The following is a 72,089-nucleotide window of genomic DNA, read 5'->3' on the forward strand; positions in this document are numbered from 1 at the left end:
TGTGTGTTCTTTTATGTGAGGGTTTGAGTGTAGGAAAGTGTACAGCTGGGCTGTGTTTCCGCCAAGATATCTAGCAGATATCTTGGGGCAGCGCGGTACAGAGCTAGCGGGGTAAAAGACCACCGTTACTTGTTTTATTTTTATATTTTTACAATAACATCTTGGTAACAAAACAAAGAGAAGAAAAGCACACAAACATAACCTCACATAGAAATATGAATATAACAGGAAGCAATAATCACTATTCTTTAATATCTCTCAACATCAATGGTCTCAACTCCCCAATAAAAAGACATAGATTAAAAAACTGGATACGCAATGACGACCCTGCATTGTGCTGCCTACAGGAAACACACCTCAGAGACAAAGACAGACACTACCTCAGAGTGAAAGGCTGGAAAACAACTTTCCAAGCAAATGGTCAGAAGAAGCAAGCTGGAGTAGCCATTCTAATATCAAATAAAATCAATTTTCAACTAAAAGTCATCAAAAAAGATAAGGAACTTCATATTCGTCAAAGGAAATATCCACCAGCACCCTCAGAGACTATAAGTGTCTGGTCCCCTGGAGCTGGAGTTAGAAGCAGCTGTGAACCTTCCATTGTGGATGCTGGGAACCAGGCCTTGGTCCTCTTCAATGGTAGTCTGTGCCTTTAACCACTGAGCCTTCTCCCCAGCCCCAAAAATGCTTCTCTTGAAGAAAGGAACACATGTTTTAAAATTGTATCACATTACCTACTAAGGAATATCACAAACAACCGATGCTGTTCAAAAGAAAATACAGGTTGTGATTTAGCAATTAAGAGCTAGAAGACATGCACAGTGCAACCGGTGTCCCTCTAACTGACCTCAGCCTCTGTCAGATTTGCATCAGATGTAGTAATGGAGCCTCAGGTGGGAGGTTCTCAAAGATTGGACACAATATTTCCCACCAAGTTTGCAGAGTAAATACATGTTATCCCAAACTATTGTACAGTTTTCAAACTTCCAACTTTCCATAAATGATTTTTACTATTTGTTCTAAAAAACAAAAAAGCTCAACAACAACAAGAGAAAACCCCAGCATGCTCTTTCCTGACATTTTCTGTATTTCAGTTCCCCTAGAAAGACTGGGAACCAAAGCTTCTGAACCATGTTGTGCTGTACTTAAGGACAGTAATGCATTAACACACTTTTATCCCATGTAATTTATTTTAATCATTTTATTCCAGCAAATCTTCAGAGGGCAGAGGGGAAATTCCATTCACCGCTATCATATTCTGCCCTGCCCTGCTGCAAATCAGCTCAGTGGCTTACCAATGGCAAAGTTTTAATGCAGGTTTATTTTTGTTTTTGTTTTTTTTCTTTAAGATCAGGGGTACAGTGTTTCTAAACAGAAAGAACTGCACTAAGTCCATTAGTAGACACCAAATAGCTTTGAGACTAGGTCTTTCTGGAAACACCTTCAGTAATGTTAGTTTAGGCTGCTAACAGAAGCAGGCCACTTGAGAAATCATTTTAAACCAAAACAAGGAAATCCACTTAAGAAAGGGTTAATAAGTCAGTATAAGGACAATAGGTTGGAACTGGTGAAAGTCAGTGCACACCAACTTTAAACATCAATTAAGATAGTGGTAATTGTTCAAATTCTGAAGGTTATGATAGGATAAATGAAACAACATCTTTCTTATTCAATCATAAGGGAGAAGCTTATGATTTGAATCATTTCCCAGTCAATGGAAGCTTGTGGTTTGAACTTGTTTTCTTTTTTTTTTTTTTTTTTTTTTTTTTTATTAACTTGAGTATTTCTTTTTTTTTTTTTTTGTATTAACTTGAGTATTTCTTATATACATTTCAAGTGTTATTCCCTTTCCCGGTTTCCGGGCAAACATCCCCCTCCCCCCTCCCCTTCCTTATGGGTGTTCCCCTCCCAAACCTCCCCCCATTGCCGCCCTCCCCCCATAGTCTAGTTCACTGGGGGTTCAGTCTTAGCAGGACCCAGGGCTTCCCCTTCCACTGGTGCTCTTACTAGGATATTCATTGCTACCTATGGGGTCAGAGTCCAGGGTCACTCCATGTATAGTCTTTAGGTAGTGGCTTAGTCCCTGGAAGCTCTGGTTGCTTGGCATTGCTGTACATATGGGGTCTCAAACCCCTTCAAGCTCTTCCAGTTCTTTCTCTGATTCCTTCAACGGGGGACCTATTCTCATGAACTTGTTTTCTAGTTGATATAGTCACAGCCTTCAATAGGTCAAAACCAATAGCCATGTACTTTAGAATGCTTGTAAGAGGCTCATCATTGACAGTAGGAATTATAGAACTATGTATAGCCAATAGTCACATGAAAAGTTAATACAAAACTGGAAAGTGAAGTAGAAAATTTAATATTAGTGAATGAATACAGTATTACATGTGCTTTTGATACAGTGTAACTCAATCAATAAATATATTTATTAATACTTTTGAATGAAATATTGCAAAATAAAATAACTTTTAAAATATTTAGTGACTTGTGTGGGTGTATGTACCTACTTGCACACATGGGGTGCCACAGTCCACATGTAGAGACAAGAGGACAACGTTCAGAAATTAGTTCTCCGCTTCCTCCATATCTATTCTGGGGCTAAAACTCAGATTGTCAACCCACGGAGACATCTCACTGGCTCTAAATAAATTCTTTAAATCTCTATTTACATCCCTTAAAGTTTCCATACTCAAGTTGACAAAAAAAACAAAACAAAAGATACTAATATTTCAGTTTGTTTTCTGGCCACAGCCTGGTCAATTTTTTTTTTTAAAGAACATAAATTTTTTGGGCTCTTGACTGTGGAGACTGGGAGTTTAAAGAACACAGCAACAGTGTCTGATTAGGGCCTTCATCCTACATCATAACATGATGAGGGCATCACTAGTGAGACAGGGCAGATGTGATAATGAGGTTTCTCTACTTGTCCTTATACAGCCACTGTGCCATCATGGGGATTCTATTCGTGGTCGTATGTAAACTCAAGTTAATGAAGACAGTGAGCAAAAGTTCTGCTTCTTAGCACACAGCAAAAAAAAGTTTTATTGGTTTGAAAAGAAGATATATTGCTTCATCAAACCACAAATAGGCTGGCCAATGACAAACAGAAGAAGTGGATCCCACCTTGTCCCCTGTATCTTCCTTTGAAAGGTACTATTGTGCCTGTGAGTAATGGGCACTTGCTGTGCACAGAAGGGGGCAGATATCAATCAGGGTGTGGTAGATGGTGTTTAATGTACTTCCTGTAGTGGCCTCCCAACAGATATGGTCAGAGTGAAGTTAAAAAGCAGAGAGCAATGAAGTTTATTATTTGTAGACGGCCTCAATAACATTCGCCACCACAAGATGGCGATGGCTTCCACTGCGCCCCACATGGAAAGCTGGGAAAGCTTTTGCCATTAGAAGATGGCACTGGCCTCCGCCCAGCCAGCCAACATCCTTTCAGGAAGTTAACTGTGTGCGCATGTGCAAGAGTGCCTTCGTGCCAGGTCTTTGCCCACTCTGGGGCATGCCTAATGAGATCATGGGTAAGCAACCAATCAGGTGTGGATGTGCCATGCTAGGGTGTATATAAGCCATGCCTTGCCGGCGCGCGGGCCTCTCCTTAAGATTCAATAAAAGTTTAGCTGCAACAAGGATTCATATGTCCCCGCGTGTTTTCTTGCTGGCGAGGGCACGCGGGACAATTATTCTCTTTTCTGCCTTCTTTTTCTCTCTGGACAACTCTTGTCATAGAGCAATCTACTGAAGAGACAAGACGGGAAGGGTCTTGGTGATCACTGTTTGACTCCATGCCATCTCCCTCACACTGACCCTGTCTAAACATACATGGCACAGACTCGTCTGTATTAATGACTCTCCCCTTAGATTCTGATTATCACCTCGACAATTTCCATAAGGTGTAGTTACAGTCACCATACAGTCAGTTCTCTGTATGCTTGGGATTTATATTCCAGGTCACCTCATCAATATTACATCTAGGAATGGCCAGGTCTCCTATGTAAAATTGTGTAGTAATAGCATAAGACCCAGACACACCCTCCTTACACCATAAATCAATTTAGATATTTTACAATATTCAATACAGTGTTGCTTCTAAGAAAACATCTTGAATTATTAGGAAATTGTAACAAGCAGATAGATCTCTGCGTGTTTCGTACAGAAATAACATCTTTTAAATAGTCCCTTCTTCCTTCTCCTCTCTCCTTTTATTTGTCCTCATTTATATCCTTCTAGATCTACTTTTCCTTTCCATTTCTTTATTCCCCAGGAGGACAGTGATGTATTAAGAGAGAAACTCACATGTAACTCGGGGTAGTCTTGAATTGAAAATCCTCTTACCTCTACCTCTTGAAGGCTGAGTTATAGGTGTGTATGTTGTGCCTAAGTTTTCGAGCAGAAATCCATGGATGTGGAACCCCGAGCTACAAATTAACTGTCTAATTTTTGGGAAATTGCTAAGGTGAAGACAATATTGAGGAGTATACTCAGAGAGTACAGCCAAGCTCCACTTCTGTTAACTCCTGGAAGCACTTTACTGTAGCGATATAGAATAAGCCTAGGCATTGGTTCTAAAGCAGTCTATTTCACTTGAGACAATTAGAAGCACCAAAATGACAAAGAGGGACTAGAGCTTAAAGCACCATAAAGGCCCTCTCAAGCCAGACAAGGACACCAGGAGGTGCTCGAACAGATTCAATGATTCTTGGCCAGAGAGGAAAAGGTGTAAGAGAGGGTTCCAAGGTGCTTCCTTCTGGCTTCTCACAGTGTTTATTTTATTTAAACACTAGTATTTATTTAAATGAAGACACATATTCGACACGGTAGAGATGAGTATCTTTAAGATTCACATGGCAGTCTTTCCAGACCAACCTCCATGTCCACCTCCTTGCCATTCAACAGAGCATCAGAACATGGGATCTGCTGCTGACACTTCGAAGCAGTTCCAGAGAGATCCCTGTTATGTGACTTAGTTTTCAAAATGTTTAATTCCAAGGTATTCAGAATTTGAAAGGTTCATAAGAAGAATACACAAGTAAGTGCCTTTGGCTCTGTTAGTGATGGGCAGGGAAAGAAAAGTCCTCCAGGTTTCCCTTAAAGCTTTCCCTCCTGTGTTCTTTTACATCATGCGAAGCATGAACTGTGATTGGTCTCTGAAGACTTGTACTGCTTCTCTTTGATAATGTTGTCTGATGAACAGGTAATAAATTCTGGTCTTTGATGTGCATGCAGAGATCATTCCCTAGAAATTGAATATATTTTCTTAGAATCAACATTTTATTGAGTATTGTAAACATCTAAGCTGATTTACAGTGTAAGGAAGATATGTCTGGGTTCTATGCTGTTTCTACACAATTTTACATGCATCGAGCATAGTTTAACTCAATTATGTTTTTGTGGCTGCTCAGTATTGCTTCTTGACAATCTAACTCACAGGAAGCATATTATTCTGTTATTTCATGAAATTTGCACTAGCAAACATTAAATCAAAACGTGTGATTTCTCAGGGCTGGAAAGACGGCTTGCTGGTTAAGAGCACTGACTGCTGAGTTCAAATCCCAGCAACCACATGGTGGCACACAACCATCTGTAGTGAGATCTGATGCCCTGTTCTGGTGTGGCTGAAGATAGCTATTGTGTACTTGGATACATGAAATAAGTCTTTTTTTATAAAAAGTGTCATTTCTCTGGAGTATGCTCAGCAATTAATTTTGTATAACCAAAGTAGGAGAGCAGCTTTCAGATGCACACATTTACAGTTCATAGAGTCTGCTTTTGAAAACTGTTGTGAAGTGTGATGCATATTTCTTCCATCTAGTCATCTTGACCTACCATAAATTTGTTCATTATCGGAAAATTAAATTTAAGTATACTAACTAAATTATGGATATAGTGATACAGGGAAATTGTATTAAGAATAAAAATACAGGGTTGGGGATTTAGCTCAGTGGTAGAACGCTTGCCTAGCAAGCATAAGGCCCTGGGTTCGGTCCTCAGCTCTTAAAAAAGAGAAAAAAAAGAATAAAAATACAAACCCCTTGCCAAAAAAGGGAGAAGAATTTTTGTCTCCCCTCCTTAAGAAGGTAGGTGAAATTTATTTGAGATGAGAAAGGGCTCTATGGCCTATTTGAAGAAGACGGTATGTTAACTAGATGCTTTAATAAGTACCTAAACTACAGATCAGAATATTCCCTTTTGTGTAGGAGAACAGTCATGTAAAATACATGTAGTTGAGCAATTTTGCACATCCTGTCCTCCAGCTAGAGTCCTGATCACACTGGGAATAGGCTAATGAAGTGTGCTTCAAAGATTCACCCACCCAGAAACAATTTTTCTTTTAAAACTAAAAATCATGAAAACTTTTTTAAATTTAATTTTTACTTTAAATCTTTTATTTTTAAATGTATTCATATAGATAGTGTAACTAATTATTCATGAAAACTATTATAAATTTTCCTAATAAAATAAGCATCACACATGAACATTTATTTAAAGGAAATTCACTGTACACAGTATAGCACCTTTCTCAGACTTTTATCAACTCGTTATATGAGATTGGTTCAGTAGAAATCACCAGGGGGCACCCTTAGTGCTGTCTTCCAGTTGTGTCCTACTTAAGGTGTCCTGGACACAAGGTGACACTAGAAAACTGAAGTCTCTAAGAATGCTGCACCCTATTATACTAGTTCAACAGGGAAAAACATAAACTTCAACAAAGGAAGTGACAGTGCGGATGAGTCGTTCAGTGCTGTGGAAGAAAAATAGAAATAGAGATCCTGGTGGAAACAAGAGGCTGCAATTCTCATGACCACTACCTACCAACAAACACTTCTCCACATCCACAATCTGTAACTCCCCTATACCTATGTGCAGAGTGACGCCATGATATGTCACTGATACACCAGTTGCTTGTGTATGTCTTATGTATGAAAATCTCCTTCAGTCATGAGGAAGAGTTTTCTTTAAAATATCATCCTCAGATGCAACAGAAATAACCAAGTCCCACAACTCCTGTAGTCAATAACATGCCTGTTCTCCACTGGCAGCCACCATGGCCCTTCCACCTTCGTGCGTGCTCCTGTGTGATATCAGAAGAATCAAACGCCTCAGTCTTTTCTCTGAAGATGCGATTAAAGGTTGTGGTTGAAAGAATAAGAGAAAAAGAATAGGCTAGAAAAGCATCTACCACAAGTCCAGCACGGCAGTATGGGGGCTTTAATTTCCCTAGAATCTTTATTAAATGTCAACTCTGCATTATAAAGGGTAGGGAAAAAGGAAGAGACGGGGGGGGGGGGGGCATTTGAGAAAACTATTTACGTAAGAAAGTATTTCTAGTCTTGAAGTCATGCTTCCCAGAAACATTCATTCTGTATATTCTCCTCACCGTGCCTCCCTCCACCTCCCCTACCTAGACAGTGGCTAATGATCACATACACATTTTAAAGCTGTGCAGTTTCTTTCTACCTGTGACAGTCCGAATGAAAATGGCTCTCATAAGCTCTTAAGGAATGGCACTATAAGGAGGTGTGGCCTTTATGGAGGAAGTTTGTCACTGTTGGGTGGGCTTTGAGATTTCAGATGCTCAAGCCAGGCCTAGTTGCTCCCTTTCTCTTCTTGATGTCTGCTAATCCAGATGTAGAAATCTCAGCTACCTCTCCAACACCATGACTGCCTGCATGCCATGTGCTTCCCACCATGATGAAAATGGACTAAACCTGTGAACTGTAAGCCAGCCCTAACAAATTGTTTTCTTTTATAAGAGTTCCTATGGCCATGGTGTCTCTTCACAACAGAAGAAACCCCTAATAAGACACTACCCATTTGATTTGGGGGACCTTCTTAGTTAGGTTTTCCTGGGATCCCAACTGAGGGCTGAGGAAAATTCTTAGGGCAGGTGGGCCTCTTACCTGTTTCTTATTTTATTTTTTGAGACAAAGTATCACTATGCACCTCAGACTAGCCTCAAGCTTCCAAACCTCCTGCCTCATCCTCTTGATTGCTGTTATTGTAGGTATGCAGCATCGAACCAGAATAGACTCACAGACTCCACTCTGGAAACATCAGTGTTCTGAACAATCAGGAATGGGTTCAGGTAGGTTAGGTAGAACAGTCCTTGTTTGTATGAGTTTCCAATATTTAATATCTCAGCTCAATGTCTCAGCTCAAAGATGTTTAGTGGTAGGAAACTTTGAGAAATAGCCAGTGCGGGCACTCTGACAGTCATGAGAACTGACAGCTTGATAGAGTTAGTGGTAGCTGGCTGACTGCCAGTCCCACCATCAGCCAGACCTCACATTGGAGCTGAACAGGAGCCAACAACTTCAGAATTCCTGGTAACTTCCAAGATGTCTTTGTGCTCGTAGCCTTATTAAGTATTTAATATTTATTATGATGCCCTTGGGCCATCAAGAAGAGTAATTATACTCTGTTCTTTCTGAATCCTAGGGCAAGCACTTGCATAATACACTTAATTAACATTAAAAATTAATAACACTTACTGAACTCTTTGTGCCAGGACTCATGTTCCATGCTTTATAGGGATTATCTCATTGTAGAAATGTTCCCATATAAAACAACTTTAACCAAAAATATTTTGGTACTTAAGCTTTAGTTGGCTGAAAATTGTACGTATTTGGAAAACCCATGTATTAAGAGGCTTCGGTTAATTGGAAAGGAAGAAGTCAAAATATCACTATTTGCAGATGATATGATAGTATATTTAAGTGAACATAAAAGTTCCACCAGAGAACTACTAAAGCTGATAAACACCTTCAGCAAAGTGGATGGGTATAAAATTAACTCCAATAAATCAGTAGCCATCCTCTACACAAAAGAGAAACAAGCCGAGAAAGAAATTAGGGAAACGACACCATAATAGACCCAAATAATATAAAGTACCTTGGTGTGACTTTAACCAAGCAAGTAAAAGATTTGTACAATAAGAACTTCAAGCCTCTGAAGAAAGAAATTGAAGAAGACCTCAGAAGATAGAAAGAACTCCCATGCTCATGGATTGGCAGGATTAATATAGTAAAAATGGCCATTTTACCAAAAGCGATCTACAGATTCAATGCAATTCCCATCAAAATACCAATCCAATTCTTCAAAGAGTTAGACAGAACAATTTGCAAATTCATCTGGAATAACAAAAAAACCCAGGATAGCTAAAACTATGCTCAACAATAAAAGGAATTCAGGGGGAATCACTATCCCTGAACTCAAGCAGTATTACAGAGCAATAGTGATAAAAAACTGCATGGTATTGGTACAGAGACAGGCAGATAGACCAATGGAACAGAATTGAAGACCCAGAAATGATCCAACACACCTATGGGCACCTGATTTTTGACAAAGGAGCAAAAACCATCCAATGGAAAAAAGATAGCATTTTCAGCAAATGGTGCTGGTTCAACTGGAGGTCAACATGTAGAAGAATGCAGATCAATCCATGCTTATCACCCTTTACAAAGCTTAAGTCCAAGTGGATCAAGGACCTCCACACCAAGCCAGATACACTCAAACTAATTGAAGAAAAACTAGGGCAGCATCTCGAACACATGGGCACTGGAAAAAATTTCCTGAACAAAACACCAATGGCTTATGCTCTAAATCAAGAATCAACAAATGGGATCTCATAAAACTGCAAAGCTTCTGTAAGGCAAAGGACACTGTGGTTAGGACAAAACGGCAACCAACAAATTGGGAAAAGATCTTTACCAATCCTACAACAGATAGAGGCCTTATATCCAAAATATACGAAGAACTCAAGAAGTTAGACCACAGGGAGACAAATAAACCTATTAAAAAATGGGGTTCAGAGCTAAACAAAGAATTCACAGCTGAGGAATGCCGAATGGCTGTGAAACACCTAAAGAAATGTTCAACATCTTTAGTCATAAGGGAAATGCAAATCAAAACAACCCTGAGATTTGACCTCACACCAGTGAGAATGGCTAAGATTAAAAACTCAGGTGACAGCAGATGCTGGCGAGGATGTGGTGAAAGAGGAACACTCCTCCATTGTTGGTGGGATTACAGACTGGTGCAACCATTCTGGAAATCAGTCTGGAGGATCCTCAGAAAATTGGACATTGAACTGCCTGAGGATCCAGCTATACCTCTCTTGGGCATATACCCAAAAGATGCCCCAACATATAAAAAAGACATGTGCTCCACTATGTTCATCGCAGCCTTATTTATAATACCCAGAAGCTGGAAAGAACCCAGATGCCCTTCAACAGAGGAATGGATACAGAAAATGTGGTACATCTACACAATGGAATATTACTAAGCTATCAAAAACAATGACTTTATGAAATTCATAGGCAAATGGTTGGAACTGGAAAATATCATCCTGGGTGAGGTAACCCAATCACAGAAAAACACACATGGTATGCACTCATTGATAAGTGGCTATTAGCCCAATTGCTTGAATTACCCTAGATGCCTAGAACACATGAAACTCAAGACGGATGATCAAAATGTGAATGCTTCACACCTTCTTTTAAAGGGGAACAAGAATACCCTTGGCAGGGAATAGAGAGACAAAGATTAAAACAGACACAGAAGTAACACCCATTCAGAGCCTGCCCCACATGTGGCCCATACATATACAGCCATCCAGTTAGACAAGATGGATGAAGCAAAGAAGTGCAGGCCAACAGGAGCCGGATATAGATCGCTCCTGAGAGACACAGCCAGAATACAGCAAACAAAGAGGTGAATGCCAGCAGCAAACCACTGAACTGAGAATAAGACCCCCGTTGAAGGAATCAGAGAAAGAACTGGAAGAGCTTGAAGGGGCTCGAAACCCCATATGTACAACAATGCCAAGCAACCAGAGCTTCCAGGGACTAAGCCACTACCTAAAGACTACACATGGACTGACCCTGGACTCTGACCTCATAGGTAGCAATGAATATCCTAGTAAGAGCACCAGTGGAAGGGGAAGCCCTGGGTCCTGCTAAGACTGAACCCCCAATGAACTAGATTGTTGGGGGGAGGGTGGCAATGGGGGGAGGATGGGGAGGGGAATACCCATAAAGTAGGAGAGGGGGGAGGGGGATGTTTGCTCGGAGACCGGGAAAGGGAATAACACTCGAAATGTATATAAGAAATACTCAAGTTAATAAAAAAACAAACAAACAAAAAAACCACACAAACAAATAAACAAAAACTGACTAGTAATTAAAAAAAATAAATAAAGACTTTTGAAATCAATGAAAATGAAGGCACACCATACTGAAACTTATGGCACACAATGGAAGCATTGCTAGAAAGAAAATTCATAACTCTTTTGAGGGTCTCCATAAAGAAATTGGAAAGATCATGCACTAGCAGCTCAATAGCTCATCTGAAAACTCTAGAACAAATGCACCCAAGAGAAGTAGATGGCAGGAAATCATCAAAATTAGACAGAAATCAACAAGGTAGAAACAAAAAGAACTGCACAAAGAATCAAAAACTAGGAGCTAGTTCTGTGAGAAAATCAACAAGATAGACAAAACTTAAGCCAGATTCATGATAAGCACAGAAACAGTATCCTAATTATCAAAATCAGTGATGAAAAGGGAGATATAGCAACAGAAACTGAGGAAATTAATACAAAATGATCAAATCCTACTACAAAAGTCTATAGTCAAGAAAGTTGGAAAACCTGAATGAAGTGGATGATTTCCTAGAGAGATACCAGGTACTAAAGTTAAATCAGGATCAAGCAAACCATCTAAACATTCTCATAACCGCTAATGAATTAGAAGTCATCATTAAAAGTCTCCCGGGTGTTGGGGATTTAGCTCAGTGGTAGAGCGCTTGCCTAGCAAGTGCAAGGCCCTGGGTTCGGTCCCCAGCTCCAAAAAAAAGAAAAAAAGAAAAGAAAAAGTCTCTCAACCAAAAAAGCCCTAGGAATAGATTGTTTCAGTGCAGAATTCTATCATACCTTCAAAGAAGTTCTAATACCAATAATCCTCAAACTATTCCATAAAAGAGAAACAGAAGGAATACTACTCAATTCTTTCTATGAAGCCACAGTTACACAGCAAACCAAACCACAAAAATAACCATCAATAAAAGAGAACTACTGACCAATTTCCCTGATAAATATTGATGCAAACATATTCGACAAAATTCTTGCAAACTGAATCCAAGAACATATCAAAAGGATCACCTCCCAATGTCCTGGTTTGTTATGTGAGTCACCTTGACACAAGCTGGAGTTATCATAGAGAAAGGAGCTTCCCTTGAGGAAATGCCTCCCAGGAGTTTCAGCAATAAGGCATTTTCTCAATTAGTGATCAAAGCAGGAGTGCCTCCTGTGGGTGGTGCAATTCCTGGGCTGATAGTCTGGGGTTGTATATTAAATCAAGCTGAGCAAGCCAGGGGAAGTAAGCAAGCCAGTAAATAACATCACTTCATGGCCTCTGCATCAGCTCCTGCTTCCTAACCTGCTTGGTTACATTCCTAATTCACTTTGGTGATGAAGAGCAGTGTGGAAATGTCAGCTGAGTAAACCCTTTCCTCCTCAACTGGCTTGATTTCATGATGTGAGTGCAGGAATAGAAACCTTGAATAAGACAATTGTGATCAAGTATGATTCATCCCAGGAATGCAGGAATGGTTCTACATGTGGAAACCCATCAACGTAATCCACTATATAAACAAACTGAAAGGAAAAAAAAAAACACATGATATTTCACTGATGCTAAAAAGAACCTTTGACAAAATACAACACCCATTCTTGTCAAAATTATTGAAGAGATCAGGAAATCAAGGTGCATACCTAAATATAATGAAAACAATATATAACAAACCTATAGCCAAAATCAAACCATATGGAGAAAAACTCAAAGCAATCCCATTAAAATCTGGAACAAGACAAGGCTGCCCATTATCTACCAACATATTCAATATAGTCCTCAAAATTCTAGCCAAAGCAATTAGGCAACAAAAAGAGATTGATCAAAGGGACACAAATTGGGAGGGAGGGAGTGAAGATATTACTATTTGCAGAGGATATTATAGTACACATAAGGAACCCCAAAAGTTCTACCAAAGAGTTCCTACAGCTCATAAACGACTTCGACAATGTGACTTGATATAAAATAAACTCAAACGAATGAGTAGCCCTCCTCTACTCAAAGGATAAAAGGTATGAGAAAGAATTAGGAAACAACAGTCTTCAAAATCGTCACAAATAATATAAAATATCTTGCTGTGACTCTAACCAAGCAAATCAAAGTTCTTCAGGAAGGGAACTTTAAATCCCAGAAAAAAGAATTCAAAAAAGATTTCAGAAGATGAAAAGATATCTCCTGCTCATGGATTAGCAAGATTCATATAGTAAAAATGGTCATCTTACCTAAGCAATCTACAGATTCAATGCAATCTCTATTAAAATCACAACTCAATTCTTCACAAAGTTAGAATAAACAGTTCTCAAATTTATTTGAAATAAGAAAAATCTAATTATAGCAAAAACTATTCCCATCAATGAAAGAATTTCTGGGATCCTCCAGACCCTGTCCTCAAGCTATAGTGTAGAGCAATAGTGATAAAAACAACATGAAATTGGCACAGATACAGGGAAGAAGATTAATGGAATAGAATTGAAGACCTAGAAGTGAATCCACACAGTTATGGTCACTTGTTCTATCCAGTGGGGGGAAAAGTATGCTCAACAAATGGTGATGGTTCAACTGGTGGTCCGCAAGTAGAAGAATGCAAATTGATCCATTTTTAAATCCTAATACAAAGCTCAAGTACAGGCAGATCCAGGACCTCCACATAAAACCAGATATGCTGAATCTAATAGAAGACAAAATGATGAGCAGCCTTGAGTACTTGGGCACAGGGTAAAACTTCCTGAATGGAACACTAATGGCTTATGCTTTAAGAGCAACCATCAACAAATGTACCTCATAAAACCGAAACATTTCTGTAAAGCAAAGAACCCTGTCAATAGGACAAAATGTCAGCCCACAGGGTGGGAAATGCTATTTATCAACCCTATATCTGATAGAGGGCTAATATCCAATAAACAAAGAACTCCAGAATGTAACTCTAGAGAACCAAATAATCCTATTATAGAGTAGAGTACATACTTAGAGAATTCTCAACCAAGAAATCTCAAATGGCTGAGAAGAACCTACAGAAATGTTCAACATCTTAATTATTAGGGACATGCAAACAAAATGATCCTGAATTTCCACCTCACACCAGTCTGAATTGCTAAGTTAAAAAATCCATTTAAAGCAGATGTTAGAGAGGATGCACAGAAACAAGAACACTCCTCCATTGCTGGTGGGATGGGAAGCTGGTTAAATCACTTTGGAAATCAGTCTGGTGGTTCCTAAGAAAATTGGAAATAGTTATAACTGAGGACCTAACTATACCATTCCTTGGACTATACTCAACAGATGCTCCAACATATAACTAGGACATATGTTCTACTATGCTTATATCAGCCTTATTTATAATAACCAGAAGTTGGTCACATCCCAAATGTCCCTTAACAAAATAATGTATACAGAAAAATGTGATAAATATACACATTGGAGTACTATGCAGCAATAAAAACAATGACTTCATGAAATTCACAGGCTAATAAATGGAATAAGAAAATATCGTCCTGAGTGAGGTAACCCAGTTGCAAAAGAATATTCATGGTATGTACTCACTAATAAGTAAATGTTAATCCAGAAGCCCACAATGCCCAACATACAACCCACAGAACATTTCGTGCATAAAATGTGAGAAGACCAGGGTTTAAATGCTTCAGTCCTGCACTGAGTGTGTAACAGGATGACTGTGGGAGGTGGAGTGATAGTGGAACCAGGAGGAAGAATAGAGGGGGAAATAAGCTACACAGCATCAGGATCTCGAAGAGATATGCGAGAGTTACAGATGGTCAAGTAATCGAATGAAAAATGTGTAGCAGGGGAGGAATGAGGAACTGGGGATTGCCACCAGAGGCTCCCAGACACCAGGGTAAATAAGGCTCCCAGGACTCAACAGGCATGATTACTACGAAGAAGAAGAAGAAGAAGAAGAAGAAGAAGAAGAAGAAGAAGAAGAAGAAGAAGAAGAAGAAGAAGAAGAAGAAGAAGAAGAAGAAGAAGAAGAAGAAGAAGAAGAAGAAGAAGAAAGAAGAAGAAAAGTTGCCTACCAGACTGGCCTGAATGCATGCCTATAGGGAACTTTCCTAATTATTAATTGGGGTAGGAATGCCTTGCCTCTTTACTATGGGTAATGTGATCCCTGGGCAGGTGGTTCCTAGTATCTTAGTATAAAGAAGGTAGAATGCCAGAGGGAGCAAGCCAAAAACCAACCTTCACCTGTGGTCTTGGCTACAGTTCTTGACCTTTGGTTTCTGCTGTGGCTCCCCATTTTACAGTCACTTTACATGGAAAGTGTTGGAGGAAATGAACCCTTTCTTCTTTCTTCTTGACTTAGTTCTATGTATGGTGTTTATCACAGCTTCAGAAAATCTAACTTAAGAAAGACCCTAAGTTAGAAAAGACCACTCACCTCCTTCAGTCCCTTAAGTGACCCTTCCCTTGGCTATCACAATAAAGAGTATTGTTTTCAAGAAGGTCTAACTCTATACAATGGTGGTACCACCCTAGATAGATTGGGGCCAGTCTTGTTAAGTTTAACCCCTTCTGGTCACACATAAAGTTGACCAGGTTTTGGGGTGAATCCAGCCTTCTGTGAGATCAAAGGTGTCTTGTTCTAAGACGAGTACAGTCATTCATTCACTAATGCTCTCTATCTGACAGATCACCACTAAGAGATAGTCAGGGTCAAATCACTGACCAGAATCAAACATCATCCTCTAGAACTTCCTCAGAGCTGCAAATAGACAAGGGATCTTGTTGATTGGTCATAAGATGACAGTGCCTAACAAGCATAAGAAATATTATAAGGTAAAGAGTGTCAGTGAGAGGCTGGAGACTAGAAATTACAACGAGAAGAGCCCTAAGAGTGGGAGATGGCATTGATGCTGAAGGCAATGACTAATAATTCTGAAGTAGTAACATGATGATTTTAAGGGATTAGGATGAGAAAAGAAAAACTATTTTAGTATTTATATTCCAGGATTACTGAAGAGACAAATTGAGATAAAAATCATAAAAGGGGCTGTGAGAACTAAAGTTATCCAAACATGACCAGAGAAGCTATTTTGGAGTTGTGTAGCCAATAAGTACACAGTAAATCTTCATTTACATTCTCAATTATTTTGGTTGCTGTTTGGTTTGAGGTGTTTTGGGTTTTTTGTTTGTTTGTTTGTTTGTTTTGTTTTGTTTGGTTGTTTTTTTTGCTTTGCCCTACTTTCTCAAAATGTGCCTGGGAAGAGTAGGTTTCATTGAGGAAATCATATGTGACTTTCCCTTCCAGGTTGAAGATTCCAGAATGAACATTGTTCAATGTATTTTTTTCTCTATCTTTTCAAACATATAAATCCACTGCCTTCTTGGATGCTAGCTTTCTGTGCGCTGAATAAATGGATGAAGAATTTATGATGAAAATGTGACAAAGTCTCTCTGTCTCAGCCCACAGAGGATAGTCGCTTACCCTGGAGTGTCCCAAGCAACAGAACGTTTTGTCACAGCATCGCAGTGTCAGTCAGAAGCTACCGTTTTACTCTTTTTACTCTGGATCTAATAAAAAAATAAACCAATTTTTATGAGGATGGATGAAGTAGGTTCTATAAACCAATAGGTATAACTCAATCTTAGGGTTCAAGTGAAAGTGAACCATCCACTAATATATGTATGTTATCTTGTGTCATTTAGGCTTTGGCAACTTGACACAAACTACAGAAATCTGACCAAGCAGAAGGATCTTAATTGGCTTATAGTCTCTAGGGGAGCATCATGATTGATTGATACCCCTAGGTACAAGGTCATGGCTGTATATATGTATATATACATAAACAGGCAACATCAAGGACAGCAAGCATGTAAGCAGCTTTATTCCATGGTGGCTGCCTTGTTTCTTGCCTCAAGAGTCCTGCCATGACTCTTCCATGAATTCTACTTATGGTAGAATATGTTGGGATATTTAAGCTAAATAAACCCTTTCTTCAGCAAGTTCTGTTTGGTCATGGTGTTTTACATTCCAGCAAGAGAAAGCACACAATACTGTGTGACTATACAATGAAGGATAATAGTCTGCAGCTTGTTGCAATTCAAATGATTCCACGTAGTATTATTAAAGTTGAAATCTTTATTGGAGTTTGGTTATCAACTATCCAAGAAAGGGTAATGTATTTGAAGATTGAACCCTAGCATGTGGCCCTGTTTGGTCAAGTTGTAGGAAATCAGGGAAATATAGATTAGCAGAAAGAAATTGGTCATAGGGGAATCTAGGGATTGCTAGCAAGGTATAAACAACTTGCTCAGGTCTATACCTTTTCATTGAACATATTTTCAGATCTTTAGGACTCAATGCAAAGAAAACCTGTGGGCTGTACCCAGCCATCATTGTTCCATTTCAGCTCTAACCACAAAGAGTACCATTGTGAGGTCATTGACCTTCCAACTTACAATTCCTGTCCTTACAGGGAATGCTTTTGCTGTTGGTTGGAGAGTATTTGGATTTCTAGGCTCGTGAGCCACTGCATATGGTTCTTCATGAATTGTTGAGTCTGAACATAGTGAGTTTCCTTGACATTTCTATGTTTCAGTTTGGAGGTTTTTGTTTTATGGATTTAAACAATCTTTCTCTTCCTGTCCTTTCTTAGTTTAAAGTATGAACATAGACATTTTTATTTTCTTTGTTAATTAGAATTTGACTCCATTTAAAATGTCTTACTTTGCTTGATTTTATTTCTTTCACTGTAGGAACATTAGTTTATATTAACTACACAACATGAGCAATCTCGCAGTGATTTTTCCATACATGCACATGAAGAAATTTGACCACCTTCCAATCCCTGATCACACTGGCTCTTGACCAGATCTTCTAATTCCCTCAGTGTTTCCATTTTTTGTTCACTTAGTTTCCAAATACAATGCAAATTACTCCAAGTCTTCCTGCTCAGAAGACTGACAGGAGCTATTAAATGGTCTCTTCAGCAAGGTCACCATTGTGTCTCTCTGCTTCAGAAGAATGCCTCCTCCTACCTGGTTATTTTAAGATCAAAAAGGCAAAAGGCATGATTCCATGTAAGGGGCAAAGGCAATGCTCAAATCCCATTATTTTGATGCTAATTATGGAAGTGGGCATCTATAAAGAATCCAAAGACAGAAGAAAGTTAAATCTAAAAAAAGCCTTTTTTTTTTTTTTTTATTTCCAGGAAGAACTTTCCTTGGTGCTCCACTGTAGCCTGGCCCTCTATCAATCCGGGTACATCTGTCTGTAGCTATCATTCCACAGACTATAGTCTGCCTTAAGGAGGGTGAATGCTGCACAGGAGGTAGAGGCAATAATGATTTTGTTAAAGCAAAGTGTCATGCCTGGGCTCTTGATTCCTACTAGATAAGGAGCTCAAAGAACATGTCCAGGATCAAAAATTGCCTAATTTTGGAATGATTTGCCTAGCATTCCACTGAACCCATGTCCAAACATCTGCCTCTTTGGGAAAACACAGGGAAATTATAATGTCAATGATTCTCCCTAACTTTACAACCTAGGCTTGAGTAAAATTCTTCCTTGAATCTTAGGCTTTTCATCTGTTAGAAGGGAGACAGTGGGAAGCAAAAACTTCATGGTACAGCAGCAAATCCCTTTTCAGGTTCCTTCCTGTTCTCCAAGATGTTGATGAGAGGGTGTTTCTATCGTATATGACCTTCTGATTAGACTACTGGAAAGAAAGGCTTTGGTGCTCATTGGTGAACAGTACCTCTGTCTCCCTTTTATTGTATAATGGTTTTGCCTGTTAGAATTGCTACCTAGTGTTTAGTGTGGAATTTGCCAACATATGCTCTGTCTAAATGACAGTGAACATTTTATTAAGAGAGAATGTTCTCCTTGGACTCTGATATACTACAGTTCAGTGACTTGGCATCTATCATGTAGCTGGTTCTGGGTGTGTCCATTGAGGTACCATTAATGTGTAAATTTAAAAACGTGTGATAGGAGTTGATGGCAGCATACCTTCAAGTACATGGTAGAGGTTGACCACAGCTTTTGCACCTCAGTCATTGATGTGACACTCATCTGTGGCTATGCCCATGTGTAACAGCAACCAATAATTTTTGAAGCATTGGGAACATAGATCATGTACAAAACAAAAGCACTCCTTTCTTTTCTTTTGTTTACTTTTCTTCTAGGTTTCATGGAACAGGCTCTTCTGGAGCACATGCTGGCCTCACCATCACTACATAGCCAAAATTGGCTTGAATGTTGCTCATCATGCTGCCACTTTCAAAAATTTTATAATTAGTATGGGCTCATCTTTATGAGATTCTACTGATTTTCCCCTTTAAAAAATGTGTGTAAGCTGACTTTGGAGGGCTCTGATCAGGCAGGGCACAGCTAAGTTGATTGTGTCTAGATGTGTTGTATGCATGTCTGTGTTAGGCCAACTGATTTTTCAAACTTCAACCTCAATACAGCAATAGTAAGATTTTGGAACTCACAAGTAGTAGAGACTTGCTACAGTGCAGAACATGTGGCCTTTAGCAAAGGGATCTATAGAATGATTTCATGCTATTTTTTGACTATCTTAGAATACCTCTACAGTGCCAATTAAAAACAACTCTGTTATGCAATCTGCTACCTTGCTCTTGCCATGCCAACATTAAGATGCACAAGCAATCAATTTCTGTTGTTTGTAAGGAGACAACTAAAGCATATTTTGAGAGTAGAAGGGCCTATGTTGCCAGGATACTGCTTCATCTTTCACATCTCTTGTTTATAGTGTCCTGGCTGACAGGTATTTCCTTGGTCATGTTAAACATGTCAGCCCCCTGTCCATGGATCATGGGCTTTGGTGAGAAGACTCAGGCCTAATAAGGACATGGGATGAATGGTGTCCTCTTCTTTGCAGCCCCACAGATTATGGTTTCACACCCTGGGGCACTACAAAAAAACAATATTTTGTCATAACTCCCAACTTAGTAAGGAGCTAACGTCCTTTACCATCCATTAATCTTATTTTAAAAATAACAAACTGAATACTTTGAGTATAGACATGAGTTACTAAAAACTTATAAAAGCTGGATTCCAAGTGAAAAACAAAACACTCTCCATCTACTAGCTAGTGTGTACCAGAGCACATACATGAGGACAGACAAAGCTCTGGAGTTCATTGACATTCTTAGGATTTCCGGTTTGATGTTTAACATGGAAAGGGTCTGTATTAAAGTTTCAGTGTCAAAGTTCCCACAGAGTGTCCAGTGTTTGAATGTTGTTCCCACCCAGTGTCACTTTTTGAGGAAAGTTAAGGGCCTTGGGCTGTGGGCCTAGCAGAAAAAAACAATGGATCAATGGACAATATTGGAAACAAACATTTGAGTGTAAGCAGCCCTCTACTGCCCCACTGAGGAAGAATCTTGGAAACAGAAAGCCAGAAGAACCAATGGGCTCTGCCCAGCCACCATTGGTCCATTTTTGCTCCGACTTCACAAAGAAGCATCGTAGGACGTCATAGATACCTGTTCACTTACAGATCTGCCTGAGACTGTCTCCTGTACCTACAGTACTGAAGTTGGCATTTGGTTGAAAAGCTACTAGAGTCCGATGCTGAAAGATTCTACTGGAACTTCCAGGAGCTGTTAAACATTGACATAGTGCATTTATCTCCACTTTGGTGACTTTAATTTACCTTTTTCATAGTGATTTCCATATTTGCTGTCTTGATTTATGCATTTAAATTTTCCATGTTCTTTATTATCTTCCACACTACTTTTTCTTAATTTTAAGTTGTGTTTGATAAGTTAGAGAATTTTATTTTCATTTATATGTATAAGTATTTTGCCTTTATGTATGTTTGAGCACCATGTCCCTGGTGTCTTCCGTGGAGGTCAGAAGAGGAAATCAGATTTTCTGAAACTGGAATAGGACATGGTTGTGAGTTCCTATCCCACACCTGGAATTAAAACAATAACATGTTCACTTACCATAATTGGGCTTTTAAACAAACCCAAACTCTTATTAAAACTACCCGTAGTTGCACTTCCAGAAAATCTGATGCCCTGTACTGACCTTCAAAGGTAATAAATAATATTACATAAAAAGTTTTGTATAACTTTTTAAAGTGACGTATTGTGCTTGTGACTGTGCTGTGTATGGATGCCCTATAGGCCAGAAGTATACGATCTTCTAGAACTGGATTTAGGGTACTTGTGGACTACCTGACCTGTATCCCAAGAACCAAATGCAGGTCCTCTGCAGAAATCATAGACATTGTGGACTCCAAAGCCAGCTCCCCAGCCTGAACCTAGTGAGTTTTGAAGTGTCTGTTGTGTTATCAACTCCTCTTGAACCTGATTTTCTTGCTGTGTTGGTTCACAGTGATTGCTGAGATCAGGGGAGAGGGAGGCTATCCTTTTCAATGAACAGTTCTTACTGTCTGTGATCCTTTGTTTGAGTTGAACCCTGTCAACATGGTCTGGCTCTCAGTTTGTATCTACTGCTTTAGAAGGTATTTCATTGTCTTCCCAAGCATTCAATGTGCTTGACTAGGTTGTCTGACTTTTTTTTTTTTACTTTTTATTATATTTATTAATTAGTGACTGTGACAACTACCCCACTTTCCAAGAAAATTTTTTTTGATACTGCTACAGTGTGCTGCAGTATCATGGTAAGGGGCTGTAAGTGGCATGAAATATAAGGACCACAATTTTTAACTGCAAACCATGATGGTGTGTAATGATTAAATGAAAATATTTGTTATGGATGGTCAGATGAATATTCCAAAATATCATATCTAAGGTATTTTCAATTGTTTCTCCTGTCTTCTTGGGTATTTGTAGCTACAAACATTGTCTTGTGCATGATTTTAAATGTCCCATTTTTAATTCCTCATTGCAATTTTGGTTCCAGTCATATCATGAACAGCGTGATCATGGAGCAGGACCAGCTGGCCTGCTCCTGTATTGATGAGAATGTCATAACTAACTATAAGTTGTTGGCCACCCGGGTTGAAGGGAACTTTTTAGAGGTCTAACTGGCTTTCCATGTCCCCACACTGATCTGTGTGGCTGTAAACATTTTCCAAAACGTCAAGATATATGTCTTGCTTTTCTGCAGGAAAGTCAGCAATGTGAAATCACTTGACCATCCTAACTTTATCAAGCTGTTTCACATGGTCAGACAAGAGAAAACACCTACCAGTTGAAGGATAATGCCTCGGATGGAGAGATACTAGAACAAGTCATTGAAGGTGGGGGTCTTTAAAGGAAAGTCTCTATGCAAGGTTCAAAGGATGTTTGCCGTGATAGTACATGCTGTGCAGTACTGCCATGACCATCACATTTTCCACAGAGACATAAAGACCAGCAAGCTGTTAATCGACAGCAGTAGGAACGCCAAGCTGTGTGATTTTGACCTGGGTAGAAGCTAGCAGATTTCTGGGACACACTTCCTTACAGTGCCCCAGAATTTTAGCCAGCACAGGAACATGAGAGCTGCCCTGTGGATTACTGGAGTTTAGGGGTCCTCCTGTTCTTCAAGGTGGCCAGGATCTAAGCTTTTTGGGGCAAATATTTTGCAGGTGTGAAACTGCAGATTATCAAGCACCACAAACTTTAGCATTCCTTTTTATGTTTCCATTTATTTTTTAAGGTCATCACTGAACTATTGATGGTCAATCCCAGAAGAAATCCCACCATCCACAAAATCATGATGTGCCTCATGATTAGTGAAAGTGAGGCATGTTTATTACCTCCTTCCTGTGTATTTCTGCTTTGAAGTTTTGAAGAGGACCAGAAGCCAGAGAGTAGGAATGTGCAGGCTCTTTTAACAATTTTATGGTAAATATAATCCCCGTATCAGCACCTGATTGAAACATTCTAAGACCTCAAGTGTATCCATGTGTCCAATCCTGGTTTCAAACCATGGAGGTAAATTTAATATTTAGGGGGATGCACCATTCCCTTGTTTTAGAATTAGAACCTCTACAACGGAAATCTGGGACATGTATATTTGAGGGACGAGAGCTATTATAAGTCAAACAACACAGTGTATTAGGTGATAAAATTCTTAAGAACAGGAGAAAGGGGCCAGGCAAGAAAGCTAGAGGGTGGCCCGTTGAGAGCTGGTGGAACAACCAGATCAGGTGATAAATAGCACTCAGCTTAATCAGGAAGCTTTCATGGGACAAAAAGGCCAGTGCAAAAAGGAGCACAAGCTTTGTGCCCATGAAACAGAGAGGCAAGCACATACACCTCTTGCACACTCACACCTGTATACCCCTTATTGATTCTGTGAGACTGGTGTCCAGTCAGCTCTAAGATCTGTCTGTCTCCCTCATACTCCACGATACTGAGGTTATAGACACATCGGCACCACGCATAATTTGCAGGTAGGTTCTGGGCATTTGAACTCAGGTCCTCATGCTTGCACAAAAGTCATTTCACCACTGAACCATCTCTTCTGTCCCTCTAATTTGTTGACTTTAGACAAAAACCTGGCAGCTTAAAACAAAGGTTTTGCATAACACATTCTTCCACCAGCAGGCTGTCAAGATTTTTCCAGCCTTTTGATTATTTAATAGGTAGAGAAAATGAAGCTGACCAAGTCTCCTAAATGGTAACATAATAATAATAATAATAATAATAATAATAATAATAATAATAATAATAATAATATAAGGGTGCTGCTTACTGCCTTGTTCACTGTGGCCTGCTTAGCCTGCTTTTCTATAGCACAAGGGACCCCCAGCCCAGCGATGGCCCCACAATGGTCTGGGCCCTCCCAATCAATGGCTGATGAAGAAAATGCCTTACAGGTTTGCCTGCAGCCCAGTCTTACAGAACATTGTTAAATTGTGGTTCTCTCCTCTGAGATGACTCCAGTTTGTGTCAAATTGACATAAAACTAGCCATAACATGAATGTTGACCAAAAAAAATTCTGAAGATAAACTGAAAGTGAAAGTATGATTTCCTAACTTCCAATCTCAGGTACTAAATTTTTCATTTTTAATTCAGTATTTTTTGACCTTAGCCTGGGAGTCTTTCAAGAAGGGATTTATAATATCGTTCAGCAGTTTAGTGTTTCACTGGGCCACATAAAATTAATGTTTTTGAGAGTTAGAGGCAGCTTAATATGCATAATGTAAGTTTTATTCTATCATCAATGTACAGGTGACCTGGTCTACATTGAACAGTTGTTGTACACGCAAGGCTCTGTGTAAGACTTAAGATGGTGTTGGGATATTATAAAGACAGAATCAGGCATGAGGAGTTCATGGTGATGAGAGTGAGTGACAAGCTGCTCGGGTCTCCTGTCTGAGAGTGGAGCTGCTTCCTCACAGATCCGCGTACAGAGGTGAGGCCAGTCTCAGTCTGTCCCTTCTTCATCTTCCCCAAATAGAGAGAGAGATTGGTCAATTAACTTATCAAAAGTGTGTTTTCAGTTTATATTCTTGTAGAATATAGGTTATATAAAAATTTAGAAATAATACATACATACATACATACATACATGCATATATACACACATACATACATACACACATATATACATGCATACATTCATACATACACACATACAGACATGAATGGCAGGAAAAGCCACACTTAAAAAGGTGTTAGGAACTAACCTGGGGTGGCTCATTACCACCCCATAGGTGCTGAAAGCACACAGTAAGGTCTTTGGTTTAGATGACAATGTTTTAAAATAACACAAGTCACAATAGGACCAGAAACAAGGAACAGAACAAAGATTTGAAAAAAACAGAGCTCTTTTTCTCCTCTCCTCTCTCAGTGTCCCTTCCTCTCTCCTACTCACCCTTTCCCCATGGCAACTTCCCTGGCTTTGGTCCTTGGGGCCAGTGAACTTGCCCACCAGAAAGCATCTTCCCGATAAACCCGTCTTTAATATAAAAAAGGAAATATTTGAAGACGCAATTGCTGATAAAATTTAAAAATTGATTGATACCAGCAACATAACTCAAAAATTCATAAAATATTAAAAAGAAAAATAGATCTGGAAATTAAAAATATAAAGCCTTATAAGTCAGTAATCCAACCAGCTATATCTGTAACCGAAACAACAAGCCTGTCAAAAACCTATACACATCATTGTGTCACACTTGAATTTCTGAGAAGAAATGATTTTGAAGGCAACCAGAGAAATAGTAGCAACATTAATGCAGAAAGTGAAGATAAAAATTATAGTCATTTTCATACCAGAACTTGTAGTAGCTTGAAGGTATCTTTAACATGGCCTACGGGAAGAAACTATGAATCCATAATTGTACACACAAAGTAAAGTAAAGAGAATGAAGACTTGTGCAGGCAGACAAATGCTGAGTGCACATCATCTGTGTAATCAATTCAATCAGTGGATCAATTTCATGATAAAATGTTTTCCAGGCAGGAAAGACTATGACACCAGAGAGAAACCAGGATCCATACTGTGCAGAAAACATATTAAGAATCACATAAATGAAAGTTTAAATAACTTCTATTTTAACATTCTCTAAAAGAAAATTAGCAGTGGTAAAAATAGTATCAACAGTCTATTTGTTTATAGAACACTCAGAGGTAAAATATGTGCAAACGCTAATAACAGCACCACAAAGTTAGGAAGGAACATTGAGAATTTATTGTGCTAAGGTCTTCATAGTGCATATAATTTGAATGTAGACTCTGATTCATTAAAGCGTACACTGTAAACACTGGGACAACTAGAAGTATTAAACATAATCGTGATGCTCTTTTATATGAACACAACATGCCCTCCAGGATAAGGAAGACCTGGGGTTTTAGAACCATGAGGTCCTTTACTGCAGGGACAGCACTGGAGCCTCTAGCGAAGTCAGAGTAGAGCTGACCCGGGAGGTAGTTCTGGCCTTGTTGGAGGACATGTCACTGTAGAGCTGAGCTGTGATGTCTTATGCTTAAGCTCTGCCCAGTGCAGGAGACAGTCCCTTCCTAGATGCGTTCAGATCAAGAACTCTCAGCTCCTTCTCCAGCACCGTCTCTGCCTGCAGCTGCCACGCTTCCTGCTAATATGATGATGGACTGAACATTATCTGAAGCTGAAGGCAGCCCCAGTTAAATGGTCACCTTTGTAAGATTGCCTAGGTCATGGATCACTTCACAGCAATGAAACCCTAAGTCACTGGTTCTTGGTAGCTTGAAGTCTAATGTAGAGAAATTCATTAAATGTTAACAAAATGCTTTTCAAAGAGAATAACTAGGAATGAGCAATAATCCAACTGCAATGATGAAGTGAATAATAAAAATGTCCAATTTATAACTAGAAATGCCACAGATTTTAATATCCAACACATAAAAATACATTAATCAGGAATTGTTTAAACACACCAATTAAAAGACAGCAAGTATTGAACTGGTTGAAAAGCAAATTAAACCTTGTACTGTTTACAAGAATGTTTATGGTGCAAACCTTAACCAATAGAATTCTGAAGTCTCTATACTAATGTGGGACCAAGTAGAACTCAGAAGATAAAATTATGAAGAATGATGTTGCTTGGGAGGAAAAGGCTAATTACTAGGAATATATAGCAATCCAAACAGTAAATACATGGAATGTGAGAGTTTCTAAGGAGGTGGAATAAAGCCTCAAAAAGAGTCCAGGTGGTGGTGGCTCACGCCTTTAATCTCAGCACTTGGGAGGCAGAGGCAGGAGGATCTCTGTGAATTGCAGCCTGGTCTACAGAGAGAGTTCCAGGACAGCCAGGACTACACAGAGAAACCTTGTCTCAACAAACAACAAACAAACAAAAAAAGCAGAAGAAAATGTGCAAACCCACAAATGTAAATTCAGGACTCCCATTTTTGAGCTGTGCTTGGTGGTTTTCATGGCTGTAATCCCAGCATTCAGAAGACAGAGGCAAGATGATTGGATGTTTGACCCGGGCTACCCTCATTCCCAACTGTACAGCCCCAGGCTTATGTGCAGCTGAGCCATCGGGTTCCAGCTAAGACTAGAAAATGGACACTTTTGGGTTTAAACCTCGATTGCCAGATGCCGTCAGGTGTCTGCTGAGACATTAATCCAGTTGGGTTTGCCATAGACCTTGGGTGGACAGCTATGCCCAGGCTGGCAGGGCATGATTTAAACGACACAGGGCCGTTTGCCATCTTGACTATGGGATAAAGAAGGGGGAGTCATAGCTTCACTGACTTAAGGGCAGCCACATGGCTGGCAGCCATCTCTGTAATGGGTCAGAAAAAACAAAAGCAGAAACAATGGACCTCGCTTGGTGGCCCTGACAGCCAAATCTTGTCACATAATAGTAACCCACTTGGTATTAATTGTGAAGGCATCACATTGTTTTCAGTTATTAGAACTTAGTTTTTGTCTTCCAAAAATTATGGTTATGCTCTGTCTTTACTCTTTAAAAGGTATTCATTTTATTTTAACACACAGGGACAGTTTAGAGCAGGATTAGGGTTAGGGTTAGGGTTAGGGTTAGGGTTAGGGTTAGGGTTGGTTAGGGTTAGGGTTAGGGTTAGGGTTAGGGTTAGGGTTAGGTTTAGGATTGGTTAGGGTTAGGGTTAGGGTTAGGGTTAGGGTTAGGGTTAGGGTTAGGGTTAGGGTTGGTTAGGGTTAGGGTTAGGGATTCAACCCATGCCAAATTAGAGTGTTTCCAGATTTATTTGGGGCAAATCTCTAGTGGGCTCATTGATCCCAAGGATAGAGTTCACTAGTCCCAAAGAGGTCAGAAAAGTCGATATGGGGAGTAAGGATAAGGAAGGGTGGGAGAAAGAGAGAAAGAGCAAGCAAGGCAAACAGGGAGAGAAAAATGATGTAATGGGGGGGTGACAGGGAAAGTGGAAGGAAGAGAGGGAAGGATGGAAAGGGGAGGGGGAGGGAGGGAGAGGCAGAGAAACAGAAAGACAAAGAGTATAAAATTTCTGGATTATATAGGAAGAGCTTCTAGGGAAGGGAAAACTTGGCCCCTGCGCTGTAAAGTTCAAGGTACAAGGTGGGGTATGCTAGACACGCCCTGTTACAGGTGGGGACTGAGGAGTGCTGGGAGAACCTGGAGGCCCAGACAGCTTTGGTGTGTTAAATATATGAAGGTCAGCTGATTGTCGGGTTTGAATCCCAACAGCCACAAAACAAAACTCTTGTTTCCTCAAATCTCTCTTTAATTGTTAATATCTTGGCCACCCTTCCACTTGTGGGACAGATTAATGACCCCACTGCAAGTTGAGTATGGGGGTTATGCAAGCTGTATACCTTGATTCCAGGAGAAGAAAGGGAAAGAGCTTACTGAGTTTTGTGGGCTGAGTTCAGGTTGAAGTGAGGACCTGGTGAGCACAGGGTCACCGCCCACAAAAGGGAGGAGGAAGCGGCTGAGCGTGGTAGGTGGCCTGGTGGGTACTTCCTAGGGCTGGGCGGGGAGACAGATGAGAACGCTATTGGAGGACAGGCACAAGTGCTACTGAAATGCAAATCCCTGTAGATCTGGAAATGGTCTGGCCCTGGGCTTGAAGCTTAGGCCGAGAGCTGTGTATCCTCACTGTATCTTCAGCTCACTCTAACCATTACGGAGGTGCTCAAGTCACTCAAGACTACTGGCCAATCAGAGTCTTCACTGGAGGAGCCAATCAGAAGAGAAGGCGGGCATTTCCGTGTGCCTTGTTGCAGGATTCGCTTAGTGGCCAAGCCTTCTTAAATGGTCCTGGCTGCTGTGCTCTGTGTCCCTCGGTTGGATTCTGTGAGGCATGCTCAGGCAAGCTCCAAAGTTGCGACATGGTGAGCACATTGTCAGGGCACACAAAGGGGCAGGAGACGTGGAGGGCCGGCCAGGCGGGCGGCGGGGACGGGGGGTGGGGGGTAGGAACTGAGCAGTGGGAGCTGGTGTGGTGGTTCTTTCCTGGGGCTGAGTGGGAATTGGCCACTACCTGTGAGGTCTTAGCCACTCACTGGACCCAGAGGCAGTTTCTGAATAACTTCCCTGTAGGGGTGCAACTGTGCAGAGCATTTGGCTTGTGTATGGAAAGATCCTTGGCGTGATCCCAAACTCAGAAGCCTGGTTTCTACAAGTTCCGTTCATAGCATTTAACATTAAGGTGTAAGATCCATTTGGAGTTATTTTGTGGAGGTTGTGGAAGGCATCTCATGTGCTGGGTAGCAATCCAATATCAAACTGTAATGTAAGAGTTGAATTGATGATGTAAAGGATTTGCTAAAGGTTAGGAAATAGCGAGGCACACCAAGTAGAATTTAGCTGAGAGAGGACTGCCTGCAAAACACCCCACGTGTAAGTAGTAAGCTAACCAGGCCTGTTAGAGATTAGGATGCTAGGATACACAAGTTTGTTCACCAGGATTGTCCAGAAATATGGCAACAGACCCTGATTTGCAACCAGCCACTAGGCCCCTCTCCATATCAAAGAGCAGGCCTCTAACAAGCTGATCAATGGGGCATTACAGGATCACAATCAACAGTAAGGCCTGGTGAGCAATGAAGGTTTAGTTTTCTTCTTGAGAAAAGCATAGTTCTGCCACATGGGCAAGATGACACCCAATGACAACCATTAGAAAAGGTAAAACAAGGGGCTGGGGATTTAGCTCAGTGGTAGAGCGCTTGCCTAGCAAGCGCAAGGCCCTGGGTTCGGTCCCCATCTCCGACAAAAAAGAAAAAAGAAAAGAAGAGGTAAAACAACAACAAAACATTGTTTTATTGAGTGCTGGCCTGATCAAGCTATGCTTTCCCTCCTTTTCCTGAGATCTCCATGTTTGAGCTCCTTCTGAGACTCAGGGACATGCTTGGCAGAGCCAGTGAGCATCTAGGGCCTAGTCCTTGGGATCCTTCGCTGGGTCCCTGGGTATAGAGATCAAACAGCTCCCCTAAAACCAGGAATGTGCTTGGGGCCAGGGCATTTGGGAGAGGCTGCTTAAGATTCTGAAAAAACAAATCTTCCCTGTTGTGCTTTGCCCTGTAGTTTTCTGTATTTTGATGCTAATTCCCCTGCCCCAAGGACAGCTGCCTAGTCACCTACTCAGAACTCAGGTGACTTCACCAGATCCACCTCCCCATTGAATTTGTAAAGTACAGGTGAGGGGCAGGTACAGGATAGAAGGAGGCCTATCAATGGAGGAGAAGGAAGGATGGGCAGGAGAGAAGTTTGAAAGAGGAGGAGGAGACTAGGACAGAGAGGAAGAGAGAGGAGAGAGGAGAAGCCATGGCAGGTGATGTTAAGAGTCTGCTCTGTGTATTTACAGGTTGTTATCAATGTTCCTAAGGGATGGTTGGTACTGGACTGTGTATGTTTAAGATGGCAATTATATCTTACCAATTGGATCTAAGATTATTGTGTTGTGTGTTATTTATGTGGGGGTTTGAGTGTAGGAAAGTGTGCAGGTGGGATGTGTTTCTGCCAAGATACCTAGCAGGCACTGCTGTGCTGGACCTAGTGGGATAAAAGACCAACAATACCCTCTTTATTTTTACATTTTTACAACATCCCTTCCCACCTTATGGGGCTATGGTTCCCAAGGCCACTATAGGCTTGGTAAGGAATATTTTTGAAATACACTTGAGTTCCTTGTGCAGCACCGTTTGATTAGACTTTTCCTGAGTGTGTCCCATTATATGATGTTTCTGCTAAGTTCGTAGTTTTATCTTTCTGCTGACTCATAGATGTCTCCCGGTTCTTTCCATTTACCTTTTCTAAACCATGTGCAAGATGATATTCTTCTTAAGCTTATTTAGCTAAAGACCACTCCACCCCCACCCCAGTTTTTATACTTTCTAGCTTTTCCTTTTCCTATGTTTTTCTTCATCTTGAGACCTTCCACTTAGGACACTGTCACTAACCTACTGTTTTTGGCACTGGTGTACTTAAGAAACATCCTGGAAATGTTTGCTGTGTAAATGGCCTATTTAAGTGGCCGGACTTGTAGCTTCCAGTTTATATTTAAATTGTTCAAAACTTAACCTGGAAAAAAAAATGGGCTGGGGAGATGGCTCAACAGTTAAGAGGACTGACTGCTCTTCCAGAGTTACTATTTCCAGCAACCACATGGTGGCTCACAACCATCTGTAATGGGATGCTCTCTTCTGAAGTGTCTGAAGAAAACCACAGTGTACTAACATATAAATAAAATAAATAAATCTTAAGGAAAAAAAAAAAAACTTAACCTGGAACCTGAAGCTAAAACAAACTTAAGGGTGACAGCATACATGGAATGTAAAATCTACCGAGGCTAGATTCTCTTTTAGCATTTTAGACCCAGTTAACTGGATCTGTGCTGGTCTTTGCTACTTTGTGGTTTCTTTTTCCCCACTTTTAATCCCCCTCCTCAGCCCCCCTCCCCCCACCCTCGTTTCACCCCCTAACACCAGATAAGAGAGAAACAAGCATGGAGGAGAAAAAGATCCTTGAATCTAGTTCCTTGTACTCGACCAACCAGCATGAGTCGAACAGTCTCTGCTGGGGGCAGTGAAGATGCAAAGCCAAGAGTTAGATTTGGGGGGACTGCTGGTTAATACAACTGCCTGGAGTTTGTTTTTCATAATTTTTCTGTCCCACAGTGCCATAGAAAGCAAAGCCACAAGTTAACAAACAATTCTCCAAAATATGCACAGAATATCGGTTCTTATCCAGAGGCACCTCCCTGTTCCTTCCACCAAGGTTGATAGAACTTTCAGCCCCTCCAATCATCCCATGCCTCAGCAGGCTGATAAATTTGCCTACAGTCCCTGACCCACTATGACTGCCTGGGTACATACAAAGAATAGGGTCAGTTGTAAGGCACAAACAAAATAGCCAAGTGTGGGGAGTCGACTTGCCTGAGACTCCAACATTGAGCTAATTAGGACAGACAAAGAACATATGAAAGCTCACCTAAAGGACAAGCTCAGTGGAAAAAACCTAAGGTTCTAGCTAAGGTGCGGATACCAATCTGGGGGTCAGCATTGCTCAGTAACAAGGCTTGCCAGGAGCGCTGACACAAATCTGGTGGTCCAGCAGGTTTGCCAAGTGTAGGCTCCTGACCTTTTGTTGGGAGCTAGCTCCATACAGACCTTTGCAAACGATCCAGCTTCCTGTAGACCCCTACAGACCCAGGGCTGTGACATTTTGCTGAGAGCCAATTTCCTCCAGACCCACAGATTGTGACCTTCTGCTAGGGCCCAACTTTCTACAAGACCTAGGCCAACAACCCGCAGGAGTGAGCCAACTATCCTGTTGCAGGATGGGACAGCCAAGGAAGAAAAAAAGGTGTAAACAAAGTTCCCGAGGACACTGTATTGGGTTTATCAGGATGACCAAGATACAAGGAACACATTACTCTGTCCCATCCAACGGGACAGTCAACGAGGGTCCAGCGGGTACCGAGAAGAGAATGGGGGACAAGAGACTAGAAGAAGGACGCTAATACAAGCGTCTGATCAAGGTGACAATTTTATTCTTGCTCTGGTCATATACTATAGCAAGACTGGGGGAGGAGGAAATCTTCAGGGGGCTGGGAGATCTGGATGTATTAGCCTAAGAAGAAGTTGGCTCACACCTGCGGGATGTTGTCCTAGGTCTGTAGGAAGCTGACTCCCCCCCAAAGGTCAGGAGCCTCCACTTGGCAAGGCAGTTTCTAAGGAAAACTCACCACCAGATTTGTATCAGCCTTTCTGTAAGCTTAGCTAGAACACTGTTTTTTTGTTTTTCCACTGAGCTTGTCCATTGGATGAACTTTCATATGTCTTTTGTCTGTTCTAATTAGCTCAATGTTGGGGTCTCTGGCAAGTTGGCTCCCTCATTCCTCAGTTGTATTTTTTTTTTTGAACATACTTTCTTGTCCTAGCCCAGTGGCAAATATACTTGCCATTTTCCTAGAAGTGGTACCAAGAGCCCTCCACACCTGAGAGAGTAGAAGTTTCTAATAAAATACAAATTTATCATACTAGGGCTCTGTCTGCCCCTAGGGTGGGGTGGAAGGGCAGAGCTGGGAAGGCTTGTGATGAGTCATGCAATCTCTAATCCTCCAATAGAGGGGCTGCTACTGTTCTCTGGGGAGCCTAGCAATCTGGAGGAGCACCAGTGGGAGGTAGCTTGCAGGTTCTTTCCATGTTCTCTGATGTAGTTCATCAGAGAGCTGTGAGGGAGATTTTGTAGCCACCAGGAATAACAGGTTGGCTCAGCTATCGGTGTCCAATCTCACTGGACTGATGTGGACTGTGAACCAGACTGTGGTGCTGTTGGTACATGTGCTGTCCTGGGCAGAGGGCCTAGTTCTCTGAGCCTCTCTGAGTGTGGGTTCCCTGGGGAGGGGGCTCTGCATCTGGTTAGAAGGTGTGTTGATTATAATATCACTGCCCAGTGTGCAGACAAGCATTGCTCTTGGTGTGCAGAAGACAGATTTCAAAACTGAAAATACGGTTTCTAGAAGTTCTGAAGATTGTATTGCAAATTTATTTTGTGTGATAAATTTTACAAATAGTTTAGAAACTGGTAGGGATGAGGTTATGAGAATCATCCTTTGGCAATACTTGGTTAAAATCCTTTCACCTTTCCACTATCAGCAGCCACAGTGAATGGAGTGATTCAGGGAAATTCAGTTCCAGAGTCCAAAAGCAGTTTCTGAGATGCAGAGGTTTCTCAGGTGTGCAGGGTTGGGTATAGGTGGGTAGGGCAAATTCTACATCATTACTAAAATCCACATGGCATCATGTGGAAGCAGACATTAAGTTATTCTTCAACCTTCGTTTGTGTGTGGGTTCAGGGGGGCTGGGTTTGTGTGAGATCACACGGGGGGGGGGCATTGGGAGCCGCAGAGCCATAACCCACCTTTCTTACCATCTCCACACAGAGAGCTCTAGAGTGTGGTGTCACTAGTGGCTGGAGGGTCAGAAATATAGCAGTTTAGGGGTCAGTTTGAGTCATTTTTGTTGGAGTTGGGAAGTCTGTGTTTTTTCTCCATTTGAATACACATGCAATCATAGGTAATATTGGTCAAGTTCACACTTTTCCTGGCTCAGTTTCCTTAGGTCTATTGATTAAAACTTGACTATAATTTGTGGCTTATGTTCTTGCCTTTTTTTTTCTACATCTCATTTTTTTCACAAATGTGCTAAAACTTTTGATCATTGTAGCTCTTTGTTAAGTACAGATGGAATCTCCATTGTGCCAAAATGTGTACTATTTCTTCATAATCCTGTTGATGATTCTGATGTTGTTTCACATGGCAAATAGCTTTGAAATCAGCTGTCCTGTTATATATTATTAGACTTTTTCTTTAGATTGTCTTGAACTTTTGCTGCAAATTGAACATACCCAACATTCCTTTTTTAACATCACTATAATGGTGTTGTTTACAGTTATATAAATTGGTAAAAGATATTCTACATAATAATTCATTTAGCAAGCTATATAGTACGTGTGTGAAACTGAAACTGATGTGAAATAATGTACAAAGCCATAGAAAGAGGACTTTAGTGTAGACTTTAGTGACACAGAATACATCCTTATTGTCAGGTAGACAAGATCTTCATCAGTATGACTTAATTGAGAAAACAAAAAGAGTGAAAATGAAGCATGGTACAGAACTGGACAATGAATCTGGATGTGACACAGGCTTGTGTCTTAGCAGTAAACTCTGATAGCAGTAGGTTGGGATTTTCCATAGATACCTACTAAAACTAGTTAAGACTGTGTTCCTATAGTTGATGTAAAATTGTGCATATTTAATATATGTATTCTGACACCTGTGTACGTAATACCTACACCCAAGCAACCCCATTCAACAGAGTGTTGTATGGGAATCGAGGCTCGTGCCCAGACAGACCACACCTGGCCAGTACGGTTCCACTTGAGAGACTTTCATTGTTGCTGGTGGTGGGGGATGCACAAAGGAGGGGAGGAGACAAAGGAGGAAAAGAGAAAGAAGGTGAGAAGGTCAGGAGGGGTTGGCTTTTTATTTGGGTAGGGACATAACTTCTTGCAAGTGAGGGTAGGAGATGGGCTAGGAGGACACTGGAAATATATGACAACAGATGCACAGGTCCCTGTCACCTGTGGGTGATGTCACTGCCTTTGTTGGGTTTGGAGACAACCTGCAACCATAAAGCCGGTTCCTCATACCAACACTAAGTTCTCATAAAAATGACAGAATTGCCATGGATCCCAGCAGTCTTCTCAGTATAGTTTCCATGCACTTGAAATTAGTTTTAAATCGTACCAGAATTCTCATGTTCCTTGCAGTTGTATTCATGCTAGCCTAAATATGAAATAACATCAATGCTCATTTGTTGAAGACCAGCTAGGTGCCTCTAGGCGACCTAGGGTGCCTTGGGTTAAAGGAGTGGATAAAGGATCATGCACTGGTAAAGACTCTCACAGTCAGTGCTTTATTGGTCATAAAGCAGCATGTAATTATAGCTTAAGCATTATCAACCCATTTCTTTCTCCCATATAATTTTAACCTTTAATGCACACTTATTATCAGATGGACATGAGAGCTTGAACCATGTTGTCAACATTGTAGGTAGCACTCGAAAATGAAGGGTGACCAAGTCAACTCAGTCAGTCAACAGGGTCTCAAGGGAGAGAGTGAGGAGTGAAAAGAAAAAGACAATGAGACAATATATAGCATGATTCTAGCCAGTGCTGAGGCTGAAGCGGGTTTATTTTTCCCAGTCTGGTTTTCTACCATTTTTAGTACAAGCAAATAATAAGGTCAATTCTAGGTCAAGGAACAAACAAGGCACAAAGCCCTGTGATCATTGTTTCTAAGGGCTCATTCGTTTGACAAGAGAAAAGGAATGTTACTAGCCCAAATGTAAATATTCTTACCTGAACCTACTTCCTAAGTCCTAGTCCAAGGTCAAATTCCTGCCAAATTACTATAGAAGGGCAGAAAACAGAGAATCCAGCTGAAGCAATCTTCTTCAAAGCGTTTTTTTCCTAATGTTTATTTAGAACATTATGTGGAGAAGAGAAATGAAATATCAAGCTTTCTGTAGCAAGAGTTGTTGTAGATGAAAAGCAAATGTGTTATTATAGTATGCTGTAAAAATGCAGAAAGTGGCTTTATTTGGATGGCATGAGAGCTTTCTGCCAATGAGTCATAGTGCATGAAGAAGTTAAAACGAGGTTAAGAAACAGATTGAAGGGGTAGGGGATTTAGCTCAATGGTAGAGCACTTGCCTAGCAAGCGCAAGGCCCTGGGTTCGGTCCCCAGCTCTGAAAAAATGAAAAGAAAAAAAAAAGATAAAAGAAACAGATTGACTGTTTTGTTTGAATTTAAATAGTAACGATAAATTACAGTTGAGCAAACATGTAAAAGTCTTAGATAACTGACTCGGCTCTTTGTTTTCTCTGCCTTCAGTATCTTATTTTAGATGTAACACTTTCATTTTTGCTTTGGAGAAAGCGTTTAAACATTTAATATTTTTATACATTGGTTTATTTAGGGTTAATGCATAATATAGTTAATGTAGTGATTTTGTGCAACATCTCATTTATTTCTATTTGAATAGTTATTCAAACATCAGTTTTTCTTAAAAACAGTTATGAGTATTCCTTTGGAATGAAATGAAAAACATTGTAATTCCACATTCCAAACGAGTGAAAGCTAACACAAGAAAGTGACTGCTTTTGTTTCCTGCCTGATATATATTTCACATTGCTGAGAACAAAACTTCTGATTTCACAGATATAGACTGGGCCCAAGATGAGATTGTCACGAACTCCTGTGTTGCAGAGTATTTGATCGCACTGTGAACCCAGAGACTGTCAATTTACTAGCGGGGGCGGGGGGCAGGGGAGCTGTTTCTAACTGGTATGGCTCTGCCATTACTACACACCTTTGCTATCAAACGATGAAGATAAACATAGTTTTAGAAGGAAGCACTCATGTTCGTAAGTAATGTATAATTGAGTGGGTGAAAAAATGATGAATCAGGTTAAGATCTGACAGAATAGGATATGCCCAACTCTCAAGAGAAGAGGGAAAAGAGGCAATATAAGAGGAAGCAGCAGGTTTTTGGATTTAGCTCAGTGGTAGATCACTTGCCTAGCAATCAAAAGGGCCTGGGTTTGGTCCCCAGCCACTGGGGATGGGGGGCAGAGAAAAGAAAGAAGGAAAAGTAAAGAGGAAGCAAAACAGAGGGTAAGAGGAGGAGGCAGTTTTACCTGGAGAATTTTACAGAGACAGGCAGGCTAAAGACAGAAAAAGAGAAAATGAGCAAGAGAATGAGAAGAGAGCAGTTTACTAGAGTTCGTTTGAGGCCAAGCACAGCAATTCAGTCAGAAGTGAAAGACGCAATTTGAATTGGGTAGCATAAAGAGTTTCAGCTAGCAGAGCAGAGTTGACCAGACAGAGTTCAAAAAGAACAAGAAAGGGTGATTTTATTCAACAGTTAAGTCTCAGATGCACAAAACACTCAAGTGCCCAACCCTCCTTAGCCACCTCAATGTTTGCCCCCTGCTGAGCCTTGCTGATGCATGGAAGCTTTTGTTCCTAACTAAGGAATATCTTGATCTTTCTGTTTGGCACCTGGGCAGTAACACCCAGTTCCTGTTTTTTGTTCTAGTTTTTCTCCTGAAGGCATAACCTATTTTTCCACTGTGCTTCCAGGAATTCTCCAACCAGTGAACTTGGGTGTATATTCTGTGAACCTCAGTAAAGCTTTGGCATTTTCTTTGCACAAATGACCCCAGTCTGGGTCTTTTGTTAAATCCACCAGGCCTACGCCCCGACATTCTAGGCCTAGATAAGATTGTACAGAAGCTGTAAACTTCCTTGACTAGGCCTAGATTATCAGAAGGAGGAAGTAAGCCTTCAAGGCATTTTTGACTTTTTTTTTTTTCTTTCGGAGCTGGGGACCGAACCCAGGGCCTTGCGCTTGTTGGCAAGCACTCTACCACTGAGCTAAATCCCCAACCCCCTCTTCAAGGCATTTTTACATTCCTATGTGATAGTCACTGTCTACAAAAATAGAACTAGAACTGTATGTATCACAATCTTGCTGCCCCTATCTTTCCGATTTTGCTTTTCTTTGTTCACTATAGCTTCCCTTCATTGCACTTTCATTTAGGCAATATTGAATTAAGTTTTTAAATGAGGGTAGATTCTCATATAATATATCCTGACCACTGTTTCCCCACCCTACACTCCTAACTACCCCCTCTTCTATTCTTTCCCCAAGATCCACCCCCCACACACACCCATTTCCTCTTCAAAAAGGAACAGACCTAACAGACAAATCAAGATAGAAAAAGACAAGGCGAAAGCCTTCATATTGGACAAGGCAACCTGATAGGAAAAATCTCAAGATCAAGCCAAAGAATCAGAGTTAAACCTGCTTCCACTGTTAGGAGTCACACAAAGACACCAAGCTAACAGCCATAACTTATCAGCAGAGGACCTGGCATAGACACATGCTGTCTCTATGCTTGCCATTTAAGTTTCTGCAAGATTCCTAGAAATCCAGTCAGTGTTAGTCATGGGTTCCCTCTCATGTCAAGGGCCTCAAGTTAAACCAAACATTGGTTGGCCACTCAAACCAATTTGTTACCTTCATGCCCCAGCACATCTTAGGAAGGACCAATTGTAGGTGTGTGTGGGTGTTGGGGGCGGAAGGTGGCGTGTGTCAGGGTCAACCTTCAATCGGCCCCTTGGGGAAGGTGACCCCAATGGCTGTGACAAGCAGTTTTTATACTTTCAGAGGTACAGGTTACATTAGCAGGTTTACATTTCACACTTATATGGCATGCCTTTGAGTGCTTATCTGGGACCAGAGGGTCAGGCTACTATCAGTACATTCTGCAGGATTTTCAAGTATGTCCCTGCTTCTCCCAAGAACTGTGGGTGGAGAATGGAACTTTTCCTAGCCTTGGCCCGAGGCGTGAAGCTGGCTCGTGCCCTAATCTTCACCAGAGGCAGTTGATGTAAAGCTGGCAAAAGCCTTTATGGTCCCCATAACCTATCTACTTTCCACCAGGCCAAGCCTCCTGATAGCTCTTAGGCTTCAGTAAGAACTAGGGTCCTTCAACCCATTCTTTGTTGAGGTACTTTTAGGTTGTTTCTAGGTTCTGGCAAGTGTGAATAAATATGCTATGAACATAGTTGAGCAAATGGCCTTGTGGTAGGGTGGAGCACCTTTTAGATGCCAAGAGCTTTATAGCTTTGACTTGAGATAGATGGATTCTCAGGGTTCTGAGGCACCAGGACTCTGAGGAAATGCTGATTTCCATAGTGGCAGTATTAGTTTGCACCCTATAAGCATGGAGAGTTGTTACCCATTCTCCATATCATTACCAACATGACTTGTCACTTGTATTGATCTTAGCCATTCTGACATGTGCAAGATAGATTCTCAAAGTAGTTTTGATTTGCATTTCCTTGATGGCTGAGATAATGATTTCTTTAAGTATTTCTCAGCTTTTTGAGATTCCTCTGTTGAGAATTCACTGTTTAGATTTATACCACCACCCCCCTTTTTTTAAAAAGATGTATTTATTAAACGTGAGTGAGTACACTGTAGTTGTCTTCAGACAGGCCAAAAGAGGGCATGAGATCCCATTACAGATGGTTGTGAGCGACCATGTGGTTGCTGGGAATTGAACTCAGGATCTCTGGAAGAGCAGTCAGTGCTCTTAACCGCTGAGCCATCTCTCCAGCCCCTACACCCAATTTTTTACTTGAATTTTTTGCTTTAGAAAGTCTATTTTCTTGAGGTCTTTATGTATTTTATATATTAGGCCTCTATAAGATATGGATTTGTTTAAAAAACTATTTTCCCATTCCTTAAGCTGCCACCATGTCCAATTGACTGGGATTTTTGCCACTTCTAATCTCCTTTATATATTAATTTTTTTTATTTATTGGCAAAGATGAGAAACAGAATACACAGGATGAGAATTGGCCTGTACTTTCTTAAAATTGTTATTACAATCTTGTAGTTCATGTTTAAAATACTTTCTGTCTGTCTTTCTATCTCCTTTTATTTTTGGTACCATTTACGTTGTGTGATTCTATTCATTACAATCTAATTATATTGTTTCTCTGGAAAATGAAAGACCTTCACCTACACTTTCCTCTTCTGAAAATTTACTATGTTATGAGTTTCTTAAGGTTTTGATAGTTTGGGAAACAGTTTTAGTGTCCTCTTCTGAAGGCTTGCCTCTCCTCATTTCTTGGCAAATCTGTGTTTTCAAGTTGTTGCAATCATCAATTTTGCGGTTTTGTTTGTGTGTGTGTGGGGGGGGGGTTTGTTTGTCTGTTTGTTTTTGCTATGTGAATGATTGATGTCGTTAAGACATTTGATTTTAGGTTTTTTAAAATTTCTGATATATTATTGCCTTTTTGTCTTACTTAGCTTCAGTTGTGAACATTTTAGAGCCTACAATCATCTGAGGGGCTCTCACTTGAGGGCATGCCCTCATCAAAATGTCTGGATGCTGTATCAGTGAGAGATTGTGTTGTGATGATTGATGTGGGCAGGCTCTACACTGAGGGTGGCAGGATCCCTAAGCAAGTGGACCTGGGCTGGGTAAGAGAGCTGGCTAAGTATGAGACAGTGACCAAGCAGGAAACAATATTTGTTCATGGTTTTTGCCTTTTCTTGAAGCTTGAGTTTCTATCCTAAGCTCCCAACCTTATGGCTGTCATGTGACTGGACCAAACAAGTGAACCTGTTTATTTCCTGAGATGCTTTAGGTTGGAGAATTGAATCAAAGGAGAAGAGTAGCAAGTTAGAACAAAAAAAAAATTGGCTATTTTGTTGCTGGACAGAAACTAGAGAAACTAGAAATGTTCTCCTTTGGAAGAACTTGGTAAATATCAGGGCTTGAGATGGCAAACAGCATAGAAAGCTGTATTCAGGGCTTAATCAGCTGTTGTTGTAGCATCTGGAAGACTGGAGTCATGCAAGTAGTGCAGTCAAAGTTGAGGTCATAGGATTTCAGTGGAAAATAGACTCCATGAAAAATTTAGCTAGAGGTCATTTATGTGGTATTTTGACCCCAAATCTTTCTTATTCTGCCCATGCCCTGAGAAATTGAGTAAGGCCAAATTAAAAAGCAATTAGTTATATTTCTTAGGTCAAATATTGAGTCTGTTAGATGATTATACTAATAACTCATCTGGACTACAAGAAAAAAACAACAAGTTGAGCAGAAATAAATGCAAAGCCTGTGGTTTGTAGAGAAAAGCAGCCCTTGGAAGTTACACAGGGCAGCCAAATGCTGAGACAGAGGCATAAATTTTCAAAGAGTTTATCACCATTAAAGAGAAGGTCTTTGCTCAGGATTGGAATCCTATGAAGGTGAATTAAGGGAAACAGTCCCTCCTGCTAAGCCTTCAGTTAATGGAAGGGGGAGTTGGCAAAGTCATTCCTAGACCCAGGAAGTAACTTCATATAAAACCTGGTACAACTGGTCCAATGTGGCACCCAAGTTCTGGAAATAAGAAATATGGAAAAATAAGGTTATGGCTGCTTCCCCCGTGGTTTCAGTTCAGCACTGTTCCAGTCATCTGTGTTTGGCAGAGTTAGAGCCCCAGTGAGGGAGGACACTGTGAGAGTGCATGGGATGAATCTGAGGATGAAGCCTGAGTTGCATTTGAGACCACAAGATAATAGAGATACCCAAGTTATGAGACACCTGTCATGGAGAGCTGCATATAGGGAGTTCAAGGATCTAAACTGAGAGATGTATGAGAAGTTCCAGGGATAGGGCCATCTAAGCCTTTTGAAACTGAAGCTCCTTGTGTCTGAGACAGAGCTGCAGGATTTGATGTTTGTCCTGCTGGGTTTCTTGCTTTGGTCCAATCTTCCCTCACTATGTACACATTCCTCTCTACTGGAATGGGAAGGGGTATTCTGTGCCTTTGTATGTTGGAAAGATAAACTTGCTTTCTGATTTTACAAGATGTGCCAATCAAGAGTGTCAGAAGTGATTCGGGGCCATAGTGAGTGTATGGGCTGCTGCTTCAAGCTATTAGGGTCAATGGAAGCTCCTGATTAACTGCCTGTGAGGGATGGTTTTCTTAGAATTGACTTGTTTGGACTTTTCCAGTTCTGGGAGACAGAAACTTAGGCCTAGTTTCCCAACCTCTCAGTTTACAACCTGTCATGGAGGAGTCAGCCTTGCTCTGACCACCTCAGTTCTCTAAATAGAAGCTTTTGTAGGAGGAACCTTTCTAGATGATTAGTTATTGGGGATGACATTTGACTATCTATAGACTCAACCCATTTCCTGTTGGGTGTGTGTGTGTGTGTGTGTGTGTGTGTGTGTGTGTGTGTGTGTGTGTGTCTGTGTGTGTGTGTGTGTGTCTGTGTCTGTGTGTGTGTGTGTTTGTGTGTGTGTTGTGTATTAGTTGTACCTGATTAGTCAGCTTCCTTCAAGTGTTGTCTTGTCTTCAGCATTATAGACTGTAACCCTAAATCACATAAGATGCAGTTGAAGCAATTGCTATTCAGTCCTAAGATATTTTGCAAGCTTGGTGTTTTTTTATAATTTTAATTTTGTTTTTGTTTTTTGAGGACAAAGTTTCTCTATGTAGCCCTGGCTGTCCTGAAAGTAGGTATGTAGAACGTGCGGCCTCAAACGTAAATGGTCCCCCTGACTCTGGCTCCAGAGTGCCAGGATTAAATGTGGGCCAACATGCCCAGCTTTTTCTTTATTTGCTCGTTTGTATATTATTGTCTTATGGGTTGGACTGTGGGTTTTGGCACATGTCAAGCATATGCTGCTGTGTTGATCTTCATCCACGTTACGAATTTTGAAATTTGACAGAGAGCATATTCTGTTTCTCAGGATGGCATGTATTAATGACATTCATACATATCATTCATGACATTCATATGCACATCATGTATGCCTAATCCCCATAGGAGTCAGAAAATGGCTTCAGAATTCCTGAACTTGGACTAATCAATACTTGTGAAGCTCATTTCTAACTACTGGCAATTGAGGTCAATTATTTTAAGACCAGCAAGACCTCTTCACTGCTGAGCCAGCTCCTGTCCTATGTTGCTTATTTAGGATCAACATTTACATTGCCAATATTTTCAGTTATCTGTTTGTATCTGTTTAAACATTCATTCCCTTTTAGTAAGATCTCATTACTGTTACAGTTTAAACTGGGCCACCTCAAGATTCTGGAAGAAGAACACAGAAGTGCAGTGAATGTAATTCTTTGTAGGAACTCTAGTAAACACCTCTGAGTCCTTTCTATCTTTCTTGTTTGTTTGATTGATTTTTCATAGGGGAGACAGGGTCTTAATATGTACCTCTGGCTGTCCTGGATAGACCTCAGATATACCTGCCTCTGCCTCCTGAGTGCTTGAATTAAAGACATGAGCCTATATGCTCACTTGATATTTTTTTGCAGTTAGTAATTGTTCATACAATCTCTCTGTGTGCTCAATACTGCGCCCCCCCTCCATTAATTAGCATTTCTCTTGCAAGGCTATATCCTACTCAAAGACCAAAGAAATGACAGAGGTGAACTTTATTACTCAGTTTTCTTCTAAGATGATTTGGTAATTACATTAGAACATCTGGGTCAAGAAATAAGTGGTGGAAGCACCAGAAGCATACATTTACAGTGATATCTGTATCATGGTTTCTGTTGTACTAATGTATGGGATGTTTCAGGACGCATTAACCTATGATGATGTACATGTGAACTTCACTCGAGAAGAATGGGCTTTGCTGGATCCTTCACAGAAGAGTCTCTACAAAGATGTGATGCAGGAGACCTATAGGAACCTCACTGCTATAGGTAAGACAGTGAATTTTCTTTCAGTTTTTAAAACAAGGAAACAAATGTTCCTTTGTTACTGTTTTCTGTAACTTCAATTGAAATAAAGAAGAATGAGGTGAAAAAATCAGGTTCACTGAAGATAGTAACTTAAATGTTGCCTAATTTCCAATAATATATCATACATTTTCTGGTACTGTATTTTAGGTTACAATTGGGAAGACCATAGTATTGAAGAACATTGTCAAAGTTTCAGAAGACATGGAAGGTAATTTTCATGTGCAAGTTGGTATGAATATGTCTCTGAAGGCATGTTAGTATGTCCTGGAACTTTTAAAGAAAAGCAACAGTGTAAAAAGAAAAAAAAAGCCCTTCTTTAAGTGTATTGATTATTAAATTCTCACAAATCCATGTACCTCAATGTCAGGTGTCTGACTTGTTTTTTGCAAGGCATTCCTCTAAGAAAGAAGACAAAGAAACAATGCCTTAACAGATCTTACCATTTGAATCATAGCCACATTACAGCTACTCTGTATACCTGCCAATCTGTTTAGTCTCATAACACACACACACACACACACACACACACACACACAGAGAGTAGGTGATAATTTTATTTTTCTAATAGGCAAATATATCATAGTAAACCTGATTACTCATATATTAACATTGTTAAGTTTAAGTGAGAGGGACAGTTTATGAGAGTCAAGAATGTTGTTGAAGAGAAACCTTAATTCTTATACCATATGTCTATGATGAACAAAAAGTCAAACTGTGTGAATACAATGTGGAAATCTTTCTTTTGTTATTTTTACAGGTGTATCCTGTGTCACAATGGATACAAGCCATGTGAGCACAAGGATAGTGAAAGGAGCAATGCCCCCACCCCCAGAACAATTAAGATATATGTAGTAGTCCACATTTGAGCAGACTTTCTCAGTGTGATACAAGTTTATAATTAGTTGGTTTCCCAACTTCATTGGGAATATATCCATAAAGTCACATACCAGAAAATCCATATGAATACTAGGATTGTGGAAATTTCCTTTCTGTTTGTCCTGGTTCACTTGGCCAATGTGATATGCTAATGTAGTGTATTTCACAATAAATGACAACATATGAATGTACTCAATGTGGTAAAGTTCTGAGCTCTTCCATTTCTCTTCAAATATATGAGAAATCTCATAGAGCGAAAGGATGGTACAAATGTGAGCCTTGTAATAACACTTTTACCAACCCATAGTGAATGGGAAACCATGAGTGTAAACAAAGTGATAAAACCTTAAGATGTGATTCTTCTTTACAATTAGACCAAATTATAGAATTAATTTCCACAGGTAAAAAGATTCATTAGTTTAGTGAATGTGGTAAAGCTTTCCCATGTTCCTATCTTTGCAGGCATGAAAGATGTCATACTGGAGAGAAAACCTCTGAAAATACTCAGTGTGGTAAAGCCTTTGCACAACATAGTCATCTCCAAAGACATAAGAGCACACATACTGGAGAGAAACTCTATGAATGTAAGCCACGTGATAAAGCCTTTACATACGATTCTCAGCTTCAAACTCTTGAAAGGATTCATACTGGAGAAAAACCCTACAAATGTAATCAATGTGGTAAAGCCTTTGAACGTCGTTGTAATCTTGGAAGGCATAAACTAATACATACTGGAAGAAAATCCTACAAATGCAATCAGTGTGGTAAAGCCTTTGCACAACACAGTCATCTCAAAACGCATGGAATAACACATACTGGAGAGAAACCTTACGAATGTGATCAGTGTGGTAAAGCCTTTGCATATCATAGTTCTCTCCAAGTACATAAAAGAATACATACTGGAGAGAAGCCCTATGAATGTGATTGGTATGGTAAAGCCTTTGTAGATCAGAATGATCTTAAAAGGCATGAAAGAATTCATACTGGAGAGAAACCCTACAAATGTAATGAATGTGATAAAGCCTTTGGAAATCACCGTAATTTTCGACTGCATAAAATGATGCATGCTGGAGAAAAACTCTACAAATGCAATGAATGTGGTAAAGCCTTTTCACAAATCAGTCATCTCCAAACACATAAAAGCACACATACTAGAGAGGAACTCTATGAATGTAAACAATGTGGTAAAGCCTTTACATGCCATAATGAACTTCAAAGTCATAAAAGGATTCATACTGGAGAGAAATCCTATGAATGCAATCAATGTGGTAAAGTCTTTAAATCTCATCGTTATCTCCAAGTACATAAAACAATACATACTGGAGAGAAGCCCTATGTGTGTGATCAATGTGGTAAAGCCTTTGCACATGGTCCTCTTAGATGGCATAAAATAATGCATACTAGGAAAAAAACCTACAAATGCAATCAGTGTGGTAAAGCCTTTGCACGACACAGCCATCTCAAAACGCATGGAGTAACACATACTGGAGAGAAACCTTACAAGTGTGATCAATGTGGTAAAGCCTTTGCATCTCATAGTTATCTCCAAGTACATAAAAGAATACATACTGGAGAGAAGCCCTATGAATGTGATCAATGTGGTAAAGCCTTTACATCTCATAGTTATCTCCAAGTACATAAAAGAATACATACTGGAGAGAAGCCCTATGTATGCGACCAATGTGGTAAAGCCTTTGCACAACTCAGTCATCTCCAAGTTCATGGAATAACACATACTGGAGAGAAACCTTACAAGTGTGCTCAATGTGGTAAAGCCTTTGCATCTCATAGTTATCTCCAAGTACATAAAAGAATACATACTGGAGAGAATCTCTATGAATGTAATCAATGTGGTAAAGCCTTTGCATCTCATAGTCCTCTCCAAGTACATAAAAGAATACATACTGGAGAGAAGCCCTATGTATGTGATCAATGTGGTAAAGACTTTGTAGTTCAGAGTGATCTTAAAAGACATAAAAGAACACATACTGGCGAGAAACCTTACAAATGTAATGAATGTGGTAAAGCCTTTGTACGGAATGGTAGTCTCCGAACACATAAAGTAATACATACTGGAGAGAAACCTTACAAATGTAATGAATGTGGTAAAGCCTTTGTATGGAATGGTAGTCTCCGAACACATAAAGTAATACATACTGGAGAGAAACCTTACAAATGTAATGAATGTGGTAAAGCCTTTGCATGTAACACTAGTCTCCGAACACATAAAGCAATACATACTGGAGTGAAACGTTTCAAATGTAAGCAATGTGGTAAAGCCTTTGTAGGTCAGAATTACCTTAAAAAGCATGAAAGAATTCATACTGGAGAGAAACTTTACAAATGTAATGAATGTGGTAAAGCCTTTGTTTTTGATTCTAGTCTCCGAAAACATAAAGCAGTACATACTGGAGTGAAACCTTAAGAATGTAAGCAATGTGGTAAGCCTTTGTAGGTCAGAATGACCTTAAAAAGCATGAAAGAATTCATACTGGAGAGAAACCTTACAAATGTAATGAATGTGGTAAAGCCTTTGTATGTAATGCTAGTCTCCGAAAACATAAAGCAACACATACTAGAGTGAAACCTTATGATTGTAAGCAATTTAGTAAGTTCTTTGCCTCTCATGATCAACTTCGACAACATGAAAGAATTGATACAGGAGAGAAACCTTAAAATGTAGTCAATGTGGTAAAGCCTTTTCACAATCAAGCCACCTCCAACTACATAAAAGAACACATACATACTAAAGAGTAACCTTATGAATGTAACCAATGTAGTAAAGCCTTTACTGTGATCTTCAAAGGTATGGTGGTTTAAATATACTTGGCCCATTGCAAGTGGCAGTGTTAGGAGGTATGGCCTTTTTGGAGTAGATGTGGACTTTGAGGAAGTATGTCACTGTGGGGGAGGGTGGGCTTTGAGTCCCCATGCTTAAACTCTACCCAGGGCAGAAGAGTCTTCTGGCTGCCTTCTGATCAAGATGTAGAACTCTCTCCTCCAGCAGCATGTCTGCTTGGACACTGACATTCCTTCCACCTTGATAATAGACTGAACCTCTGAATCTGTATACCTCCCCTCCCCCCAATTAAATGTCCTTTCTAAGAGTTGCCTTGGTCATGGTATCTTTTCACAGCATTAATATCCAAATTAACACAAACAGCATAAAAGATACCACATTAGAGAGAAACTATGAATGTACTAAATATGGTGAAGCCTTTGCACATTTTTTTTTTTTTGGTTCTTTTTTTTTTGGAGCTGGGGACCGAACCCAGGGCCTTGCGCTTCCTAGGCAAGCGCTCTACCACTGAGCTAAATCCCCAACCCCGCCTTTGCACATTTCAATGGTTCTCACTATAACAAAAGTATTCATACTTCCATTCACTGAAACCCTGTGAATGCAGAAAATAACATTCTTGAGAAAAGCCTTATGAATGGTCTCAGTGTGGCAAAGTCTTTGTGAAATCTGCATAAATACCTAACAATTCAAAAACATGGTCAAAGTAAATGCCAGGAGTCTATTGGAAACAAGCTGAGTTAGAAGGGTAGGGATTATGATTAGTGTGGTTGGGTGTGCAGTTAGTGCTAGAAAGTTAGGGGTTAGGGTTAAACCATTGCGGGGCGGGTTAAGGTTGAGGACAAAACGGGTAGGGTTAGGTTGGCGTTTAGTTTTAGGGGGTTAGGAAAATGTGAAATTGGGGAAGGAAATGGGAGGAGGTGGGCTGTGGTACAGGGAGGGATGAAAATGATATATAGTATTCATAAAATCCTGAAATACAAAAACAATCAAGTTGAAAAGCTTCAATGTAAATAGTTTGAGGGGTAAGGAGAGTTGTTACTAAATACAATAATGAAATTCAGAAAAATCATTAGCTCTTAGAAATCATTTATTCCAATAAAGTGGAAAACTCTAAAATAAAGCACATAGTTTTCTGGATGTATATAACCTACCAAAAGTAAATCGTGAGGATCTAAAAGGAAAAAAAAATGAAAAAAAAATTGAGCAGCTTTGTAGAAAGCAGTACAAGTGAAGTAGTTGTGGTCAAATATTTACCAAATAAAATTACCAGACCTTCAATGAAATACTAACACAAATCCTTCTCAAACTATGCTATTAAATAGCAAAGGAAGGTTACATTACCAAACTCTTTATGAAGTTACTATTAGCCTAATACTGAAACCAGATAAACACAGACCAATCTCCACCATTTATGGTGCAATTTATATGCAAAATTTCTTTAAAAATACCTTCAAACTATTCAAAAATAAATCAAAAAATTACCATGGTCAAACTGGTTTATTCGAGAGGTGTAGTGCTGGCTCAATATGTCAATATATTTTATAAATTTCTCTAATCTTTTGTTTTTTGATAGAATACAAATCATAACATTTCAATCCTGTCAAATATCCCATAGAAACTCAGAATATAAGAAACACATCTCACCATAATAATATGTATGTCAAGCAGTAGCCTTATCAACCAGTAAAAATATACTGAGAAAGGAATCTGGGAAATAATCCCATTCAAAACAACGTAAAAATCTCTTGAATTAAACCTGACCAAGGATGTGAAAGACCTCTAATGAAAACTTTATAGATACTGAATAAAATTAAAGAGGACACTAGAAGATGGAAAGACCTTGCATGCTCATGGGATGGCCATACTTCCAAAATCAGTCTACAGATTCAATGCAATCCCAAGGGAAATTAAGGGGGAATATTGTCAAAATACATTACATAATGCATGAAAACCCTATAATCCCATTATTCTGTATAATAAGTATTAAGACATTTTTGAAAGCTTTAGATCCAAGCTGGTTTTAGGAACAAAAACAGTCACACACATGCATATGACAATACTGCAAAATACCAGTCAGACATATGATGTTCTGCCAGTAAACGCAGCTTTGGTGAGGTGGTGCCTGGGATTCATTGTCAAGACAGCTTAGCCTAAATTATTGACCTCAAGTGAGAGACCCATCTTAAAAAATGAGGTCAACAATTGTCCAAGAAATGCATGCAAACATATATGAAAACACTATATACAAATGGAACATAATTCAGACCAAAAGCTGTGGCACATACCAGAACATAGATGCCCCAAGGGATTTACACAAAAAGAAATAACCCAGTTGCCAAGAGACAAATACTATATGATGTTATTTGTGCAAGGAGCCTAGAGACAACAAATTGGAAGCACTGGAAAGCAGCATGGTGGTTGCCAAGGGCTGTGAGAGGGAGAAGTGAAGAGCTGGTATTTATTGAATATAGAATTTCAGTATGAAATGGTAAAAGAATTGTGATACATGGGATTCATAATCCCACAATACAGTGAATGTCCTTCATGCCAATCAAGTATCAACTTAATCAACCTAGATAAAAATGATAGCTTTCATATTATGTATATTTTACAAGAATAATAAAAGTCCTCCATCGCCATAAAGTAATAAGGAGGTTGGGCCCTGTATAGCTGCAACTCGGTAACAGCAATGTTAATCTACTTTGGTGAGTTTCCTAATGGTTTCACTGCATTTAGATACCTGTACCTTGAAAATAAAGTAATGTTAAAATGTCTACCAATGTCTTTTCTGAGGTATCTTGAAATCTCAAAGGAAACTGCTTTGAGTGACTTGGTGTAATGGAGGCAGCTGTTGGCTGTGAGGTGCTGGGAAGAAAGCAGAATCATAGAGAAGCCTGAGTGCTCTGCACAGCACTAACTCCCAGGCAGTACTTAGTTTGCTTTCCTTTATAAAAGTTTACAGAATGAAATTGTATGCCTATCTGGTTGATTAACCACATGTACTTTCAGAAGAAGTCAGCATTAGATGCGTCCTTTGTCCTCAAATGTCTTTTTTTTTTAAGGTATGTCACTGAGGCTAGGGTACATATTACATGAACATGCCCCACCCCCGGCTCCTGTGGTGGGGGCCTGCAACATGCAAGGATTTTTTTTCTTCACTAAATGTTTGTGTCATCTTTGGCTGTCGAGAGATGTTTAAATTCATGCTGGCATAAGAATATATGCTCAATGCCTCTTTAGATATTTAGAGTAAAGTTTTGTGTAACAAATATCACTTTATTACTCCTAGGATGGCGAGCCTCCTCGAGACAGAATAAGCAGTAAACAACACAACACTTAGCATTCAAGATTGAGGGACACAGATTCCAGCTCTGAGTCCCAGACCAATGGAGTGCTAGACAGCATCTTAGAACCTTCAACTGTAACACTGACTAAATAGCACATACCATTCGGGATTACTGTAAAACTAGGGGTGAAGTGTGTAAGACTGTGCAGGCCCTGTCACCTAATGGACACCAAATAAACATTAGTTACTATTTCTGTCACTGATGTTTGTGTTATTAGAGAGCCTATGCAGGATAGGGGACAACAGTAAGTGCACACTTACTGTTTAAAAAACATGATCCCCCCCTCCAACACACACACAGAATTAGGAATGATGAGAGATTGAGACTAAGACAACTCTAGCAGTTAACATTTTGGGTTATTTCAATAACTCCCTTTTCACTTGGTCTTGCTACCTCTGAACATTGCTAATATCCAACCCACCTTTTTATCTGTTTTTAAAAACAAAAATACATAAAATGGACTATTAAGGCAAGCTGACAACTGCTTTTTCTTTTCTTTTTGTTTTTAAATTATTTTTAAAGATTTATTCATTTTATTATATATAAGCACACTGTAGCTGTCTTCAGATAAACTGGAAGAGAGCATCGGATCTCTTTATAGATGGTTGTGAGCCACCATGTGGTTGCTGGGAATTGAACTCAGGATCTCTGGAAGAGTAGTCAGGTGCTCTTAACCACTGAGCCATCTCTCAAGCCCGATTTTACTTTTTTTTTTAATATTTATTTTTAGTATGTGTGGGAGTGCGAGGCACCCTCAGAGACTAGAAGTGTCTGGTCCCCTAGAGCTGGAGTTAGAAGCAGCTGTGAACCTTCCAATGTGGATGCTGGGAACCAGGCCTTGGTCCTCTTCAATGGTAGTCTGTGCTCTTAACCACTGAGCCTTCTCCCCAGCCCCAAAAATGCTTCTCTTGAAGAAAGGAACACATGTTTTAAAATTGTATCACATTACCTAGTAAGGACTATCACAAACAACAGATGCTGTTCAAAAGAAAATACAGGTTGTGATTTAGCAATTAAGAGCTAGAAGACATGCACAGTGCAACCGGTGTCCCTCTAACTGACCTCAAACTCTGTCAAATTTGCATCAGATGTAGTAATGGAGACTCAGGTGGGAGGTTCTCCAAGATTGGACACAATATTTATTTCCCACCAAGTTTGCAGAGTAAATACATGTTATCCCAAACTATTGTATAGTTTTCAAACTTCCAACTTTCCATAAATGATTTCTACTATTTGTTCTAAAAAACAAAAAAGCTCAACAACAACAAGAGAAAACCCCAGCATGCTGTTTCCTGACATTTTCTGTATTTCATTTCCCCTAGAAAGACTGGGGCCCAAAGCTTCTGAACCATGTTGTGCTGTACTTAAGGACAGTAATGCATTAACACACTTTTCTCCCATGTAATTTATTTTAATCATTTTATTCCAGCAAATCTTAAGAGGGCAGAGGGGAAATTCCATTCACCGCTATCATATTCTGCCCTGCCCTGCTGCAAATCAGCTCAGTGGCTTACCAATGGCAAAGTTTTAATGCAGGTTTGTTTTTGTTTTTGTTTTTTTTCTTTAAGATCAGGGGTACAGTGTTTCTAAACAGAAAGAACTGCACTAAGTCCATTAGTAGACACCAAATAGCTTTGAGACTAGGTCTTTCTGGAAACACCTTCATTAATGTCAGTTTAGGCTGCTAACAGAAGCAGGCCACTTGAGAAATCATTTTAAACCAAAACAAGGAAATCCACTTAAGAAAGGGTTAATAAGTCAGTATAAGGACCATAGGTTGGAACTGGTGAAAGTCAGTGCACACCGACTTTAAACATCAATTAAGATAGTGGTAATTGTTCAAATTCTGAAGGTTATGATAGGATCAATGAAACAACATCTTTCTTAGTCAATCATAAGGGAGAAGCTTATGATTTCACTCATTTCCCAGTCAATGGAAGCGTGTGGTTTGAATTTGTTTTCTAGTTGATATAGTCATAGCCTTCAATAGGTCAGAACAAAAAGCCATGTACTTTAGAATGCTTGTAAGAGGCTCATCATTGAAAGTAGGAATTATAAAATTATGTATAGCCAAAACTGGAAAGTGAAGTAGAAAATTTAATATTACTCAATGAATACAGTATTACATGTGCTTTTCAATAAGCTAAATCAATAAATATATTTATTAATACTTTTGAATTAAATATTGCAAAATAAAATAACTTTTAAAATATTTAGTGACTTGTGTGGGTGTATGTACCTACTTGCACACATGTGAGTGCCACAGTGCCCATGTAGAGACAAGAGGACAACGTTCAGAAATTAGTTCTCTGCTTCCTCCATATCTATTCTGGGGCTAAAACTCAGATCATCAACCCACGGAGACATCTCACTGGCTCTAAATAAATTCTTTAAATCTCTATTTACATCCCTTAAAGTTTCCATACTCAAGTTGACAAGAAAACAAAACGAAAGATACTAATATTTCAGTTTATTTTCTGGCCACAACCTGGTCAATTTTTTTTTAAAGAACATAGATTTGTTGGGCTCTTGACTGTGGAGACTGGGAGTTTAAAGAACACAGCAATAGTGTCTGATTAGGGCCTTCATCCTACATCATAACATGATGAGGGCAGCACTAGTGAGACAGGGCAGATGTGATAATGAGGTTTCTCTACTTGTCCTTATACAGCCACTGTGCCATCATGGGGATTCTATTCGTGGTCATATGTAAACTCAAGTTAATGAAGACAGTGAGCAAAAGTTCTGCTTCTTAGCACACAGCAAAAAAAGTTTTATTGTTTTGAAAAGAAGAAATATTGCTTCATCAAACCACACATAGGCTGCCCCATGACAAACAGAAGAAGTGGATCCCACCTTGCCCCCTGTATCTTCCTTTGAAAGGTATTATTGTGCATGTGAGTAATGGGCACTTGCTGTGCACAGAAGAGGGCCGATATCGATCAGGGTGTGGTAGATGGTGTTTAATGTACTTCCTGTAGGTGGCCTCCCAACAGATATGTTCAGAGTGAAGTTAAAAAGCAGAGAGCAATGAAGTTTATTATTTGTAGACGGCCGCAATAACATTCGCCACCACAAGATGGCGATGGATTCCACTGCGCCCCACATGGAAAGCTGGGAGAGCAAGCAGTATTACAGAGCAATAGTGATAAAAACTGCATGGTATTGGTACAGAGACAGACAGATAGACCAATGGAATAGAATTGAAGACCCAGAAATGAACCCACACACCTATGGTCACTTGATTTTTGACAAAGGAGCCAAAACCATCCAATGGAAAAAAGATAGCATTTTCAGCAAATGGTGCTGGTTCAACTGGAGGTCAACATGTAGAAGAATGCAGATCGATCCATGCTTATCACCCTGTACAAAGCTTAAGTCCAAGTGGATCAAGGACCTCCACATCAAACCAGACACACTCAAACTAATAGAAGAAAAACTAGGGAAGCATCTGGAACACATTAGCACTGGAAAAAATTTCCTAAACAAAACACCAATGGCTTATGCTCTAAGATCAAGAATCGACAAATGGGATCTCATAAACTACAAAGCTTCTGTAAGGCAAAGGACACGGTGGTTAGGACAAAACGGCAACCAACAGATTGGGAAAAGATCTTTACCAATCCTACAACAGATAGAGGCCTTATATCCAAAATATACAAAGAACTCAAGAAGTTAGACCGCAGGGAGACAAATAACCCTATTAAAAAATGGGGTTCAGAGCTAAACAAAGAATTCACAGCTGAGGAATGCCGAATGGCTGAGAAACACCTAAAGAAATGTTCAACATCTTTAGTCATAAGGGAAATGCAAATCAAAACAACCCTGAGATTTCACCTCACACCAGTGAGAATGGCTAAGATCAAAAACTCAGGTGACAGCAGATGCTGGCGAGGATGTGGAGGAAGAGGAACACTCCTCCATTGTTGGTGGGATTGCAAACTGGTACAACCATTCTGGAAATCAGTCTGGAGAATCCTCAGAAAATTGGACATTGAACTGCCTGAGGATCCAGCTATACCTCTCTTGGGCATATACCCAAAAGATGCCCCAACATATAAAAAAGACACGTGCTCCACTATGTTCATCGCAGCCTTATTTATAATAGCCAGAAGCTGGAAAGAACCCAGATGCCCTTCAACAGAGCAATGGATACAGAAAATGTGGTACATCTACACAATGAAATATTACTCAGCTATCAAAAACCACGACTTTATGAAATTCGTAGGCAAATGGTTGGAACTGGAAAACATCATCCTGAGTGAGCTAACCCAATCACAGAAAGACATACATGGTATGCACTCATTGATAAGTGGCTATTAGCCCAAATGCTTGAATTACCCTAGATGCCTAGAACAAATGAAACTCAAGACGGATGATCAAAATGTGAATGCTTCACTCCTTCTTTAAAAGGGGAACAAGAATACCCTTGGCAGGGAAGAGAGAGGCAAAGATTAAAACAGAGACTGAAGGAACACCCATTCAGAGTCTGCCCCACATGTGGCCCATACATATATAGCCACCCAATTAGACAAGATGGATGAAGCAAAGAAGTGCAGACCGACAGGAGCCAGATGTAGATCGTTCCTGAAAGACAGAGCCAGAATACAGCAAATACAGAGGCGAATGCCAGCAGCAAACCACTGAACTGAGAATAGGACCCCCGTTGAAGGAATCAGAGAAAGAACTGGAAGAGCTTGAAGGGGCTCGAGACTCCATATGTACAACAATGCCAAGCAACCAGAGCTTCCAGGGACTAAGCCCCTACCCAAACACTATACATGGACTGACCCTGGACTCTGACCTCATAGGTAGCAATGCATATCCTAGTAAGAGCACCAGTGGAAGGGGAAGCCCTGGGTCCTGCTAAGACTGAACCCCCAGTGAACTAGACTGTTGGGGGGAGGGCGGCAATGGGGGGAGGGTTGGGAGGGGAACACCCATAAGGAAGGGGAGGGGGGAAGGGGATGTTTGCCCGGATACCGGGAAAGGGAATAACACTCGAAATGTATATAAGAAATACTCAAGTTAATAAAAAATATATATATATATATATAAAAAAAAAGAATATGTATTTCTCAGAAAAAAAAAAGAAGATGGCACTGGCCTCCGCCCCGCCAGCCGACTTCCTTTCAGGAAGTTAACTGTGTGTGCAAGTGCAAGAGTGCCTTTGTGGGGGTTGGGGATTTAGCTCAGTGGTAGAGCGCTTGCCTAGCAAGCGCAAGGCCCTGGGTTCGGTCCTCAGCTCCGAAAAAAAAAAAAAAAAGAAAAGAAAAAAGAAAAAAGAAAAAAGAAAAAAAAAAGAGTGCCTTTGTGCCAGGTCTTTGCCCACTCCGGGGCGTGCCTAATGAGATCATGTGTAAGCAACCAATCAGGTGTGGATGCGCCTTGCTAGGGTGTATATAAGCCGCACCTTGCCGGCGCATGGGCCTCTCCTTAAGATTGAATAAAAGTTTAGCTGCAACAAGGATTCATATGTCCCCGTGTGTTTTCTTGCTGGCGAGGGCACGCGGGACAATTATTCTGTTTTCTGCCTTCTTTTTCTCTCTGGACAACCCTTGTCAGAGAGCAATCTACTGAAGAGACAAGACAGGAAGGCTCTTGGTGATCACTGTTTGACTCCATGCCATCTCCCTCACACTGACCCTGTCTAAACATACATGGCCCAGACTCGTTTGTATTAACGACTCTCCCTTTAGATTCTGATTATCACCTCGACAATTTCCATAAGGTGTAGTTACAGTCAGCATACACTCAGTTCTCTGTATGCTTGGGATTTTTATTCCAGGTCACCTCATCAATATTACATCTAGGAATGGCCAGGTCTCCTATGTAAAATTGTGTAGTAATAGCATAAGACCCAGACACACCCTCCTTACACAATAAATCAATTTAGATATTTTACAATATTCAATACAATGTTGCTTCTAAGAAAACATCTTGAATTATTAGGAAATTGTAACAAGCAGATAGATCTCTGCGTGTTTCGTACAGAAAAAACATCTTTTAAATAGTCCCTTCTTCCTTCTCCTCTCTCCTTTTATTTGTCCTCATTTATATATTTCTACAACTACTTTTCCTTTCCATTTCTTTATTCCCCATAAGGACAGTGATGTATTAAGATAGAAACTCACATGTAGCTCGGGGTAGTCTTGAATTGAAAATCCTCTTACCTCTACCACTTGAAGGTTGAGTTATTGGTGTGTATGTCGTGCCTAAGTTTTTAGGGCCCTTCCACCTTCGTGTGTGCTCCTGTGTGATATCAGAAGAATCAAACGCCTCAGTCTTTTCTCTGAAGATGCGATTAGAGGTTGTGGTTGAAAGAATAAGAGAAAAAGAATAGGCTAGAAAAACATCTACCACAAGTCCAGCACAGCAGTATGGGGGCTTTAATTTCCCTAGAATCTTTATTAAATGTCAAATCTGCATTATAAAGGGTAGGGAAAAAGGAAGGGACATGTGGGCATTTGAGAAAACTATTTATGTAAGAAAGTATTTCTAGTCTTGAAGTCATGCTTCCCAGAAACATTCATTCTGTATATTCTCCTCAACATGCCTTCCTCCACCTCCCCTACCTAGACAGTGGCTAATGATCACATACACATTTTAAAGCTGTGCAGTTTCTTTCTACCTGTGACGGTCCGAATGAAAATGGCCCTCATAAGCTCTTAAGGAATGGCACTATAAGGAGGTGTGGCCTTTTTGGAGGAAGTTTGTCACTGTTGGGTGGGCTTTGAGATTTCAGATGCTCAAGCCAGGCCTAGTTGCTCCTTTCTCTTCTTGATGTCTGCTAATCCAGACGTAGAAATCTCAGCTACCTCTCCAAAACCATGACTGCCTGCATGCCATGAGCTTCCCACCATGATGAAAATGGACTAAACCTATGAACTGTAAGCCAGCCCTAACAAATTGTTTTCTTTTATAAGGGTTCCTATGGCCATGGTGTCTCTTCACAACAGAAGAAACCCCTAATAAGACACTACCCATTTGATTTGGGGGACCTTCTTAGTTAGGTTTTCCTGGGATCCCAACTGAGGGCTTAGGAAAATTCTTAGGGCAGGTGGGCCTCTTACCTGTTTCTTATTTTATTTTTTGAGACAGAGTATCACTATGTACCTCAGGCTAGCCTCAAGCTTGCAAAACTCCTGCCTCATCCTCTTGATTGCTGTTATTGTAGGTATGCAGCATCAAACCAGAATAGACTCACAGACTCCACTCTGGAAACTTCAGTGTTTCTGAACAATCAGGAAATGGGTTCAGGTAGGTTAGGTAGAACAGTTCTTGTTTGTATGAGTTTCCAATATTTAATATCTCAGCTCAATGTCTCAGCTCAAAGATGTTTAGTGGTAGGAAACTTTGAGAAATTGCCAGTGCGGGCAATGAAAACTGACAGCTTGATAGAGTTAGTGGTAGCTGGCTGACTGCCAGTCCCACCATCAACCAGACCTCACATTGGAGCTGTACAGGAGCCAACAACCTCAGAATTCCTGGTAACTTCCAAGATGTCGTTGTGCTCGTAGCCTCATTAAGTATTTAATATTTATTATGATGCCCTTGGGCCATCAAGAAGAGTAATTATACTCTGTTCTTTCTCAATCCTAAGGCAAGCACTTGCATAATACACTTAATTAACATGAAAAATTAATAACACTTACTGAACTCTGTGTGCCAGGACTCATGTTCCATGCTTTATAGGGATTATCGCATTGTAGAAATGTTCCCATATAAAACAACTTTAGCCAAAAATATTTTGGTACTTAAGCTTTAGTTGGCTGAAAATTGTACGTATTTGGAAAACACATGTATTAAGAAGGCTTCGGTTAATTGGAAAGGAAGAAGTCAAAATATCACTATTTGCCGATGAAATGATAATATATTTAAGTGAACATAAAAGTTCCACCAGAGAACTACTAAAGCTGATAAACACCTTCAGCAAAGTGGCTGGGTATAAAATTAACTCCAATAAATCAGTAGCCTTCCTCTACACAAAAGAGAAACAAGCCGAGAAAGAAATTAGGGAAATGTCACCCTTCATAATAGACCCAAATAATATAAAGTACCTCGGTGTGACTTTAACCAAGCAAGTAAAAGATTTGTACAATAAGAACTTCAAGACTCTGAAGAAAGAAATTGAAGAAGACCTCAGAAGATAGAAAGATCTCCCATGCTCATGGATTGACAGGATTAATATAGTAAAAATGGCCATTTTACCAAAAGCGATCTACATATTCAATGCAATTCCCATCAAAATACCAATCCAATTCTTCAAAGAGTTAGACAGAACAATTTGCAAATTCACCTGGAATAACAAAAAACCCAGGATAGCTAAAACTATGCTCAACAATAAAAGGAATTCAGGGGGAATCACTATCCCTGAACTCAAGCAGTATTACAGAGCAATAGTGATAAAAAACTGCATGGTTTTGGTACAGAGACAGGGAGATAGACCAATGGAAGAGAATTGAAGACCCAGAAATGATCCAACACACCTATGGGCACCTGATTTTTGAAAAAGGAGCCAAAACCATCCAATGGAAAAAAGATAGCATTTTCAGCAAATGGTGCTGGTTCAACTGGAGGTCAACATGTAGAAGAATGCAGATCAATCCATGCTTATCACCCTGTACAAAGCTTAAGTCCAAGTGGATCAAAGACCTCCACACCAAACCAGATACACTCAAACTAATAGAAGAAAAACTAGGGCAGCATCTCCAACACATGGGCACTGGAAAAAATTTCCTGAACAAAACACCAATGGCTTATGCTCTAAATCAAGAATCGACAAATGGGATCTCATAAAACTGCAAAACTTCTGTAAGGCAAAGGACACTGTGGTTAGGACAAAACGGCAACCAACAGATTGGGAAAAGATCTTTACCAATCCTACAACAGATAGAGGCCTTATATCCAAAATATACAAAGAACTCAAGAAGTTAGACCACAGGGAGACAAATAACCCTATTAAAAAATGGGGTTCGAGCTAAACAAAGAATTCACAGCTGAGGAATGCCGAATGGCTGAGAAACACCTAAAGAAATGTTCAACATCTTTAGTCATAAGGGAAATGCAAATCAAAACAACCCTGAGATTTCACCTCACACCAGTGAGAATGGCTAAGATCAAAAACTCAGGTGACAGCAGATGCTGGCGAGGATGCGGTGAAAGAAGAACACTCCTCCATTGTTCGTGGGATTGAAGACTGCTGCAGCCATTCTGGAAATCAGTCTGGAGGTTCCTCAGAAAATTGGACATTGAACTGCCTGAGGATCCAGCTATACCTCTCTTGGGCATATACCCAAAAGATGCCCCAACATATAAAAAAGACACATGCTCCACTATGTTCATCGCAGCCTTATTTATAATAGCCAGAAGCTGGAAAGAACCCAGATGCCCTTCAACAGAGGAATGGATACAGAAAATGTGGTACATCTACACAATGGAATAGTACTCAGCTATCAAAAACAATGACTTTATGAAATTCGTAGGCAAATGGTTGGAACTGGAAAATATCATCCTGAGTGAGGTAACCCAATCACAGAAAAGCACACATGGTATGCACTCATTGATAAGTGGCTATTAGCCCAAATGCTTGAATCATCCTAGATGCCTAGAACAAATGAAACTCAAGACGGATGATCAAAATGTGAATGCTTCACTCCTTCTTTAAAAGGGGAACTAGAATACCCTTGGCAGGGAATAGAGAGGCAAAGATTAAAAAAGACACAGGAGTAACACCCATTCAGAGCCTGCCCCACATGTGGCCCATACATATACAGCCATCCAATTAGACAAGATGGATGAAGCAAAGAAGTGCAGGCCAACAGGAGCCGGATGTAGATTGCTCCTGAGAGACACAGCCAGAATACAGCAAACACAGAGGCGAATGCCAGCAGCAAACCACTGAACTGAGAATAGGACCCCCGTTGAAGGAATCAGAGAAAGAACTGGAAGAGATTGAAGGGACTCGAGACCCCATATGTACAACAATGCCAAGGAACCAGAGCTTCCAGGGACTAAGCCACTACCTAAAGACTATACATGGACTGACCTTGGACTCTGACCACATAGGTAGCAATGAATATCCTAGTAAGAGCACCAGTGGAAGTGGAAGCCCTGGGTCCTGCTAACACTGAACCCCCAGTGAACTAGACTGTTGGGGGGAGGGCGGCAATGGGGGGAGAGTGGGGAGGGGAACACCCATAAGAAGGGAATGTTTGCCCGGAAACCGGGAAAGGGAATAATACTCAAAATGTATATAAGAAATACTCAAGTTAATAAAAAAAAAGAATTAGGAAACAACAGTCTTCAAAATAGTCACAAATAATATAAAATATCTTGCTGTGACTCTCACCAAGCAAATCAATGTTCTTCAGGAAGGGAACTTCAAATCCCAGAAAAAAGAATTCAAAAAAGATTTCAGAAGATGAAAAGATATCTCCTGCTCATGGATTAGCAAGATTAATATAGTAAAAATGGTCATCTTACCTAAAGCAATCTACAGATTCAATGCAATCTCTATTAACATCACAACTCTATTCTTCACAAAGTTAGAATAAACAGTTCTCAAATTTATTTGAAATAAGAAAAATCTAATTATAGCAAAAACTATTCCCATCAATGAAAGAATTTCTGGGATCCTCCAGAACCTGTCCTCAAGCAATACTGTAGAGCAATGGTGATAAAAACAGCATGAAATTGGCACAGATACAGGGAAGAAGATTAATGGAAAAGAATTGAAGACCCAGAAGTGAATCCTCACAGTTATGGTCACTTGTTCTATCCAGTGGGGGGAAAAGTATGCTCAACAAATGGTGATGGTTCAACTGGTGGTCCACAAGTAGAAGAATGCAAATTGATCCATTTTTAAATCCTTATACAAAGCTCAAGTACAGGCAGATCCAGGACCTCCACATAAAACCAGATATGCTGAATCTAATAGAAGACAAAGTGATGAGCAGCCTTGAGTACTTGGGCACAGGGTAAAACTTCCTGAATGGAACACTAATGGCTTATGCTTTAAGAGCAACCGTCAACAAATGTACCTCATAAAACCGAAACACTTCTGTCAAGCAAAGAACCCTGTCAATAGGACAAAATGGCAGCCCACAGGGTGGGAAATGCTATTTATCAAACCTATATCTGATAGAGGGCTAATATCCAATAAACAAAGAACTCAAGAAGGTATACTCCAGAGAACCAAATAATCCTACTATAGAGTAGAGTACATACTTTGAGAATTCTCAAACAAGAAATCTCAAATGGCTGAGAAGAACCTACAGAAATGTTCAACATCTTAATTATTAGGGACATGCAAACAAAATGATCCTGAATTTCCACCTCATACCAGTCTGAATTGCTAAGTTAAAAAATGCATTTAAAGCAGATGTTAGAGAGGATGCACAGAAACAAGAACACTCCTCCATTGCTGGTGGGACGGGAAGCTGGTTAAATCACTTTGGAAATCAGTCTGGTGGTTCCTAAGAAAATTGGAAATAGTTATAACTGAGGGCCTAACTATACCATTCCTTGGACTATACTCAACAGATGCTCCAACATATAACTAGGACACATGTTCTACTGTGCTTATATCAGCCTTATTTATAATAACCAGAAGCTGGTCACATCCCAAATGTCCCTTAACAAAATAATGTATACAGAAAAATGTGATAAATATACACATTGGAGTACTATGCAGCAATAAAAACAATGATTTCATGAAATTCACAGGCTAATAAATGGAATAAGAAAATATCGTCCTGAGTGACGTAACCCAGATGCAAAAGAATATTCATGGTATGTACTCACTAATAAGTAAATGTTAATCCAGAAGCCCACAATGCCCAACATACAACCCACAGAACATTTTGTGCATAAAATGTGAGAAGACCAGGGTGTAAATGCTTCAGTCCTGCACTGAGTGTGTAACAGGATGACTGTGGGAGGTGGAGTGATAGTGGAACCAGGAGGAAGAATAGAGGGGGAAATAAGCTACACAGCATCAGGATCTCGAAGAGATATGCAAGAGTTACAGATGGTCAGGTAATCGAATAAAAAATGTGTAGCAGGGGAGGAATGAGGATAACTGGGGATAGCCACCAGAGGCTCCCAGACACCAGGGTAAATGAGGCTCCCAGGACTCAACAGGCATGATTACTACGAAGAAGAAGAAGAAGAAGAAGAAGAAGAAGAAGAAGAAGAAGAAGAAGAAGAAGAAGAAGAAGAAGAAGAAGAAGAAGAAGAAGAAGAAGAAGAAGAAGAAGAAGAAGAAGAAGAACAAGAAGAAGAACAAGAAGAAGAACAAGAACAAGAAGAACAAGAAGAACAAGAAGAACAAGAAGAAGAACAAGAACAAGAAGAACAAGAACAAGAACAAGAAGAAGAACAAGAAGAAGAACAAGAAGAAGAACAAGAAGAACAACAAGAACAACAACAAGAAGAAGAAGAACAAGAAGAACAAGAAGAAGAAGAAGAACAAGAAGAAGAACAACAAGAAGAAGATGATGATGAAGAAGAAGAAGAACAAGAACAAGAACAAGAAGAACAAGAAGAAGAACAAGAACAAGAAGAAGAACAAGAAGAAGAACAAGAAGAACAACAAGAAGAAGAACAAGAAGAAGAACAAGAAGAAGAACAAGAAGAAGAACAAGAAGAAGAAGAAGATGATGATGAAGAAGAAGAAGAAGAAGAAGAAGAAGAAGAAGAAGAAGAAGAAGAAGAAGAAGAAGAAGAAGAAGAAGAAGAAGAAGAAGAAGAAGAAGAAAGAAGAAGAAGAAAGGAGAAGAAGAAGAAAAGTTGCCTACCAGACTGGCCTGAATGCATGCCTATAGGGAACTTTCCTAATTATTAATTGGGGTAGGAATGCCTTGCCTCTTTACTATGGGTAATGTGAACCCTGGGCAGGTGGTTCCTAGTATCTTAGTATAAAGAAGGTAGAATGCCAGAGGGAGGAAGCCAAAAACCAACCTTCACCTGTGGTCTTGGCTACAGTTCTTGACCTTTGGTTTCTGCTGTGGCTCCCCATTTTACAGTCACTTTACATGGAAAGTGTTGGAGGAAATGAACCCTTTCTTCTTTCTTCTTGACTTAGTTTTATGTATGGTGTTTACCACAGCTTCAGAAAAGCTAACTTAAGAAAGACCCTAAGTTAGAAAAGACCACTCACCTCCTTCAGTCCCTTAAGTGACCCTTCCCTTGGCTATCACAATAAAGAGCATTGTTTTCAAGAAGGTCTAACTCTATACAATGGTGGTACCACCCTAGACAGATTGGGGCCAGTCTTGTTAAGTTTAACCCCTTCTGGTCACACATAAAGTTGACCAGGTTTTGGGGTGAATCCAGCCTGCTGTGAGGTCAAAGGTGTCTTGTTCTAAGACGAGTATGGCTCAGAACAGTCATTCATTCACTAATGCTCTCTATCTGACAGATCACCACTAAGAGATAGTCAGGGACAAATCACTGACTAGAATCAAACGTCATCCTCTAGAACTTCCTCAGAGCTGCAAATAGACAAGGGATCTTGTTGATTGGTCATAAGATGACAGTGCCTAACAAGCATAAGAAATATTACAAGGTAAAGAGTGTCTGTGAGAGGCTGGAGATTAGAAATTACAACGAGAAGAGCCCAAGAGTGGGAGATGGCATTGATGCTGAAGGCAATGACTAATAATTCTGAAGTAGTAACATGATGATTTTAAGGGATTAGGATGAGAAAAGAAAAACTATTTTAGTATTTATATTCCAGGATTACTGAAGAAACAAATTGAGATAAAAATCATAAAAGGGGCTTTGAGAAATAAAGTTATCCAAACATGACCAGAGAAGCTATTTTGGAGTTGTGTAGCCAATAAGTACACAGTAAATCTTCATTTACATTCTCAATTATTTTGGTTGCTGTTTGGTTTGAGGTGTTTTGGGTTTTTTGTTTGTTTGTTTGTTTTGTTTTGTTTTGTTTGTTTGTTTGTTTGCTTTGCCCTACTTTCTCAAAATGTGCCTGGGAATAGTAGGTTTCATCGAGGAAATCATATGTGACTTTCCCTTCCAGGTTGAAGATTCCATAATGAACATTGTTAAATGTATTTTTTCTCTATCTTTTCAAACATATAAATCCACTGCCGTCTGGGATGCTAGCTTTCTGTGCGCTGAATAAATGGATGAAGAATTTATGCTGAAAATGTGACAAAGTCTCTCTGTCTCAGCCCACAGAGGATAGTCGCTTACCCTGGAGTGTCCCAAGCAACAGAACGTTTTGTCACAGCATCGCAGTGTCAGTCAGAAGCTACCATTTTACCCGTTTTACTCTGGATCTAATAAAAAAAAATAAACCAATTTTTATGAGGATGGATGAAGTGGGTTCTATAAACCAATAAGTATAACTCAATGTTAGGGTTCAAGTGAAAGTGAACCATCCACTAATATATGTATGTTATCTTGTGTTATTTAGGCTTTGGCAATTTGACACGAACTACCGAAATCTGACCAAGCAGAAGGATCTTAATTGGCTTATAGTCTCTAGGGGAGCATCATGATTTATTGATACCCCTAGGTACAAGGTCATGGCTGTATATATGTATATATATATATACATAAACAGGCAACATCAAGGACAGCAAGCATGTAAGCAGCTTTATTCCATGGCAGCTGCCTTGTTTCTTGCCTCAAGAGTCCTGCCATGACTCTTCCATGAATTCTACTTATGGTAGAATATGTTGGGATATTTAAGCTAAATAAACCCTTTCTTCAGCAAGTTCTGTTTGGTCATGGTGTTTTACATTCCAGCAAGAGAAAGCACACAATACTGTGTGACTATACAATGAAGGATAATAGTCTGCAGCTGGTTGCAATTCAAATGATTCCACGTAGTATTATTAAAGTTGAACTCTTTATTGGAGTTTGGTTATCAACTATCCAAGAAAGGGTCATGTATTTGAAGATTGAACCCTAGCATGTGGCCCTGTTTGGTCAAGTTGTAGGAAATCTGGGAAATATAGATTAGCAGACAGAAATTGGTCATAAGGGAATCTAGGGATTGCTAGCAAGGTATAACCATCTTGCTCAGGTCTCTACCTTTTCACTGAACATATTTTCAGATCTTTAGGACTCAATGCAAAGAAAACCTGTGGGCTGTACCCAGCCATCATTGTTCCATTTCAGCTCTAACCTCAAAGAGTACCATTGTGAAGTCATTGACCTTCCAACTTACAATTCCTGTCCTTACAGGGAATGCTTTTGCTGTTGGTTGGAGAGTATTTGGATTTCTAGGCTCGTGAGCCACTGCATATGGTTCTTCATGAATTGTTGAGACTGAACATAGTGAGTTTCCTTGACATTTCTATGTTTCAGTTTGGAGGTTTTTGTTTTATGGATTTAAACAATCTTTCTCTTCCTGTCCTTTCTTAGTTTAAAGTATGAATGTAGACATTTTATTTTCTTTGTTAATTAGAATTTGACTCCATTTAAAATGTCTTATTTTGCTTGATTTTATTTCTTTCACTGTAGGAACATTAGTTTGTATTAACTACACAACATGATCAATCTCGCAGTGCTTTTTCCATACATGCACATGAAGAAATTTGACCACCTTCCAATCCCTGATCACACTGGCTCTTGACCAGATCTTCTAATTCCCTCAGTGTTTCCATTTTTTGTTCACTTAGTTTCCAAATACAATGCAAATTACTCCAAGTCTTCCTGCTCAGAAGACTGAAAGGAGCTATTAAATGGTCTCTTAAGCAAGGTCACCACTGTGTCTCTATGCTTCAGAAGAATGCCTCCTCCTAGCTGGTTATTTTAGGATCAAAAAGGCAAAAGGCATGATTCCATGTAAGGGGCAAAGGCAATGCTCAAATCCCATTATTTTGATGCTAATTATGGAAGTGGGCATCTATAAAGAATCCAAAGACAGAAGAAAGTTAAATATAAAAAGAGACTTTTTTTTTATTTCCAGGAAGAACTTTCCTTGGTGCTCCACTGTAGCCTGGCCCTCTATGTATCCGGGTACATCTGTCTGTAGTTATCATTCCACAGACTATAGTCTGCCTTAAGGAGGGTGAATGCTGCACAGGAGGTAGAGGCAATAATGATTTTGTTAAAGCAAAGTATCATGTCTGTGCTCTTGATACCTACTAGATAAGGAGTTCAAAGAACATTTCCAGGATCAAAAATTCCCTAATTTTGGAATGATTTGCCTAGCATTCCACTGAATCCATGTCCAAACATCTGCCTCTTTGGGAAAACACAGGGAAATTATAATGTCAATGATTCTCCCTAACTTTACAACCTAGGCTTGAGTAAAATTCTTCCTTGAATCTTAGGCTTTTCATCTGTTAGAAGGGAGACAGTGGGCAGCAAAAACTTCATGGTACAGCAGCAAATCCCTTTTCAGGTTCCTTCCTGTTCTCCAAGATGTTGATGAGAGGGTGTTTCTATCGTATATGACTTTCTGATTAGACTACTGAAAAGAAAGGCTTTGGTGCTCATTGGTGAACAGTACCTCTGTCTCCCTTTTATTGTATAATGGTTTTGCCTGTTAGAATTGCTACCTAGTGTTTAGTGTGGAATTTGCCAACATATGCTCTGTCTAAATGACAGTGAACATTTTATTAAGAGAGAATGTTCTCCTTGGACTCTGATATACTACAGTTCAGTGACTTGGCATCTATCACGTAGCTGGTTCTGGGTGTGTCCATTGAGGTACCATTAATGTGTAAATTTAAAAACGTGTGATAGGAGTTGATGGCAGCATACCTTCAAGTACATGGTAAAGGTTGACCACAGCTCTTGCACCTCAGTCATTGATGTGACACTCATCTGTGGCTATGCCCATGTGTAACAGCAACCAATAATTTTTGAAGCATTGGGAACATAGATCATGTACAAAACAAAAGCACTCCTTTCTTTTCTTTTGTTTGCTTTTTTTCTAGGTTTCATGGAACAGGCTCTTCTGGAGCACATGCTGGCCTCACCATCACTACATAGCCAAAGTTGGCTTGAATGTTGCTCATCATGCTGCCACTTTCAAAAATTTTATAATTAGTATGGGCTCATCTTTATGATATTCTACTGATTTTCCCCTTTAAAAAATGTGTGTAAGCTGACTTTGGAGGGCTCTGATCATGCAGGGCACAGCTAAGTTGATCATGTCTAGATGTGTTATATGCATGTCTGTGTTAGGCCAACTGATTTTTCAAACTTCAACCTCAATTCAACAATAGTAAGATTTTGGAACTCACAAGTAGTAGAGACTTGCTACAGTGCAGAACATGTGGCCTTTAGCAAAGGGATCTATAGAATGATTTCATGCTATTTTTTGACTATCTTAGAATACCTCTACAGTGCCAATTAAAAACAACTCTGTTATGCAATCTGCTACCTTGCTCTTGCCATGCCAACATTAAGATGCACAAGCAAGCAATTTCTGTTGTTTGTAAGGAGACAACTAAAGCATATTTTGAGAGTAGAAGGGCCTATGTTGCCAGGATACTGCTCCATCTTTCACATCTCTTGTTTATAGTGTCCTGGCTGACAGGTATTTCCTTGGTCATGTTAAACATGTCAGCCCCCTGTCCATGGATCATGGGCTTTGGTGAGAAGGCTCAGGCCTAATAAGGACATGGGATGAATGGTGTCCTCTTCTTTGCAGCCCCACAGATTATGGTTTCACACCCTGGGGCACTACAAAAAAACAATATTTTGTCATAACTCCCAACTTAGTAAGGAGCTAACGTCCTTTACCATCCATTAATCTTATTTTAAAAATAACAAACTGAATACTTTGAGTATAGACATGAATTACTAAAAAGTTGTAAAAGCTGGATTCCAAGTGGAAAACAAAACACTCTCCATCTACTAGCTAGTGTGTACCAGGGCCCATACATGAGGGACAGACAAAGCTCTGGAGTTCATTGACATTCTTAGGATTTCCGGTTTGATGTTTAACATGGAAACTGTCTGTATTAAAGTTTCAGTGTCAAAGTTCCCACAGAGTGTCCAGTGTTTGAATGTTGTTCCCACCCAGTGTCACGTTTTGAGGAAAGTTAAGGGCCTTGGGCTGTGGGCCTAGCAGGAAAAAAAAACAATGGATCAATGGACAATATTGGAAACAAACATTTGAGTGTAAGCAGCCCTCTACTGCCCCACTGAGGAAGAATCTTGGAAACAGAAAGCCAGAAGAACCAGTGGGCTCTGCCCAGCCACCATTGGTCCATTTTTGCTCCGACTTCACAAAGAAGCATCGTAGGACGTCATAGATACCTGTTCACTTACAGATCTGCCTGAGACTGTCTCCTGTACCTACAGTACTGAAGTTGGCATTTGGTTGAAAAGCTACTAGAGTCCGATGCTGAAAGATTCTACTGGAACTTCCAGGAGCTGTTAAACATTGACATAGTGCATTTATCTCCACTTTGGTGATTTTAATTTACCTTTTTCATAGTGATTTCCATATTTGCTGTCTTGATTTATGCATTTAAATTTTCCATGTTCTTTATTATCTTCCACACTACTTTTTCTTAATTTTAATTTGTGTTTGATAAGTTAGAGAATTTTATTTTCATTTACATGTATAAGTATTTTGCCTTTATGTATGTTTGAGCACCATGTCCCTGGTGTCTTCCATGGAGGTCAGAAGAGGAAATCAGATTTTCTGGAACTGGAATAGGACATGGTTGTGAGTTCCTATCCCACACCTGGAATTAAAACAATAACATCTTCACTTACCATAATTGGGTTTTTAAATAAACCCAAACTCTTATTAAAACTACCAGTAGTTGCACTTCCAGAAAATCTGATGCCATGTACTGACCTTCAAAGGTAATAAATAATATTACATAAAAAGTTTTGTATAACTTTTTAAAGTGACGTATTGTGCCTGTGACTGTGCTGTGTATGGATGCCCTATAGGCCAGAAGTATACGATCTTCTAGAACTGGATTTAGGGTACTTGTGGACTACCTGACCTGTATCCCAAGAACCAAATGCAGGTCCTCTGCAGAAATCATAGACATTGTGGACTCCAAAGCCAGCTCCCCAGCCTGGACCCAGTGAGTTTTGAAGTGTCTGTTGTATCATCAACTCCTCTTGAACCTGATTTTCTTGCTGTGTTGGTTCACAGTGATTGCTGAGATCAGGGGAGAGGGAGGCTATCCTTTTCAATGAACAGTTCTTACTGTCTGTGAGCGTTTGTTTGCAGTTGATCCCTGTCAACATGATCTGGCTCTCAGTTTGTATCTACTGCTTTAGAAGGTATTTCATTGTCTTCCCAAGCATTCAATGTGCTTGACTAGGTTGTCTGACTTTTTTTTTTTTTTACTTTTTATTATATTTATTAATTCGTGACTGTGACAAGTACCCCACTTTCCAAGTTTTCTCCAAAGTTTTCTCTTGATACTGCTACAGTGTGCTGCAGTATCATGGTAAGGGGCTGTAAGTGGCATGAAACATAAGGACCACAATTTTTAACTGCAAACCATGATGGTGTGTAATGATTAAATGAAAATATTTGTTATGGATGGTCAGATGAAGATTTCAAAATATCATATCTAAGGTATTTTCAATTGTTTCTCCTGTCTTCTTGGGTATTTGTAGCTACAAACCTTGTCTTGTGCATGATTTTAAATGTCCCATTTTTAATTCCTCATTGAAATTTTGGTTCCAGTCATATCATGAACAGCGTGATCATGGAGCAGGACCAGCTGGCCTGCTCCTGTATTGATGAGAATGTCATAACTAATTATAAGTTGTTGGCCACCCTGGTTGAAGGGAACTTTTTAGAGGTCTAACTGGCTTTCCATGTCCCCACACTGATCTGTGTGGCTGTAAACATTTTCCAAAATGTCAAGATATATGTCTTGCTTTTCTGCAGGAAAATCAGCAATGTGAAATCATTTGACCATCCTAACTTTATCAAGCTGTTTCACATGGTCAGAGAAGAGAAAACACCTACCAGTTGAAGGATAATGCCTCGGATGGAGAGACACTAGAACAAGTCATTGAAGGTGGGGGTCTTTAAAGGAAAGTCTCTATGCAAGGTTCAAAGGATGTTTGCTGAGATAGTACATGCTGTGCAGTACTGCCATGACCATCACATTTTCCACAGAGACATAAAGACCAGCAAGCTGTTAATCGACAGCAGTAGGAACACCAAGCTGTGTGATTTTGGCCTGGGTAGAAGCAAGCAGATTTCTGGGACACACTTCCTTACAGTGCCCCAGAATTTTAGCAAGCACAGGAACATGAGAGCTGCCCTGTGGATTACTGGAGTTTAGGGGTCCTCCTGTTCTTCAAGATGGTCAGGATCTCAGCTTTCTGGGGCAAATATTTTGTAGGTGTGAAACTGCAGATTATCAAGCACCACAAACTTTAGCATTCCTTTTTATGTTTCCATTTATTTTTTAAGGTCATCACTGAACTATTGATGGTCAATCCCAGAAGAAATCCCACCATCCACAAAATCATGATGTGCCTCATGATTAGTGAAAGTGAGGCATGTTTATTACCTCCTTCCTGTGTATTTCTGCTTTGAAGTTTTGAAGAGGACCAGAAGCCAGAGAGTAGGAATGTGCAGGCTCTTTTAACAATTTTATGGTAAATATAATCCCCGTATCAGCACCTGATTGAAACATTCTAAGTCCCCAAGTATATATATATCCATGTGTCCAATCCTGGTTTCAAACTGTGGAGGTAAATTTAATATTTAGGGAGATGCACCATCCCTTGTTTTAGAATTAGAACCTCTACAACGGGAATCTGGGACATGTATATTAGTAGGACGGGAGCAATTATAAGTCAAACAACACAGTGTACTAGGTGATAAAATTCTTAAGAACAGGAGAAAGGGGCCAGGCAAGAAAGCTAGAGGGTGGCCCGTTGAGAGCTGGTGGAACAACCAGATAAGGTGACAAATAGCATTCAGTCACACAGCTAAACAAATGAGGAAGCTTTCTTGGGACAAAAAGGCCAGTGCAAAAAGAAGCGCAAGCTTTGTGCCTGTGAAACAGAAAGGCAAGCACATACACCTCTTGTACACTCACACCTGTATACACCTCGTTGATTCTGTGAGACTGGTGTCCAGCCAGCTCTAAGGTCTGTCTGTCTCCCTACTGAGGTTACAGACACATCGGTACCATGCATAATTTGCAGGTGGGTTCTGGGCATTTGAATTCAGGTCCTCATCCTTGCACAAAAGTCATTTCCCCACTGAGCCATCT

General features: G+C 40.0%; 1 protein-coding gene and 1 long non-coding RNA gene across 3 annotated transcripts in view; both read left to right on the forward strand.

Moving 5' to 3' along the window:
* Window positions 1–17,555: 17,555 nt before the first annotated feature.
* Znf431l (Zinc finger protein 431like) lies at window positions 17,556–47,847 on the forward strand. 2 transcript variants are annotated; one of them, XM_063280779.1, is made up of 9 exons: window positions 17,556–17,659; window positions 19,278–20,758; window positions 21,252–21,391; window positions 22,201–22,333; window positions 22,735–22,922; window positions 24,256–24,439; window positions 43,698–43,824; window positions 44,011–44,071; window positions 45,202–47,847. In XM_063280779.1, the coding sequence occupies exons 7-9, from the start codon at window positions 43,791–43,793 to the stop codon at window positions 47,162–47,164; spliced, it is 2,058 nt and encodes a 685-aa protein (XP_063136849.1). In that variant the 5' UTR covers window positions 17,556–17,659; window positions 19,278–20,758; window positions 21,252–21,391; window positions 22,201–22,333; window positions 22,735–22,922; window positions 24,256–24,439; window positions 43,698–43,790; the 3' UTR covers window positions 47,165–47,847. The 2 variants fall into 2 exon arrangements, 1 of the variants encoding a protein (XP_063136849.1); XR_010062737.1 differs by lacking the exons at window positions 43,698–43,824; window positions 44,011–44,071; window positions 45,202–47,847 and having other exon boundaries at window positions 24,256–27,543.
* A 20,921-nt stretch (window positions 47,848–68,768) lies between these two features.
* Window positions 68,769–72,089, forward strand: part of LOC134484842 (uncharacterized) — a 4,469-nt gene continuing 1,148 nt past the window's right edge. Inside the window, exons 1-2 of the long non-coding RNA XR_010062649.1 lie at window positions 68,769–69,290; window positions 69,784–71,466. This is a non-coding gene — a long non-coding RNA (uncharacterized LOC134484842). The remainder of the gene's footprint in view (window positions 69,291–69,783; window positions 71,467–72,089) is intronic.

Source organism: Rattus norvegicus, chromosome 1 (assembly GCF_036323735.1).
Source record: "Rattus norvegicus strain BN/NHsdMcwi chromosome 1, GRCr8, whole genome shotgun sequence".
In the NCBI taxonomy this organism is placed as follows: domain Eukaryota; kingdom Metazoa; phylum Chordata; class Mammalia; order Rodentia; family Muridae; genus Rattus; species Rattus norvegicus.

Coding starts and splice junctions, on each gene's coding strand:
- Znf431l (XM_063280779.1), top strand. CDS start 43,791: ATGCAGGAGACCTATAGGAACCTCACTGCTATAG. Junction 43,825..44,010: donor TAGGAACCTCACTGCTATAG/GTAAGACAGTGA, acceptor ACTGTATTTTAG/GTTACAATTGGGAAGACCAT. Junction 44,072..45,201: donor AGTTTCAGAAGACATGGAAG/GTAATTTTCATG, acceptor CTATCTTTGCAG/GCATGAAAGATGTCATACTG.